We start from the raw sequence: 61,539 nt of genomic DNA on the forward strand, positions 1-61,539 counted from the left end.
TTCGAGAGAACTTGTCAAAATTCAAGTTAATTAATTTATCACGATAATTATATAATTAATTAATGAATCTCAGGAATATGTTATACAACATGATCGATATAGGCCATGTATATTTTAATTGGTGTTAATCTACAGTTTGCTAGCTAGCTGCAATATATAGAGCATGTTTTTATTAGATCGGGTTATAGCTAGCCAGTATAGTTTAGGGTTATGTGTTTTAATTAAGTAGGGTTGATTAGCTAGGGTTAGTTACATATATATGGTTTAGGGTTAATGCATGGCACATTTAATTTAATTAGAGGACCGCGAGAGGCACCCCTGGCCTGCTCGATGCACAATTAAGTGTCGTTGGCCTATACATAGGGTTTAATTAGGGTTTAGGGTTAGCTAGGGTTTAGGGTTAGGGTTAGGGTTTAGGGTCTAGGCCGGGTTTAGGGTTTAGTGTTTAGGGTGTTTAGGTTTAGGGATTAGGGATTATATATTTACGGTTTTAGGGTTGTTTAAGGTTTAGGGATCATCGATCGAGTGCGCACACACATTATTAGAGGCACCCGCGCCTTTACGCATAAATTGCATGCATATATATGTGTGTTTTTGGCCACCAACGATATATAGATGATCGAGAGAGAGAGAGATTGAAATCCCCAAGAATATGTTCAAATATACATTAAAACATATGCACGAATGCATGGTAGGACATGCATGCACACTAATTATATATATATATTATGAGGCAACTTAATCAAATGTGTTTTCATTCGAGAGAACTTGTCAAAATTAGAGTTAATTAATTTATCACGATAATTATATAATTAATTAATGAATCTCAGGGATATGTTATACAACATGATCGATATAGGCCATGTATATATTAATTGGTGTTAATCTAAGGTTTGCTAGCTAGCCGCTATATATAGAGCATGTTTTTATTAGATCGGGTTATAGCTAGTATACTTTAGGGTTATGTGTTTTCATTAAGTAGGGTTGATTAGCTATGGTTAGTTACATATATATGGTTTAGGGTTAATGCATGGCACATTTAATTTAATTAGAGGACCGCGAGGCACCCCTCGCCTGCTTGATGCACAATTAAGTGTCGTTGGCCTATATATAGGGTTTAATTAGGGTTTAGGGTTAGGGTTAGGGTTTAGGGTATAGGGTTTAGTGTTTAGGGTGTTTAGGGTTTAGGGATTAGGGATTAGGGTTTCAGTGGTTGTATAAGGTTTAGGGATCATCGATCGAGTGCGCACACACATTATTAGAGGCACTCCGCGCCTTGCGCATAAAGTGCATGCGTATAGTTTAGGGTTATTTGTTTTAATTAAGTAGGGTTTGATCAGCTAGGGTTAGTTACATATATATGGTTTAGGGTTAATGCATGGCACATTACATATAGTTTAAATCTCAAGAATGTTTATACATGATAGGCCATATGTGCAAAGGAATTTTTTTCCCCGTGAACTTGTCAAAATTCAAGTTTATCGTGCCAATGGAAACTAGTCCAAAAAATTACATAGAGGACCAAAAGTACTAGACAATAACTAATAGAACCCGCAACTTTACAAAAAGGACCCCAAAACATATAGAAGAAAATCAATCGAGTCCTTCTCGACCGCACATCGATCTCTCGCTCCGCATCCTTTCCAAAGAACTCCGTCGCCGGGACGCACCACTTGGGACGGTGTCGCCGTAGTCGCCAGGACGAAGGAGAAGAAGGGCCTCAAGCAACGGCATATTGGCTCCGAGAAGGGCCGCTGAAAGGCCAAGATGTGCACGGCAAGACGGATGACGCCGTCGTATGCCCCGAGCTTGTGAACTTTAGCAGCCTTGACTTCCCCATTGGCCGGATCCGAAGCACCGACCAAAGCAAGCCTCACCGTTAGCGCCATCACATTGATGGCACCAGATCGGGGTTTGGCCTGCAAGATCCGCCGATTCACCACAGGCCGGATCCGAAGCCGATGACGAGATCCCCGACTCCATTGCGCCATTCTCGCTCATGGGAAACACCGGATCTAAGCTTACAACAACACTAACTCCCTCGGATCCAAATTAGCCGACTCAACTTTGCTTATCTAAATATGGATGTATCCACACATGTTTTTACTCTAGATACATACACGTCTAAGGAAAGTTGAATCAATTAATTTAGTTCGGAGGGTGTACAATATACGAGAGAAGTCGGTCTCGTCTCCGCCGGCGAGGCCGCCGGAGAGAAGGGGGAGAGGAGCCGGGGAGTGGGAAAGACTCGAGGGAGAAAGAGAAGAGGAAGAAATGAGAGCTCCCTGGGGAAGAACATTATTTTTGTCGTTCCGCTCGTAGCTTGAAACTGAAAATTTCGGCCGCGCGCCAAATCATCCCGCCGCATCCATTCGAAAATCCCGTGACCAGTTTTACCCTTTTACCCCTGGTCCGGAAGCTACAACCCACCGACCATGGAGGGCTCATTCGGTACCAATGAAATATCTTGCCTAGATCCCGAACCCTCCCCACATGCCCACACCCACCCACCAACCATTCGCCCCATTAGCTCAAAAATACTCTCACACGCCAAAGCTCTGACTCTCTAAGCCGCCGGCATACTCCTCCACAGCGTAGCCTTGATCGTGTTGGCTGTCCACCCACCTGATCCGCTCCCCGCCGCCCTCGTCACCGACGGATCTGCTTCACCGCCGACCTCGCCACCGACGGATCTGCTTCACCGCCGACTTCGCCACCGACGGATCTGCTTCACCGCCGACCTCGCCACCGACTACCTCGGCGCAGCGGCCGTATCAACTTCACCGAATCCCTTGCCACCCAACCAGATCTGCTTCACTAACGCCCGCTTCTACCGAAACAGGGTCGATTCATCGTCTCCCGCGTTCGCCGCCGCTGGAATGCAAGTTGCCGCCCCGTCCACCCCGCCGCAGCCTTGGTTAGTACGCTGGCCCGTTAGATCGCGGTGTTTCTTTAGCCATGTTTTGTGTAGTTATTTGCGGATCTCATATGCCGTTAACTTTCTTGATGTGTTGCTTCGCATGAAGTTTGTTTAAATATTGTACAAGTACAAAAGCATTATCCGGTCGCTACCATCCCGTTCATTCTATCGACACCCGTGTGCATCCACATATTTATAGCCTTATACCCATTCATTTGTCGCCAACCGTTTTTGTACCGCATGCTATTGTCGCACCGCTTTTATAGTCATGCTATGGGCATTTCCAATCTGCTTGTTCTTATACCACGTCATTAGCTCACCGCTAGCCGCTAGCCGTTTTCTCGTGTCTCGCTATTCTCACACTCGCTTTTATAATCATGCTATGTGCATTTCCAATCCGCTTTCTATTATACCTCGTCTTTAGCTTATATAGTTATTGCTGCGTGCATGTCCGGTCTTTGTATTATCATAGACTGACTTGTCAATGTTATTTTTCCTAGGGATTGATCATGCGAACCACTTATTAGAACATCCAACATTAACAGCGGGGACGCTAGGGAAGGTTGGAATCTGAGTTCTTGGTTGGTAATTTTGGCAGTTTACTTCCGGTATTATCTATAACCTATATGCATTGTTCCTTATGCAAGAGATTAACACTTGGAACCCTGCCATAGCAATGCCATTCATGCTTTACTATGTTTCTGCCTATTTGATATGCTTGTCTTGGAGAAACTGCGAAGGTGATTTGAACCTCGACATTTGGTCATTCTTAATGCCGCTTACTTTATGTGGAAAACCTTGGCATTACCCTACTCTAAATCTGAATGTCCGAAATTCGTATCTCATGCAAAGCAACATCTAGTTGGTTTTAATCCGATATCCGGTAAATATTGGCTTATTCATTTGGCAGCTCAAGTTTTTTGTTATTTGAAACCAAATCGACTTGGTCTTAAATGTGATATCTAAACACAGATTAAGGAGAATGGAGCAGGAGGATTAGCATTTCACTTGATGGCTGAACCTAAAATGACAGGCATGTTGACCACGACTAGTGCACGCAAGAGAAGGACCCGCAATGAGCCAGTATGTGCTTAGTACATGCATCTTATCTTATCTTGTGCTTATTTCTGCTACATGCCGTTATCTCGATCTCTACATTGCGTAATACATGTTTGAATAGTTAATTGTTGTAACTATGTTTGCAATGTTACCGTAATGCGCTTTAATGAAGCAGTCATCATTAGAAGATAGTCGCCAAAAAGGATCTCGTAGCGACCCCGTGCAACATTATGATGTAAGTTTGTGCTTAGTACAAGTTCCATACATTGTCTTATTTATGCAACTTGTTATTATCTTATATCTACATTGCATAATAAATGTTTGCATAGTTCATCGTTTAACTCTTTTTGCATTATTATCGAATGCGCTTTTGATGAAGCAATCTTCATTAGAAGTGAGGCCCACAAAAACTTCTGATATTTCTTCTGATGCATCTTCTCATAGCCGTCAACCTAGACCATTGCTTTGATCAAACAGGAAATATCTCAAGGCTGTACTTTATAAAAGACATGGTATTGTCGCTTTAAGATCTGTAGCTGATATGTTGACAAAGAGTACACAAGATTCAATCAAGGCGATTGCCAAATGTCAACGTGTTATTGATGATGCTAATAGAAGTCCTCAATGATTCTATGTATTTTTTTTATTTTGGCACATGAATTGCCTTGTAATTTTCCTACTTGTTTTATTTGTGTATGTAATTGTGTGTATCATTGATATCAGATTTTAGGCTCATGAAATTTAATGCATGTTGACTAGTCAAACAAGTAGGGCACTACAACAGATTGGGCCGGCCCACTTACGATAGTGTGGGACCAACTTTCATTTTGGGCCGCCCACTTCTTTAGTAGGCCGGCTCGCTACACGATAGTGGGATCCACATGCTTATTGGGCCGGCCCACTATCTTGTTGGGCCAGCCCATTTGGTATATGGTGGTCCCACATGGTAAATGGGCCGGCCCTTTAACAGGAAGGTGGGACCCACATGTGCTTTTGGCCCGACCCACTATCTTGTTGGGCCGGCCCACTTGCTATATGGTGGACCCCACATACTAAATGGGCCGGCCCTTTAACAGGAAGGTGGGACCCACATGTGTTTTGGCCCGGCCCACTATCTTGTTGGGCCGGCCCACTTGCTATATGGTGGACCCCACATACTAAATGGGCCGGCCTTTTAACAGAAGGTGGGACCCACTCGTGCTTTTGGCCCGGCCCACTATCTTGTTGGGCCGGCCCACTTGCTATATGGTGGACCCCACACACCAAATGGGCCGGCCCTTTAACGAGAAAGTGGGACCCACTCGTGTTTTTGGCCCGACCCACTATCTTGTTGGGCCGCCCACTTGCTATATGGTGGACCCCACATACTAAATGGGCCGACCCTTTAACCGGAAAGTGGGACCCACCTGTGTTTTTGGCCCGGCCCACTTGCTACACTGGTGGACCCCACACACTAAATGGGCCGGCCCTTTAACAGAAAGTGGGACCCACCGTGTTTCGGCCGGCCCACTTGCTTTCTTGGGCCGGCCCAGTAGCTGTAAGGTGGACCCCACATGTTAAATGGGCCGGCCCATTTAAGTTTTGACCAGTCAACCTTAGAGGTTAGGCCCGGCCCACGTAACTAATGGACCAGCCCAGCTATATAGTTGACCGGTCAAACTATGTCACTGGCCCGGCCCGCTTAAGACGTGGCGGGCCTCGTGTGGGCCTACCATCTACCACGGGGTTTCAGCCGGTTAACGCCGTTAACCGCCGCTAACGCGCGTCCGCCACGTGTCGCGCTTGCATGACGTCGCCAGCCAACGGGCTCCCGGAAACACTTGCGCAACGGTCCGATTTTCCGTGGCGGAAGGGCGCCCAAGCGCAACGGACCGAAAAAAACGTCGTTGGACTTTGCCTGACGCAGTTTCCACAACAGAACCCATATCGTCGGGTTAGGCCCATGGGCGACGAAAAATACCCCTTAGCGGACGATTTTGAGACGTTGTCTATCAGAACTTTTCTTGTAGTGACAATTGCCAAGTATCAAATTATCCAAGACATTTTAGAATTACTACATGTAGCATTTTCCAATTCCAACCATATAACAATTTAACGAAGAAGAAACTTCGCCATGAATACTATGAGTAGAGCCTAAGGACATACTTGTCCATATGCTACAGTGGAGCGTGTCTCTCTCCCATAAAGTGAATGCTAGGATCCATTTTATTCAAAACAAAAAACAAAAACAAACTGATGCTCCAAGCAAAGTGCATAAGATGTGACGGAATAAAAATATAGTTTCAGGGGAGGAACCTGATAATGTTGTCGATGAAGAAGGGGATGCCTTGGGCATCCCCAAGCTTAGACGCTTGAGTCTTCTTAGAATATGCAGGGGTGAACCACCGGGCATCCCCAAGCTTAGAGCTTTCACTCTCCTTGATCATATTGCATCATACTCCTCTCTTGATCCTTGAAAACTTCCTCCACACCAAACTCGAAACAACTCATTAGAGGGTTAGTGCACAATAAAAATTCACATGTTCAGAGGTGACACAATCATTCTTAACACTTCTGGACATTGCATAAAGCTACTGGACATTAATGGATCAAAGAAATTCATCCAACATAGCAGAAGAGGCAATGCGAAATAAAAGGCAGAATCTGTCAAAACAGAACAGTCCGTAAAGATGGATTTTATTAGGCCACTAGACTTGCTCAAATGAAAATGCTCAAATTGAATGAAAGTGCGTACATACCTGAGGATCATGCAAGTAAATTGGCTTAATTTTCTGAGCTACCTACAGGGAGGTAGACCCAGATTCGTGACAGCAAAGAAATCTGGAACTGCGCAGTAATCCAAATCTAGTACTTACTTTACTATCAAAGACTTTACTTGGCACAACAAAACTCAAAACTAAGATAAGGAGAGGTTGCTACAGTATTAAACAACTTCCAAGACTCAAATATAAAACAAAAATACTGTAGTAAAAACATGGGTTGTCTCCCATAAGCGCTTTTCTTTAACGCCTTTCGGCTAGGCGCGTAAAGTGTATATCAAGTAACATCAAGAGACGAAGCATCAACATCATAATTTGTTCTAATAATAGAATCATAAGGTAACCTCATTCTCTTTCTAGGGAAGTGTTCCATACCTTTCTTGAGAGGAAATTGATATTTAATATTACCTTCCTTCATATCAATAGTAGCACCAACGGTTCGAAGAAAAGGTCTTCCCAATATAATGGGGCAAGATGCATTGCATTCAATATCCAAGACAACAAAATCAACGGGGACAAGGTTATTGTTAACCATAATATGAACATTATCAACTCTCCCCAAAGGTTTCTTTTTAGCATTATCAGCGAGATTAACATCCAGATAACAGTTTTTCAATGGTGGCAAGTCAAGCATATCATAGACTTTTTTAGGCATAACAGAAATACTTGCACCAAGATCACATAAAGCATTACAATCAAAATCTTTGACTCTCATTTTTAATGATGGGCTCCCAACCATCCTCTAGCTTTCTAGGAATAGAAGTTTCAAGTTTTAGTTTCTCTTCTCTAGCTTTTATGAGAGCATTTGTAATATGTTTTGTGAAAGCCAAGTTTATAGCACTAGCATTAGGACTTTTAGCAAGTTTTTGCAAGAACTTTATAACTTCAGAGATGTGGCAATCATCAAAATCTAAATCATTACAATCTAAAGCAATGGGATTATCATCCCCAAGGTTGGAAAAAATTTCAGCAGTTTTCTCACGAGCAGTTTCAGCAGTTTTAGCAGTTTCAGGTAATTTTGCGCGCTTTGCACTAGGAGTAGAAACATTGCTAACACCAATTATTTTACCATTAATAGTAGGAGGTGCAGCAACATGTGAATCATTAGCATTGCTAGTGGTGGTAATAGTCCAAACTTTAGCTACATTTTCCTCTTTAGCTAGTTTTTCATTTTCTTCTCTATCCCACCTAGCACGCAGTTCAGCCATTAATCTTATATTCTCATTAATTCTAACTTGGATGGCATTTGCTGTAGTAACAATTTTATTTTCAATATCCCTATTAGGCATAACTTTCGATTTCAAAAGATCAACATCGGAGGCAAGACTATCAACTCTAGAAACAAGAATATCAATTTTATTGAGCTTTTCCTCAACAGATTTGTTAAAAGCAGTTTGTGTACTAATAAATTCTTTAAGCATGGCTTCAATTCCAGGGGGTGTATTCCTATTATTTTTGTAAGAATTCCCATAAGAATTAGCATAACCATTACCATTATTATAAGAATATGACCTATAGTTATTACTAGAATTGTTCCGATAAGCATTGTTGTTGAAATTATTATTTTTAATGAAGTTTACATCAACATGTTCTTCTTGAGCAACCAATGAAGCTAATGGAACATTATTAGGATCAACATTAGTCCTACCATTCACAAGCATAGACATAATAGCATCAATCTTATCATTCAAGGAAGAGGATTCTTCAACAGAATTTACCTTCTTACCTTGTGGAGCTCTTTCCGTGTGCCATTCAGAGTAATTAACCATCATGTTATCAAGAAGCTTTGTTGCTTCACCAAGAGTGATGGACATAAAGGTACCTCCAGCAGCTGAATCCAATAAATTCCGCGAAGAAAAATTTAGTCCTGCATAGAAGGTTTGGATGATCATCCAAGTAGTCGATCCATGGGTTGGGCATTTTTTAACCAGAGATTTCATTCTTTCCCAAGCTTGAGCAACATGTTCATTATCCAATTGTTTAAAATTCATTATGCTACTCCTCAAAGATATAATTTTAGCAGGGGGATAATATCTACAAATAAAAGCATCCTTGCATTTAGTCCAGGAATCAATACTATTCTTAGGCAGAGATAGCAACCAATCTTTAGCTCTTCCTCTTAATGAGAAAGGAAACAATTTTAATTTTATAATGTCACCATCTACATCTTTATACTTTTGCATTTCACATAGTTCAACAAAATTATTGAGATGGGCAGCGAGCATCGTCGGAACTAACACTGTAAAATTGCTCTCGCATAACAAGATTTAGTAAAGCAGTGTTTAATTTCAAAGAATTCTGCTGTAGTAGCAGGTGGAGCAATAGGTGTGCATAGGAAATCATTATTATTCGTACTAGTGAAGTCACACAACTTAGTATTTTCAGGGTTGGCCATTTTAGCAGTAGTAAATAAAGCAAACTAGATAAAGTAAATGCAAGTTAACTAATTTTTTTGTGTTTTTGATATAGAGTGCAAGACAGTAAATAAAGTAAAACTAGCAACTAATTTTTTTGTGTTTTGATATAATGCAGCAAACAAAGTAGTAAATAAAATGAAGCAAGACAAAAACAAAGTAAAGAGATTGAGAAGTGGAGACTCCCCTTGCAGCGTGTCTTGATCTCCCCGAGCAACGGCGCCGTAAAAGAGCTTGATGGCGTGTATTTCACACGTTCGTTGGGCAACCCCAAGAGGAAGGTATGATGCGCACGGCAGCAAGTTTTCCCTCGGAAAGAAACCAAGGTTTATCGAACCAGGAGGAGCCAAGAAGCACGTTGAAGGTTGATGGCGGCGGGATGTAGTGCGGCGCAACACCAGAGATTCCGGCGCCAACGTGGAACCTGCACAACACAACCAAAGTACTTTGCCCCAACGAAACAGTGAGGTTGTCAATCTCATCGGCTTGCTGTAACAAAGGATTAACCGAATTGTGTGGAAGATGATTGTTTGCAGAGAAAACAGTAAAAACAAGTATTGCAGCAGATTTGTATTTCAGTATTAAAGAATGGACCGGGGTCCACAGTTCACTAGAGGTGTCTCTCCCATAAGATAAAAGCATGTTGGGTGAACAAATTACGGTCGGGCAATTGACAAATAGAGAGGGCATAACAATGCACATACATGTCATGATAAGTATAGTGAGATTTAATTGGGCATTACGACAAAGTACATAGACCGCCATCCAATCGCATCTATGCCTAAAAAGTCCACCTTCGAGGTTATCATCCGAACCCCTTCCAGTATTAAGTTGCAAAGCAACAGACAATTGCATTAAGTATGGTGCGTAATGTAATCAACAACTACATCCTCGGACATAGCGCCAATGTTTTATCCCTAGTGGCAATAGCACAGCACAACCTTAGAACTTTCTGTCACTGTCCCAGGTGTCAATGCAGGCATGAACCCACTATCGAGCATAAATACTCCCTCTTGGAGTTAAAAGCAAAAACTTGGCCACAGCCTCTACTAGTAACGGAGAGCATGCAAGATCATAAACAACACATATGTAATAACTTGATAATTAACATAACATGGTATTCTCTATCCATCGGATCCCGACAAACACAACATAGAGTATTACGGATAGATGATCTTGATCATGTTAGGCAGCTCACAAGATCCAACAATGAAGCACAATGAGGAGAAGACAACCATCTAGCTACTGCTATGGACCCATAGTCCAGGGGTGAACTACTCACTCATCACTCCGGAGGCGACCATGGCGGTGTAGAGTCCTCCGGGAGATGAATCCCCTCTCCGGCAGGGTGCCGGAGGAGAGCTCCAGAATCCCCCGAGAGGGGATCGGCGGCGGCGGCGTCTCGGTAAGGTTTTCCGTATCGTGGTTTTTCGCCTCAGGGGTTTCGCGACGGAGGCTTTAAGTAGGCGGAAGGGCGAGTCGGGGGCCGAAGAGGGGCCCACACCACAGGGCGGCGCGGGCCCCCCTCTGGCCGCGCCGCCATGTGGTCTGGCCACCTCGTGGCCCCACTTCGTATGCTCTTCGGTCTTATGGAAGGTTCGTGGCGAAATAGGCCCCTGGGTCTTCGTTTCGTCCAATTCCGAGAATATTTTGTTACTAGGATTTCGAAACCAAAAACAGCAGAAAACAAGAATCCGCACTTCGGCATCTTGTTAATAGGTTAGTTCCAGAAAATGCACGAATATGACATAAAGTGTGCATAAAACATGTAGGTATCATCAATAATATGGCATAGAACATAAGAAATTATCGATACGTCGGAGACGTATCACCGACATATGGGGAGGGAGCCTCCTGGCTCCCCCGACTCTGCCCGTTCGCCTATTTATTCCTTCGTCCCCGAAAACCCTAGCACCGAGAGCCAGAATACCAGAACAGTTCCAGAGACGCCGCCGCCGTCAACCCTAACTCGGGGGGTTCAGGAGATCTCCTCCGGCACCCTGCCGGAGAGGGGAATCATCACCGGAGGGCTCTACATCACCATGCACGCCTCCGGACTGATGCGTGAGTAGTTCATCCTTGGACTATGGGTCCATAGCAGTAGCTAGATGGTTGTCTTCTCCTCTTGTGCCATCATGTTTAGATCTTGTGAGCTGCCTATCATGATCAAGATCATCTATTTTTAATGCTACATGTTGTGTTTGTTGGGATCCGATGAATATGGAATACTATGTCAAGTTGATTATTGATATATCATATATGTTATTTATGATCTTGCATGCTCTCCGTTGCTAGTAGAGGCTCTGGCCAAGTTGATACTTGTAACTCCAAGAGAGAGTATTTATGCTAGATAGTGGGTTCATGTCTCCATTGAATTTGGGGGAGTGACAGCAACCCCTAAGGTTGTGGATGTGCTGTTGCAATTGTCTGTTGTTCATGTCTCCATTACGCACAGTACTTAGTGCAATTGTCTGTTGTTTGCAACTTAATACTGGAAGGGGTGCGGATGCTAACCCGAAGGTGGACTTTTTAGGCATAGATGCATGCTGGATGGCGGTCTATGTTCTTTGTCGTAATGCCCTAAGTAAATCTCATAGTAGTCATCATGATATGTATGTGCATTGTTATGCCCTCTCTATTTGTCAATTGCCCATGTAATTTGTTCACCCAACATGTTATTTATCTTATTGGAGAGACACCACTAGTGAACCGTGGACCCCGGTCCATTCTTTTACATCTGAAATACAACCTACTGCAATCATTGTTCTCTTTTGTTTTCTGCAAGCAAACATCATTTTCCACACCATACGTTTAATCCTTTGTTTTCAACAAGCCGGTGAGATTGACAACCTCACTGTTAAGTTGGGGCAAAGTATTTTGATTGTGTTGTGCAGGTTCCACATTGGCACCGGAATCCCTGGTGTTGCGCCGCACTACACTCCTTCACCAACAACCTTCACGTGATATTCATCTCCTACTGGTTCGATAACCTTGGTTTCTTTCGTGCTCGAAGGCGGCCACCTGGTTCTCCGCCTGTATGCGGGCCATCTCCGTGGCCATGATCTCGACCTCCTCGTCGGACGGACGAGCCAACCGGAAGCGCGGGAATCATCTAGGGCGAGCGACAGCCATTAACATCCTATCGTCATTAGAGGCAGAACATTATTCTTAACATCGGGATGGGGAGTGGTCGGGTGTGGGCACTTTGGGTCGAGCCGCTAGTCGCACCAGTCGAGCCGCTAGTCGCACCACCCAACCAAAACGGACAGACACCCTCAAACTGTTTGTCGGACGACCTAAACGGACAGAAACGAACCATTTAGATCGTCAATTTGATCGGCCATGCACCATTTTCGAAGAGATCGTACCAACGCATGAATCCAGCAAGTAGTCCAATAATATGGCCTTTTTGTAAAAAAAAGGCTTTCTATTTCCGTGCCCTTGGGTCCTTAGTTGTACTCAGTTTTCCCCGCTCCTTAGTTTTTCCTCAGTTTTCCCCAAACCCTTGTCTGAAACCCGCAGAAGGAGCTCGGACGGTAGGATTATTCCCGTTTAGTTGACCATTACGTGCTGACGTGTGGGGCCGCGTCGCGTGGGGCTGGTAGAAAGGGACCGCGTGGGACAGGACGAGATCGCGTTTGGTTATACGTGAGTAGGAGCTGGGTTCTGTCTCTCTCGGCCCAAAATGGCACCTTTTTCCCCTCTTTCTCTCTGTCTTTTTTCACCAAATTATTATCAAATCTAGATAAGCTTCCATTTCTGTCTTTTTTCAATTATTTGTGCCTTTTGGCCCTCGTTTTTTGCCCATATGGCAGCAAATCTAGTACTCCCTCTGGTCCATATTAATGACCTCACCTATCTTGGTTCATATGTACTCCCTCCGTGCATGTATATTTGGTTGCCTTTTTTTAATTCATCTACTTTAGTTTGCATCTAGTCTAGGTTTTAGTGTGTAGGTTCACTCTTTTTAGTTTGAATGCAGTCCACTTTAAAAATATCTAGTTAAATCTAGAAGCAAATCTCGATGTCAATGTACGATAAATTCACACCGTAGTAATAAATCGAGAAACAAAGTATAGCAGAATAGGGATAGATAATAGGTAGATAATAAGTTGCATACAGCAGCCAAAATAATATGTAACATGTTCTTAGGTTCTTCACAGCACCAACATACTAACAACAACAAAATAAAAAGCAGCAGCACACGTCCTGGACTCCACATACTCCATCTGGCTCCTCCTCCAGTTCGAGGACCCCTATCCCTTGATCTTGGGCACCTTGGGCTTGATCGTAGGCATGCGCCCGGTGACGAACTTCACCCGCTGGAAGTTGCGGAGGTGAATGCCGAGCGCCTTGTGCTTGACGCGGAGTAGACGTTCACTGTCGCACCGATTTTGAGGAAGGTCCTTCCGATGTCCTCGGCATGCGTGAGGAGGCAGTTGAAGTCGGTGCCGCCGAGTCTCCTAGTGCAGAAGGGGCACTCGTAGACACCTTTGGCGAGGTAGGAGGCGAACTGGACGACCTGCAGCCTCCGCAGCACCTGCCGAGTCTTGGTGTGATGATCCTCCTCGTCGCTGCCGACGTCGCTGCCAGACACCTGATCCATATCATATGGAAACTATGAGGAATGAGTTTCAACATAACAAAGTTAGGAAAAACGGCGGCAGCCTCAGTTAGATTGAACACGATTATATATCTACAAGGACGGGGTCAGCGAACCAAAGCTCATGCACAACAGATTTGTACACAGCAATGGTTCGCTGAACCCGCTCTGTACAAATTTGTGCCCAACGATTCATCACAAGCAAAGAAACAAATTCCAGATCTGAATAAATTAACCGAACAGCCGAACCCCAAATCTTAACCCCAAATGTTAACTGATTGAGATCTCATGATTACTTGCATAAATCAAGAAGGGATCAAATCAAAATGGAACAAAATCGGCGCAAATATTAACTCAATACTCATCCTACCTACAGATCGGCACTAATAGTTACTAGGGAACCAGTAAAAATAGGGTTGAAAAAGGAAAGGGGAACAATAAAGGGAGCAAACCGTAGTTACCTCGTTCCAAGGGTCGTCCATGCAGGTGTCGTAGGGGTTCGCCGGACAGATGTACGACACCTTCTCATAGGGGTCCTGTTCCGGCGGGATCTGACCACCACCGGCGGGAGCCGCCAATGCACCGGCGGCGGTGACAGTCGTAGAGGGGACAACGTCGAAGATGGAGGCGCCGCACTTAGAGGGGACGGCGTCGAGGACGGAGGACGGATTAACATTCTCCTTATCCATCGCCGACAGAGGAGAGGGAGAGGGTTTTTTTTCTTTGGAGAAGATGATGGGACGTGAAAGGCGGCGTTGCGTGAGGAAGTGAGAGTGACAGTGAGATAGTGCGAGTAGGCGAACATGGAGAGGGATCTATAAAGGCGAGGGGTCCTAAATGCGACCCGCGTCCTACGCGTGCACGGTTGCACATCTGCACGTCTTCAACTTCTGCACTGCGACACGCGTCCACGATTGCACGTCTTGAACTTCTCCACCGCGACGCGCGTCTACGCGTCAACAGTTGCACATCTTCCACTTCTGCACCGCAACACGCGTCCTCGAGTCTAACCCTCGAAATTTAGATATACTCAGGTATACCCTCGAGTCTTATACTAGCATTTTTTTGTGTGCTCATTTTTTCCTTGAGTGCCAATATTGGCTAGTGCAATTACTCAGTTATACCCTCAAGTGGTTGGTCCACAGAGAGTCAACAAATGATATTAAGCTAGTTAAATGAGTCACTTAATGTGCAAAAAATTCAAAAAAGATAAAACCATAGTGGCACTTACTCATGGAGTCGTTTTACGCACCCTGCCACGTTGGGAACCATAACAATCATAGATAAATCAAGTTTACCACAAATTACCACTTCTCAAATCACCTAGTAGCTATGAAGGTGCATGGCTTTCCACATTAACCCCTTCCCAAAATAGTTTCCCCAAAATATACTTTGTCTGAATGAGGCCACAATTTTCACACTCATGTATATTTGTATTGCAAATAGTTTGAGGTAGGCCAAGATGGGTTTCATTGTACGAAACATCATTTTCCATTTTTTAAATCTCATATTTGAATCCCTTAGTCTGTTTACTACTCACGTGCCCTTGGTTTCTTGATACTACTCAGTTTTTCCCTCTCCCTTCACAAATTCTCACAAACGTCCAACCTTGCCCTGATTGGTCTAGCCCTTGTCACACGGATCGTGTCCGCCGACCGTTGATCGTATGATCTAACGGGCAGGATAACCCCTCTCTCTCTCTGATCGGGGCCACCACCCCTCTCTCTCTCTCTCTGTCGGCGGCTAGCTTCCACCCTCTAGCAAGTTTGGTTTTCTGTATTATTTTTCACGCGCTAAAAATTATAAACTCTTTTAGGTATTATTTTCACGCGCTAAAAATTAGTTTTGGTAATTTGAAACAGCCCAAAAGTGGTATAGTTTTGGTTGAAACACGAGGCATACATATTTGACATATTTGGGAGATTTCGTTGAATGGATTATTTATCACCCCTCTAACAATTATCAACTTTCTTTAGCATTCCTTTTTTTAGAGAATATAGTTTGGGATATAGTTTTGGTAATTTGAAACGTCCCAAAAGTCGTATAATTTTGGTATAAACATGAGGCATACATATTTGTGGGATTTCGGTGAATGCATTATATGTCACCCCTCTAACAATTATCAACTATCTTTAGCATTCATTTTCTTTTAGGGAATATAGTTTTGTAATTTGAAACGGCCCAAAAGTGGTATAATTTTGGTTGAAACATGAGGCATACATATTTGGCATATTTGGGGGATTTCGGTGAATGAATTATTTATCATCCCTCTAACAATTATCAACTTTCTTTAGCATTCCTTTTATTTTAGGGAATATAGTTTGGGATACAGTTTTGGTTATTTGAAACTTCCCAAAAGTGGTATAATTTTGGTATAAACATGATACATACATATTTGTGGGATTTCGGTGAATGCATTATTTATCACCCCTCTAACAATTATCAACTATCTTTAGTATTCCTATATTCCCTAACACGTATTTGCCCTTATTCTTTTGGTAATTTCGGTGAATGCACACACTAACTTTGGAAACAACTACAAGTACATTAAACTGAATAATGGATTTGTAACAAGGGATCCCTTGTAACAACTTCTAGCGCCTGATGAGCAATGATAAGAATCCGATCGCGATTATACACCAAAAAAAAAACAACCAGCCATCAGATTAGCTTGCTTCTTCAACTCGATCAGCTGCCTTAACTGCTTGTTCATTTTCTTCAGTTCTCCCTTCACTTCCACCAGTTCTGCATTGGAAGCATTAGGCATAATCGGAAGGACCCTAATCGGAACGGCTCCTCTCCCCGCCGCATTCTCTACAGTAAGTCCCCCCTCCCAAATTGCGCTCCGCAATAGCGCCAATTGATTCCTGCAATTGAAGCCTCTGAACGTACACATCGATCCACTCGAAATGCCTGCATTTCTTCAGGATTTGAAAACAACAACGTGAACCCTAACTCCCAAATTCGAGGAATAACAAGAAAATCAAGAGAAAATAGAGCAAATGGAGCGAGATCTAACCTTATCCCCCCTCTCTATATGGCAAGCTCTCGCATGCAAGGAACTCACGTCCACGGTTGCCGTTGTCGTCCGTCTTACAGATCGACCGCTTCGAGGCTTCGGCGTGGGCGGTCGGGGCATCTTGTCAAAGGCACGGGTCCATACTGCGGCCATGAAGAACGGGAGGTCGAAGAGAAACTAGACATCACCCGCCTGCCGGAGAAGGACTGCCGCTGGCGGAGAAGAAGAACAATGGGGCACGGGGAAGAAAGTGGAAGCAATGGCACGGGCACGGGCACGGGGCTGGCTCGGGCTCCCATTTTGCAACGGTCATCTGGGTAAGCTGTGGGTCCGACGCGCGAACGTGGACGACTTGTGGGACCCACGATGATCTGGATAAGTGGAGACGTGTCCACTGCGGGGCACCAACAGCGGCCCCATTAACGGTCAACTTAACGGGATTCCTCCCGTCCGAGCTCCTTGTACGAGTTTCAGATAAGGACTTGAAGAAAATTGAGGAAAAACTAAGGAGCTGAAAAAAACTGAGCACAACTAAGAACAACTAAGAACCCGAGGTTACGAAAATAGAAAGTCCAACAACAAAAAAAAACACACTATTTGGCCGTCGTTTCGGCCTCAGGTGCCACAGTTGCAAAGCAAAACGCACTGTGTCGCTCGCTTGCCTACCACTTCTTGCGTTGATGGTCTCCTTGATCCCTCGAGCTCCCTGTTTTGCTTCCTTCCTCAAACCCACCGCTCACGCTTCTCCCTGCTCGCTGCGGCTGCCAGCCATGTCGTCCTCCGCCACCGGCCCCGTGGCCTCGGCGGCAGCGGAAGCATCCCGGCCAAGGAAGATGCCGGTACTGCTGTTCGATATCATGGACACCGTCGTCCTGGACCCCTTCTACCACCACATCCCCGCCTTCTTCCAGTTTCGTGCATACCCCTCTTTCTTATTCCTCCGCTTGCTTAATTGCTATCTATCCACGTATTCTTGTGGTCTAGGCATCTCCTGCCGTTCAGGTGTTCGACGGAATGCGTGGTTAGTTTTTTGTGGTGATGTGGCCATGTGGGACCAAGAAGGTAGCTAACTGGGCGCACGCAGTGGGGAGTTCACTTAAGCTGGGTTGTAGCCGCTACTGAATTACTGGGATTTCACTTGACTAGTGCAAAGCAATTCATTAGTTAGTTGGAAAAAATTAAAACCGATATCGTGGAAAAACCAAGTTATTCAGAATTGCAGAAACACAATAGAGATATATGTGAAATAGCAGGCTGAACCGTAACGAGGTGTTGAGGGCTATTTTCTTAGAGATGTTTTCTGTTTGGTACATCCTCATGTTCCTCTACAAATCTGTTAAATTGCCATCTTATTTGCTGTATGGTATCAATTTTCTGTTTATCACGTTATCAATATTGCATTACTTATTTCCCTAGACTGATTTCTTACATTATTTTTGAGCCTTCTAAGTTATCGCTGATTCTCCATTTTTGTAGAATGTCCATGAAAGAACTCCTAGAAAGCAAGCATCCAACAGCATGGTCCGAATTTGAGATGGGACTGATTGATGAGGTAAGAAGTTAAGAACTATAGAAGCTACTTATTGTATGACCCATGGAACTGTCACGGGCTAAAAATTGGTACCGTTCGTAATACCGATGAACGTGACAAGGTTGCCGGTACAGCTCTTAGGAGTGATGGTTGGCCAGCCTTCGTGCCAGGCCTGGAATGAGACGGGGAGAAGGTTGGGGACGGGGAATAGATCTGTGCTAGGTTTTTTTCACTAATTAGTTCATCCTTATGTGGTACATCCATACATGGTGTCACTTTTATGGGGACGACTCTGACTTGATGCTTTAGAATAGAAACCCAACTTTGGTAACAACATACCTTATTCTTGGTCAAAAACTTTTATCTCCCTATTTGAATCTATAACTCATCTAACCAAATAGGTATCGTTATACTAACTAAAATAACCTGCTATATCTATCTCCTTAATTAATTGACAACGGTGTTGTTCATGTGGATACTGCTCACAAGAGTATTCCTGCACAGACAGCTCTTAGGTTGGTGCTGCCTTCTGCCATTGAGCCTTGACCCAGTTACCATAACATGGACATGCATTTCAAATAAAAAGATGTAGTAGAGAAGGAGAAACCAACTGATAAGGTCTCACATGCTGTTCTGTATGAGGCAAATTCGTTTGTAGAGCAGCAGTGTGGAACTAAAACTTAATTGTTTGTAGAGAAGCACTGTGAAACTAATTCAGTTAGGAACTTGATACATCTTGTACTGTCTGGATGCGCAGCACTATCAATAAGGTGATTTGTAGCCTATAGTATATCATGGATACCATCGTATCATGAACTTGGCCCAAGAGCCCTATTACCCATTTAATTGTTTGTGTGGCTTACGTAATGTATGCATTCTTGAAAACATGTTTATTTGGCAATAGAATAGTGAAACTAGTATTAGTTGCTTGCTTTCTGTAATCTGCTTAACTGCACCTGTAGAGTAACAACAGAAAAAGGGAAATAGCCAGTCATCCCTACTATTATCATGCTTGTTCACTCTATAAATTTGTTATAATTGTGACCAGATATTAGTATTTGAAATATCTTTCCATTACTGATGATTGATCTGCTATTGATATTTTCACTTCACCTTCTTTGAATTTACACCATTGTATTGCTCTTGTAGAGCGAGCTGGCTAGAAAATTCTTCAATGATGGCAGACCATTTGATTTGGAAGGTGAGAAGATCAAAGTTGAAGTGCCATTGAGGGTGCACAGTCCCCTTTAGGATTATACTCATAAATCACTGTCTTCAAGGATAAATAACTCAATTTCTTGATTAGATCAATCTTCTCACAAGCCTAATTAGATTTTCAATAGTAAAAATATAAACCCAGAGTTTGGTGCCCTTGCTGTTAACAACACCTATTATGATAGATTTTGTTAAAACCTAGTTAATTAGTCTCTGTTCTACTCTTTACCTTGTTTGGAAGAAGATTCTCCTTTTCTAATCCATTTCTATTCCCTGTAGGTCTGAAAAAATGCATGGTGAAAGCATATGAGTACATTGACGGCGTTGAAGACATTCTTTGCAGTTTAAAGAAAAATAACTATGAAGTGCATGCCTTTACAAATTATCCAGTGTGGTAAGTTTCAGCTTTCATGATACATTTGTGTACAAGTACTTCTTCCTCAGATATGTTCTGTAGGTACCAGTTGATTGAGGAGAAGTTAAAGCTCTCGAACTATTTGTCGTGGACATTTTGTTCTTGTCACATTGGTAATACTCAATCTGAGATGCGTATTTGTTCACGTTTACTGTTTGAAACCTTTACTGTTATCAATTATATGAACTCCCTTTCTTTATCCAATAGAATGGATAGCTTCGCTGCATTGGTTCTTAGTGGCTGAACCTACTATTCACAAAACATAATCGTCATCTAATTTAATAGTTTTAGTTTTATTTACCCTCAGATGAAATGGTAGTTCTAAAATACGTACAGTATTTGATATGCCATCAATGTTGACCTTGTAATTTCTTCCCTTGTCCTTATTACTTTCATTAACATCACGAGCTAGTAAATATTTCTTGATTGTGATACACAGTGGTTTAACAATTGGAAGCATTGTCACTTTCAAGCTAATAATTTATTCATTCCAAAGAGGAAACAGAAGGCTGTACCATTTTGTGGCATTTCATCAGAGAATGGGCACTCTTTCGATATACCAGAGATGTTTGACCTGACCTGACTGTTGGAATTGCTTAACGATTCTGTCATTTATGAATTGTTTTTTATTAAACCCTGATATATTCTTTAATTATGCGCTAATCAATAAAGCAACACTATACTTGTTATGTTTTCATGTTAGGTCATTCTCATAAAATATGATTGCATCATAGGCTGAATCTATCTAATATGCTGCCTCTAATCCTGGACCTGGACTTATGATCACATATTACAGGAAAACGCAAGCCTTCAACTGATTTTTATCTTGGTGCTGTGGATCATCTCAATATTGATCCAGGAAACTGCATTTTCATTGATGACAGGTTTGTGTTTTCCTATTTAATTGGCTATTGTTGTCATGCAATAATGTGTATATCTTGACATGTTCTGGAATTTTGGTGCTGCAGGATGGTAAACGTTGAAGCAGCCCTTAGTGTAGGAATGGCCGGTTTGCATTTTAAAAATGCTGAGGTCCTAAAGAATGAATTGTGCGCATTGGGAGTTGAATTAGCACCTCTTGTGCTTCAAGGTGAAACTGAAGTACAATAAAATTGCTTCCTGTTTCATCTTGTACCCATGATAACACAGTTCATGCGTATAAATGACCTTTTTTCTCCTTTTGAACTGTGTTAAAGACTTGCTGTGCTGTTATTGTCATATTTGTGTTTTATCCAAATACTTAATATGTTAATTGTATGTGTACATATTCTGTAAACAAAACTTCCATGCCTCAAGTGGTTAAAGGTGAAGGTAATCGCAATAGATTGTGACAGACAAAACCTCAGTTGATAAAACCTTTCACTAAGCTCAATTTCAGGATGAAAACAAATCAAGTTTCAGTGTAATCAATAGTCTGTCTTATATGAAACTAAGCTAGACAAACTTGAGCAGGCCTGCCAATGGTCATAATAGCTTCATGTGCACACGGTATCGATTCCAATATCTTTCATTTAAACATTAGAGACACTCATCACGTTTTATGATGCTCATATTTGCATGATATCATCAAGAGTTCAGAATATTTATAAAATTTTGTATGTCATATTTTTTTATTTTACATGATTTCCTTGTAGATGGTTAAAAACTAATTCGGGTCATCTCCAATTGTGCTTTTTTCTAACATGCTTATTGTCCTGCTTGGACTCATTTTAAATATGAACCATACAGATAATGATGTCTTTGCGTAAATTGTCTATTTTGTTTACCATTTCAAATGTAAGTTTTGACATTTTATTACAAATTTAATTTGATAATTATTTGATAGCCCCCTACTCATATGGTTTCAATGTCACTTGACCACTAGCCTGTGACTTCAATCGCAATCTATTACTGTTGAATTAATCCTATCCGATACTTTATGCTGAGGCCGAATGATCACGTGGCAAAAAGTTGATACACCATACCTCACCTTGTATGTCGTCCTTTTTAAGCTCTCCTTAAGTTACAAACTGCCAGCAATACAGTCCTGCACTTATTATCTTGCATATTTAAAAGTTGGAAACCATCACCATGTTGTATGATGCTAGTTCAAAACCTTTGTGTAGTACTTGTGAAATTTTGGATGCTATTTTTTTGTTATTTTACATGATTTGCTTAGTAGCAATTTGAGTTGTGGTTAAGTCCTGGTTTGGCTGTCTTCACCAATAGCAGGTCCGTCTATATGCTTATCCTAGTTGGACTCTTTTTGCAATTGAACTATACATTTTGTAATGTCTGTGTAAATTATCTAATTCATTTACCATCTCGTATGTTAATTCGGAGGTTTTATTATAAATTGTATTTGACAATAATGTGGTAGCTCCTCCTGGTCATATGTAACGAACCACTTTCTAATATTTGTTGTGGTGTGTATGGTTGCAATGTGAGTCGAGATGCCATGAGTCTGTCTTAAATCGCAACCTAGTGCCGTTGCATTACTCCCAACCAATAATATTGTTGCGATTTTCTCAGTATCAATTCAGCTTTTCCGTGGTTAAAAACTAATTTGGCTGTCATCACTAATAGCAGGTTCTTCTGTATGCTTATTCCCCTACTTGGAGTCATTTTGCATTTGAACTATACATTTTATAATGTCTTTCCGTAAAATGTCTACTTCGTTTACCATTAGATGTTAGTTCTGCCATGGTCTTATTGCATATTTTATTTGACAATAATCTGGTAGTTCCTCCTGCTCATATTTTTTCTCTAATATTGACTCTGGTGCTTATGGTTTCAATGTCACTTGAGATGCCATGAGTCTTGCTTGAATGGCAACCTAGTGTTGCAGAATTACTCCAAACCGATACTCTATGCTGAAGCAGTATGTACTTCTCCTTTTCAAGATCTCTCCTCGAGTTACAAACTGGCAGCAATACAGTTGTGCACTTTTTTTAAAAAATCTCCTTTATCTGCACCACTGCTCATTGCTCTCCATTTCCTTATGGTGCAAATGATGTCGAAAACAACGGATGTCATAATCAGGATATAATCATTTTCCCACTCACGTAGCTTGTGTTTGCTGCAACTTGATTTATAAGTTGGGATTGCTGCCAGCTTACTACTACTACTTAAGTTGCTGTCAGATTACTCTTTTGTGATGGTGAAAATGATGCTCGCGCAACCAACCACTCCTGGGCTTATGCATGTGTAGCAGTTCAGTTATGTTCGGATGCATGGGTACCAGGATCGTCAGGTGAAGTTGATGCAGTGTTGGACGTCCCATGTTTCTAACGGATTCAATCAATGGCATGCATGGTAGGAAGAAGATTTGACCTGTGACCCTGGTTGCTTAGCTTTCACAGCAATCAACATGCATGGTGCCGTTGTGGTAATATTTGCCATTTGCCACAGTTAGCTTTTCGCATCGCTGCAGGCCTGCAGTGCAAAGATTTTAACTTTTTTTGTGTGTGTGTATTTCCTTTTTTTTTTGTTTCCTTTGGCAAATTTCCTGTAAAATGTGCAAAATCGGCACAGAACAGAACAGAGTCAAGGTTTTATCCGGCGCGGCGAAAGCACGATTCAGTCTGGAAATCGATCTTCCCACAGCACTGCTACAGGCATCAGCACGGCGACTCCTCTCATCATCATTCCCTCCCGACATGTTGTTCCACCTCAGCTTTGCTTCCCTTCTACTCCCCTCCATCGTCGTCAACCAAGCGTTGGCCGGCCCACCACCGTAACCACCTCCTCACTACCAGTACCAGCCGGAGCTCCACTTCTACCGGTTCACTGCCATCACGCCGTCACCAACCTTTGCCCACTCGCGCGTGTGGATGGCAAAGAGAAAAGTTGCCCTTTCTTCCAGCCTCAACAGAAACAAAGGCTCCTACTGCTATCATTGAGCCTGCTAATTAGCTTAGCACGCCTGGATGCATAATGGGAGATGCAAATTTCCCCACATTTGCCTGGTGGCCTGTCCATCCATATATATCATGTAGTACGTCTTAAACACAATTCGCCAACCAGGCAACCATAACGTCGCTCACTTCATATACATAGTGACACGATTATTGTTGCACATTTACATCCACTTGTTCCTTCTGTGTCTGTCTTTCAGTCTCCAGCACACACTCACTCTCGAGCTCTCTGCCTGAAACACAGAGCAACAACGAACCAGTTTGCAGAGAACAAACAGTTTCAGTGCTACAGGACTAGATGAGGAGCCTACTGCACTCATCACTTGGCATACCGCTGCTGACACTGCTTCTCGTGCTCGCATCCTCGCCGCCGGCGACGCCGCTGTCGGCGGACGGGCTGGCGCTGCTGGCGTTCAAGTCCGCGGTCACCGACGACCCGTCGTGGGCGCTCTCGGCGTGGTCGGCCAACGACACGGACCCGTGCCACTGGCCGGGGGTGGCCTGCGTCAACACCTCCTCCTCCCCCGAGCCGCGCGTCGCCGGCCTGGCCGTCGCGGGCAAGAACCTCACCGGCTACCTCCCGTCCGAGCTCGGCTCGCTCGCCTTCCTCCGCCGCCTCAACCTCCACGGCAACCGCCTCTCCGGCACCGTCCCACCCTCGCTCGCCAACGCCACGGCCCTGCGCTCCATCTTCCTCTACGACAACAACCTCACCGGCGCCTTCCCGGCCGCGCTCTGCGACCTCCCGCGCCTGCAGAACCTCGACCTCTCCAAGAACTCCCTCACCGGCGCGCTCCCGCCAGGGCTCGCGCGGTGCACGCAGCTGGAGCGGCTCATCATCTCCAACAATGACTTCACCGGCGCGATCCCCGCCGCCGCCCTGCCGAAGATGGCGAGCCTGCAGCTGCTCGACCTGTCGTCCAACTCCCTCACGGGCGCCATCCCGCCCGAGCTCGGGAGGCTGCCGGCGCTGGCCGGCACGCTGAACATCTCCCGCAACCGCCTCTCCGGCGGGGTGCCGCCGGAGCTCGGGCACCTCCCGGCCACCGTCAGCCTCGACCTCCGCTTCAACAACCTCTCGGGCGAGATCCCGCAGTCGGGGTCCCTCGCCAGCCAGGGCCCCACGGCCTTCCTCAACAACCCCGGCCTCTGCGGCTTCCCGCTCCAGGTGCCCTGCCGCGCGGCCCCGCCGTCCTCGTCCTCCCCAACGGCCCCGATCGCCATCGGTCCAGCCGGCGGCGCGGGCGGACCTCGGCAGGGGATCAAGACCAGCCTCATTGTCCTCATCTCGCTCGCCGACGCGGCCGGCGTCGCCCTCATCGGCGTCATCGTGGTGTACGTATACTGGAAGCTGCGCGACCGGCGGGGGGTTGACGTTGGCGACGACGACGACGAGGAGGGGCGGGGGCTGTTCGGCTGCCCGTGCATGCGCGCCAGGTCGTGCGGGGACTCGTCGGACGGGTCGGACGCCGGCGGCGGCGGCGGCGAGAAGAAGAAGTGCGGCGGCGAGGACGGGGAGCTGGTGGCGATCGACAGGGGGTTCCGGATGGAGCTGGACGAGCTGCTGCGTTCGTCGGCGTACGTGCTCGGCAAGGGCGGGAAGGGGATCGTGTACAAGGTGGTGGTGGGCAACGGGACGACGCCGGTCGCCGTGCGCCGGATCGGCGGCGGCACCAAGGCCCCCGAGCGGTACAAGGAGTTCGCGGCGGAGGCGGGCGCCGTCGGGCGGGTGCGGCACGCCAACGTCGTCAGGCTGCGCGCCTACTACTGGTCGCCCGACGAGAAGCTCGTCGTCACGGACTTCATCAACAACGGCAACCTCGCCACCGCGCTGCGCGGTAAGTTCCCGGGCAAATCCATTTCTCCAGTTCGCGCGTTTTTTCCCCAACGGTTGGTTACTCTGCTTTTGTCTTGTAAATGCAATCTCTGTTTTGGTTGAAAGTACAGTAGAGTAACGACACCGGGTCCACCTCTCAGTGAGTTGGTTTGGCTTTTTCGTCAGTGAGTGTTAATGGGCTTAAGACTTTTTTTTCTAAGACGGGTTACCCTTTCCATTACGCATAAGGAAAATACATCTTGTTAAACAAACACATACTAAGGACAGCCCTTGCACTAGTAGGAAACCCGTTGATAAGTGCTTGGTATCAAGCACGCACTACAGGGCAAAAACCTACTAGAACTTAGCTTAAGCTAGAAAACTTTTCGAAAATACAGTTTAACAACATTGATAGAACCAACAGCCCAACAAAAACAACTAAGGACAACCAACAAACAAATCACGGTCCTTCGATCATCAGCATCGTCATATGTGCAGCTTTTGTTGATCAGCTTCTTCTGAGAGACTCCGTGCATCAGGGCACGAGCAATGTAAGCGATATGTTTATGTCTTCCCAGCCACCAAGGTATAGATAGATGAAGCTATAGCTAATTATTTTTACATTTAAGGCCGACAATTATTGATGAACTCAACAAAGTACACATGACCATCTCTCTTGTCTGCCTTTCCCTCTATCTTTACACTCTCTTTCTTGCCTTTTTCTTGTGGAGAAGTGGCCTCCTCTCCAAGCTACAACTTTACTTTTGAAGCTACTAGTTTTCTAACTTCGAGACATCCGAACCTACGTGGACCTGCAAGATCGGTATGTTGAGGCATACCATTGGCTATGCCCTCATCAGCTCCATACAACAACCTTGCCTAGTAATAATTAAGAAAAAAAAAGACCTAGTGAAGATAACCACTACAGGTAATTTAAGTACATACTTGTCTAAAGTAAGCTTGTTTCGAATGGTCCAAATCGATCAATACACCAAAACATTTCAGAGAGTATAAAACTTGTTATCACAAAAAAAAAAAAGCATATAACGAGGCCAAACTCTGCCATGCACACCAACCTTTCATGCAAATCCAAAGGTTCTAAAGCCATCTTATAGACTTAAAAACACATGAAACAAATAGCAGAACAAAATGGTCCTTGAAATTGATGATACGATACAAATCATGTGTTGTCGTCTATGGCTAAACCTAGGTGAATATGGTACTTTGTCAGTCCAGCAAATAATGTTTCAGATTTGTCCGAATTTAGTAGATATATCTAGATAAATCTAAGACATCCTTTATGGCGAGCGTGGGAGCACATTCTATTCAACCCGAGTCTTTGGTAACCAAACGTACAAACTGGCGCAAGGCTTGTTTAGGATTGCTTCTTCTCCACGCGAAATGCATCGCTGTAGCCCTGGATTTTAGCCTGTTGCTGGTCCAAGTGACCAACTAGAGAGATCATGGTCGCTGTGAATAGCTTCCAAGCAAGCCAGGTCGGATTGGACATATGCAATCTTGTCCAACGCATGCCATGGACCAGGTAGCAGCATCTGGACGGTGATTGTACGCTGCGGCCTATACTATGATGATGATGATTGTCCGGTTGGCCCTTGCCCTTCCTCATCGGTTAGTGTCACATTCAGTGTCACCTTTTGTCGCCTTACTCTTGTATCGATCTTCACGTAGAAACATATGTGTACTAACTGACCCGAACTACATTTGCCACGCTAGTTTCTTTAGGAGAGGTAATGAATCATGTGACCTGCTTTACTTGGCAATGATGTACTCCGTCTGTTCATAAAAGGATATCTTATATTTATTTAAATTTGAATGTATCTATATATACTAAATGGTGTTTACACACATCTAATTTTAGATAAATTTAAGACATTTTTTAATAGATGCAGGGAGTACAATACCTAGGTTTAGTCTAGATTAAGAATGCATGCACTTGTATAGTTGTATATACTTGTACCATGCACGGCTAGTTCAGCTCTGTTTCTGCCGTAAAAAATCGAAATGATTCCACTTCCACCATCAGCCTTCACAATCTGCAATTGCAACAAGGTCCCTTGTATCGTCCACATAATTCTTAAGTGTTGCTGTGGAAATTGGACCATTGCATATGCCAGAACAGATTGCTTACTGCGCTAAGTAACCTCCATGTCCAGGTAATTGCTGTCCATGGTCAGCTTTGTTATCAAATCATGCCGTCAAGGCTGTCTGTCCTGGCACAAAACAGAAAAGTGTAGAAAAATCCAAGGGTAGGAAAAGGCGCCTTCCGACAGACAGGGGGAGCCAAAAGGCCCTTTTTAGGCCTGAAACCTTGAAGTGGTCATGCCTGGCCTGGGCCTGGAAGCAGCTGCAGTGCAGGTCTAGAGCCCCTAAAAGGGAACACATATGAGCAGAAAGGTGCACATACAATTAAAGAAAGAGATATTTCACGTTGTGGATGTAAAATGATCGATTTGGCACACAATGACACAAATACAATTAGGATAACGTGGGATCAAGCCTACATGATTGAATTTGGAGCAAAAGGTTTGAGTGGATGAATTTTTGTATGAAATATACAGAATTCATTACTGCAACCCACATAGAAAAAAAATTCAAACTATGGTATTTCGCCAAACTATACGTACATGAAGAACAAAATCCGTTTTTTCCTTGCACTTTTCACTTGGCTCTAAGTCCCCTCCAAAACTTTACTTGACTCACTAAACCCTCGTAAACTACGAATAATGGTCCATTTAACGGATGAAAAGGTTGGGTCAAAATATCGGGTTAAGAGGGATTAAAGAACAATTAGTGATAGTTTAGGGATTTAGTGAGGCAAGTAAAGTATGCAGGAGGAATATGATAGTACTAAAAATACTTAGGCGACGCTGAACCTTAGAGAAACTTGAAAAGGCAGAAATTTACAGGATTTGATAGCCCTCTCACCGTCACCGCCCTGCTGCAAGACAATCATACATTTTAATCAATGCATGCACGTGGTCTTACCAATTTTAAATAGCCAGCTATATCCTAGCCATAGCATATTGGAAGACCTCGCACTACGGCTAAATGAGAAACATCGCTAATAGCCAGCTATAGCTCAATTTAACCCTTAATTAGTCTCTAATTTACCCGCTAAACTTTATGTTTTCTGAATTTCTCTTCTCTTCTGGTTTTTATTTTTCTTGATTTCTGATTTTTTTTGTTCAATCAGATTCTGTAAAACTTGTGATTCGAATGGTTAGATACTTGATTGCGTTGAATAGCTGAATGAGATTGTTGCTCGAATCACTTTTGAGTCATAGTTTTCCTTTATTTTGGCAAGATATGCATGTAATTTACCCGTCTTTGAAAAAATACGCTAAATGGTAGATTGGTCAGATGATCGACGAAAAAATAGAGTTTCCATAATAAACATGATATTTGCATGTGCAGGGCGTTCGGGGCAGCCGAGCCTGTCGTGGTCGCTGCGGCTGCGGATCGCCAAGGGCGCGGCGCGCGGCCTGGCGCACCTCCACGAGTGCAGCCCGCGGCGGTACGTCCACGGCGAGGTCAAGCCCTCCAACGTGCTCCTCGACTCGGACTACAACGCACTCATCGCCGACTTCGGCCTCGCCCGCCTCCTCACCATCGCCGGCTGCGCGGACCCCGCTGCCGCCGGCGCCGCCGGCATAATGGGCGGCGCTCTCCCGTACGTGAAGCCCGCGCCGGACCGGCCCAACGCGTACCGCGCGCCCGAGGCCCGCGTGCCCGGGGCGCGGCCGAGCCAGAAGTCCGACGTGTACTCCTTCGGCGTCCTGCTGCTGGAGCTGCTCACCGGGCGGTCGCCGGAGCATGCGTCGCCCTCCGGTTCCTCGGCGTCGTTCTCGGTGCCTGGTGCTGTTGACGGGCAGCAGCCACTGGCGCCGGAGATCGTGAGGTGGGTGCGGCAGGGGTTCGAGGACGCGCGGCCGCTGTCGGAGCTGGCCGACGAGGCCGTGCTGCGGGACGCCGGCGCGCGCAAGGAGGTGGTGGCGGCGTTCCACGTCGCGCTCGGGTGCGTCGAGGCCGACCTGGAGCGGCGGCCGCGGATGAAGGCCGTCTCCGACAAGCTCGAAAAGATCGGGTCGTGAGAGCAGTACGCTGCCACTGCCATGCAGGGCCCCTCCGTTTGCCCGTTGTCAGAATTTGCCTACTACGAGGAACGTCTCTTTTTTCTTTTACTTCTTAATTTTTATTTATGTGTTTATATATATCATTTCTAGGAACCTTCTTGTCATTTTTTTCCTTTACTGGGTATCCTCATATTTGGCCGGCTCTACTGCAACAGTTGTACTCCAGTACATGATATAGAACGACAACAAGTCTTTCCTCTCTTTGCCAAGTATCCCTGCGAAACGGTATGAATGCTCACCAAAATAGACAGAAACATGCTACTTCAAAGCGTATAAAGCTAATTTAGCACATTTAGATTTATAAAACATTTCAGAAAGATAAATTAGCTTTTTAAAACTTTTTTTTAGATAAGGAAGCAAAAAACTCCAGCCTCTGCATCAATTGATGCACACAACTATTTATTGAAAATCAAGGTATATCAAGTAAATCGAGGAAATACAATTTTCACACTGCAGCTTTACATTATATATAAAGCTCAAACAGACTAACCAACGTTCTATGTGAATACAGGCACCTTGTTAAGATTATCGGTTTATCATTACAGCTTACAGATAAAAAAAAAAGGAACACCCATGAACCCAGGTCTAGTGAACCCATGAATCTAGGTTTATTGTTTTCTATAGAGTAAACCTTCAGCTTGTCCTCATTGTGCATGCTCGTATTTTTATGAGTGTGACGAGAAGTTAGGAGCAATTTTCTTAGTTGCATTCTAACTTGCAACCGATAACTCAGTTATAACCCTACTTGCAACTGAAAAACTCAGATACAATCTAACTTTTGCAACTCATATGCATGAATCACAATGTAATCAAACGATATAGGATTTGACTGAGCACAAATTTTTTTCTCAACTAACTGACAACTAGCAAAACCTGTTTAACGTGCTAGCTGATAGCCAAGATCCGATATTTTTTTTAGGTTCGTTCATGTGCTTCGGCTTGATCAATTTCACGGCAATGCAGTAGATTTGGTCGATCAGATGCTCAAGGAAGAAATGAAGTTCTCATAAACATGATTTTGGTTTGTGCAGGGCGTTCGGGGCAGCCGAGCCTGTCGTGGTCGCTGCGGCTGCGGATCGCCAAGGGCGCGGCGCGCGGCCTGGCGCACCTCCACGAGTGCAGCCCGCGGCGGTACGTCCACGGCGAGGTCAAGCCCTCCAACGTGCTCCTCGACTCGGACTACAACGCCCTCATCGCCGACTTCGGCCTCGCCCGCCTCCTCACCATCGCCGGCTGCGCGGACCCCGCGGCCGCCGGCGCCGGCGGCATAATGGGCGGCGCTCTCCCGTACGTCAAGCCCGCGCCGGACCGGCCCAACGCGTACCGCGCGCCCGAGGCCCGCGTGCCCGGGGCGCGCCCGAGCCAGAAGTCCGACGTGTACTCCTTCGGCGTCCTGCTGCTGGAGCTGCTCACGGGCCGGTCGCCGGAGCATGCGTCGTCCTCCGGTTCCTCGGCGTCGTTCTCGGGGCCTGGCGCCGCTGACGGGCAGCCGCAGGCGCCGGAGATCGTGAGGTGGGTGCGGCAGGGGTTCGAGGACGCGCGGCCGCTGTCGGAGCTGGCCGACGAGGCCGTGCTGCGGGACGCCGGCGCGCGCAAGGAGGTGGTGGCGGCGTTCCACGTCGCGCTCGGGTGCGTCGAGGCCGACCTGGAGCGGCGGCCGCGGATGAAGGCCGTCTCAGACAGGCTCGAAAAGATCGCGTCGTGAGAGCAGTACGCTGCCACTGCCATGCAGGGCCCCTCCGTTTGTCCGTTGTCAAAATTTGCCTACTACGAGGAACCGTCTATTTTTCTTTTACTTTTTACGTAGTATTTATTTATGTGTTTATATATATCATTTCTAGGAACCTTCTTATCATTTTTTCTTTACTGGGTCTCCTCAGATTCGGCCGGCTTTACTGCAACGATTGTACTCCAGTACATGATATAGAACGACATGTTTTCCCTCTCTTTGCCAAGTATCCCTGCGAAGAAGAATGGTATGAATGCTCACCAAAATAGACAGAAACATGCTACTTCAAAGCGTATAAAGCTAATTTAGCACATTTAGATTTATAAAACATTTCAGAAAGATATATTAGCTTTTCAAAACTTCTTATTATATTATAGTAAACGGAGGAAATACAATTTTCACACTGCAGCTTTACATTATATATAAAGCTCAAACAGACTAACCAACGTTCTATGTGAATACAGACACCTTGTTAAGATTATCGGTTTATCATTACAACTTACAGATAAAAAAAGAAAGAAAGGAACACCCATGAACCCAGGTCAAGTGAACCCATGAACATAGGTTTATTGTTTTCTAAAGAGTAAACCTTCAGCTTGTGCTCTTTCTACGGGATTGTGCCATTTTCAAACTTCTTCAAATTTATTGTTTCCTGCATATTACTTTCAAGCAATCAATCAACCATTACTATCTATTTTATTCAGTGAATAGGCTAGTAGAATTGTGAAACTCAGTTGAAGAGACTAAATTTGTTTGCTTTCTTGCTCCTTGTGGTCCGATGCACTATACTTTCACATTGAGGTGCTATAACTATATCACACTTGGGGTTATCAACACTTCTCGGTAAGCATTAAGTGTCAAACCATGATGATCCCAAGGATAACAAGATTGGGAATCATTTAGCAGTAAAAGGGTGCATGCATTTTTTATTTTTGTGTTTGTTTGTTGATGGAATGCAAATTACAGATAACTATAACTAGATATTTTCAAAGAAGGCATGTTCCCTTAAGTGTATAGGCCTATAGGTTCACAACCACTCACCTAGAGTTACTCCTCGAGTTCCCTTTATGACTAAGTTGCCAATAACTTACATGAACACTCGACCTCAAGTCGATAACTGGTAGCGTTTTTTTAGCAGAACGTGCTAGCTCCCGGTAGAGAATTCGTAGCAGAAAATAAAAAATTTCTAGCTAGCGTTTCTCTGATTTCCCATGATCTATCTAGGTGTAATGTTGTAAAGGAAATGGTTTCAGTAACGTACCCTCGTAGATCAAAAGCGGTTCATGTTCCGCTAAAACGTGGTTGATGTAGTCGTACTTGTCACTGACCTCGAGGTCATGTTCGTTCTTCTCGTTCGACGTCGAATGCCACAAGTGTTGCACCTCGTATGTATCGCACACATACAGTGCTCAACGACGTTCCCTGCTCTTATCCAGCGAAATTACGGAAATAGATCTTCTGGATCTAGATCCCAGTAGCGCTCCCACGTACAGGGTGGGGTCGTCTCCCTCCCTGCACAGTTCTTCGGGAACCGCACGGAGGAGAAAACTAGATAGAGAGACAATTCTCTAATTAATTGTGTATTTTCTTCCCTCCACATGGCTACTATATAAAGGGGGTAAGGGGAACTAGGGAACTTGGCTTGGCAATGTGGGACAAACGGAGGGGAGGAGGTGGTGGTGCAGCCAGCCGACCCCACCTGCCCCAACCCCTTGGCCCGGCCTGCCCCCCTTTCGGGTGAGGCCCATTTAGGGTGTGCCCTATTGGTCCATCATGTGATGCAAACTGGAAGATGTGGCATAGGCACTAGCTTGGCTCATTCAAGAAACACGATGCACATGATGAGGCGATGCGGTGGCGATGAAACATGCGTGTAGATGTGATGACCCACAAGTATAGGGGGTGTATCGTAGTATCTTCGATAAGTAAGAATGTCGATCCCAACGAGGAGCAGAAGGTGTTGACAAGCAGTTTCGATGAAGGATTCACTGTAAATGCTCACGGACAAGTATTCGGGGGTTTTGATGTAACGGATGAATAAAGTACGAGTAAGTAAAGTGCGAGAGTAACAATTGCAGCGAGTGGCCCAATCCTTTTTAGCACAAAGGACAAGCCGGTTTGTTTACTTATAATGACCAAACGTTCTCGAGGACACACGGGATTTTAGTCTAGTGCTTTCGCTACATACGGCTAATTAATCTTCATTGTTTTGATAAGTGTTGTGTGGGTGAACCTATGCTAATGTACCGCCCTTCCTAGGACTAATACATACTTGTGATTATACCCCTTGCAAGCATCCGCAACTACAAGAAAGTAATTAAGATAAATCTAACCACAACCTTAAACTCTGAGATCCTGCGATCCCTCCTGCATCGATATACCAACGGGGCTCAGGTTTCTGTCACTCTGGCAACCCCGTAATTGGCAAACGAGTACAAGATGCATTCCTCTAGGCCCATAAAGGTGAAGTGTCGTGTAGTCGACGTTCACACGACACCACTAGAAGAATAACACCACAACTTAAATATCATAACATTGAATATTACTCAACCATACTTCACTACTAACATTTAGACTTCACTCATGTCCTCAAGAACTAAACGAACTACTCACGAGACATCATATGGAACATGATCAGAGGTGATATGATAATGAATAACAATCTGAACATAAACCTTGGTTCAACGGTTTCACTCAATAGCATCAATAACAAGTAGAAATCAACACCGGAGAGTTTCCCCTATCAAACAATCAAGATCAAACCCAAATTGCTACAACGGTGACGAGGTGCAGCGGTGGAGACGGCGGTGATGATGATGAAGATGATGGTGATGGTGATGGAGATGATGTCCAGCTCGATGGCGGTGACGATGGCGTCGATTTCCCCCTCCGGGAGGGAATTTCCCCGGCGGATTCCTGCCCGCCGGAGAGCTCTTTTCTCTCTGGTGTTCTCCGCCCCGCAGAGGCGGGCTGTGACTCTTCGCGACGTACCTCTCGGCTTAGGTTTTCGGGACGAAGGAGTACGCGAAGAAAGGAGGCGAGAGGGGGCTGTGGGCCCCCTCCTCACGGGGCGGCGCGGCCGGGGCAGGGCCCGCGCTGGCCTGTGAGGGGGGCCCATGGCGGCCCTCCTCAGCTCCCCCTTCTGGTCCCTTCGTCATCTGGAAAAATAGGAGTTTTCGTGTAATTCCCGTCAATTGTTGATCTTTCGAAATATTGCATTCTGACGATGCATTTTCCAGCAGAATCCTGGCTCCGGTGCGCGATCCTCCAATAATCATGAATCATGCAAAATAGATGAAATAACATAAGTATTATCTCCAAATATGAAATATATCAATGAATAACAGCAAATTATGATATAAAATAGTGATGCAAATTGGACGTATTAACTCCCCCCAAGCTTAGACCTCGCTAGTCCCCAAGCGAAACTGAACTCGGTAAACAGGACCACATGTTTATGGAGTGAAGAGTCGATAAATAAAATACGGACAAGAAGCATCATATTCATTCACACAAGACATTCTAGTAAACAACTTCCTCATATAGTTCAACTTGAAACAAGTATAAGGTAATCACAAATAAAGGTGCATAAGAAATCATAGTTGGTGATGGCAAACTTCGTTCTTGGTCAGAGAACAATTAACAAGTTATTCTTATCTATCGAGCAACGCTTTCATATTAAAGCTTATGGTAAACTTGCATACTCAATCATAGTAATCATTGATAACTTTCAAAGCTATATTCATTCGGATAAAACTTGTACTAAACAAGGAAGAATAAAAGACATGATGAAGTAAATCACAATATAATAGTTTGATCACAACAACTAAAATGCTTGCTTGAGATGGAGGGAAATAGGTGTACTGACTCAACATAAAGTAAAAGACAGGCCCTTCGCAAAGGGAAGCAGGGATTAAATCATGTGCTAGAGCTTTTCAGTTTTGAAATCTTATAAAGAGAATAAAAGTAAAGTTTTGAGAGGTGTTTGTTGTTGTCAACGACTGGTAGCGGGTACTCTAACCCCCTTGCCAAACAGACCTCCAAAGAGCGGCTCCCATGAAGGACGTTATCTCTACCGAGCAAGGTAGATCATCCCCCTTCTCTTTTGTTTACACATGTACTTTAGTTTATTTAAGGATGACACTCCCCCCAACCTTTGCTTACACAAGCCATGGCTAACCGAATCCTCGGGTGCCTTCCAACAATCTCATACCATGGAGGAGTGTCTATTGCAAAATTAAATTGCTTACTGATGAATCAGAGCAAAACATGTGAAGAGAATTATTAATGAAAGTTGATTAATTGGGGCTGGGAACCCCGTTGCCAGCTCTTATTGCAAAATTATAGGATAAGTGGATGAAGCCACTAGTCCATTAGTGGAAGCTGCCTAACAAGACCGAAAGATAAAACACCACATACTTCCTCATGAGCTATAAAACATTGACACAAATAAGAAGTAATAAATTTTGAATTGTTTAAAGGTAGCACATGAAGTATTTACTTGGAATGGCAGGAAATACCATGCGGTAGGTAGATATGGTGGACACAAATGGCATAGGTTTGGGTTCAGGTTTGGATGCACGAGAAGCATTCCCTCTCAGTACAGGTCTTTGGCTAGCAAGGTTAATTAGCAAGCATAAGAGTTGAGGGAAACAAGCACATATACATGTGATAGACATAATCATGCATCTTTCTTGTAAGCACACACAATTTTAACTTCAGAATAATAAGCTATGAGCTAACAAGAAAGGAAGACAATGAACAATTATATGTATTTCTCTTTTTTACTTAAACCTCAAGGTGTTGTTGCTATTGACCAATGCTAAGTTTGCCAAAACCAAATAGATTTACTCAATGCTCCCAAAGTGGTACCAATACTAAAATCAAGATCAATCATATAATAGAAATTGCAAACTAAAATAAGGTGTGCAATATGTAAATGATAAGACTTCTCATTAATATTTCATAACGATAACTCACACCAAGGGATACATAGACAACCAACTAAAGGAGAGATACTTCCAAACTGCAACCCATCTTATATGATAACTTCCCTACTCATGATATGATACTACTTGATAGTAAAAAGTAAAAGGTAGTGATGATGTGATACCGCGGCACTCCCCCAAGCTTGGAACAAACCAAGGGGATGCCAATACCGATGATGAATTACTCCTTTGGAGATGGTGGTGATGAATTCCCGTCTTCAGACTTCCAAGGAAGAGGCTCTCCATCAACAAACGACATCTTGGTCTCGGGAATCCTGAAACTAGCAGCATGGCTTATGTGTTTAAACCTGTTTTCATACTCACAATTCTGATTCTGAACGTCATAGAGTTGAGCTTGGAGTTTGTTGGTGGTGTCGTGAAGTGAGAGGATGTCGCCCCATAGCTTTGCAGTTTCCTTCTCGTGTTCAGCAATTAGTTCAGACAAAATCTTGTGGAAGATATCCACTTCACGCTCAGCCATCTTCTTGTAGTTGAAGACCTCTTGCTCCAGCTTCTCCATCCTGTCTTCCAAGCTTTCTTCTCCCTTAGGACCCTGGACATCTTTGATCTGCAGCTCCCCATCAACGAGCAGCAACTCCTTGGGATGCATCCTCAGCTCGTCCATGTACATGTTGTCAAAGTCCTTGCAGGAGTTGTCCTTCGGAGTTTCTGACGAAGACATGACACCTCTAGATCCGAAGCAAATCCTGGCAGAAACAACTCGAAACAAAACATGTCGATAAAACGATATACGTATGGCCGGGCATAAAAAACCGAAACCGAAGACCGAACCTGAAAAAACCGGGACCGAACCCGAATTAGCCTGAAAATTCGGTCTCGGTTACTGATCGGTCTTGGGAATCAGCTGACCGAAATTGTTTGGGCTGTTCGGTCATCTCGAGGAGGAGACCGATGCGACCGAAGCGACCGACTTTTCTTCGCAGAGAAAGGAATTAGTCCCGCGTGCAGCCCATGGAGGCCCAGTTTTGGAGTCTTCCCTATTCGTGTCTTCTCACTTCTTTCCTCCCTGGCCTAGTCCACAGGAAGAGGAGAGACGACATGCCCTAGCGCCGCCGCCACAGCTCAAGCCCCGGTCGCCGGCAGCTGCAAGCTCTGCGCCACACCACCTGGCCGCCAGCCCACCATCCTCACGGACTCACAGTCATGGTCCAGTCTGTAGATCCCTGCCACCACACTCAGATCCCTGCCACCACACTCACGGTAAGAACCTTCCCTTGCCTTTTCCAATCTTCTTCTAGACTACTCTGTAGACTGCTGTATTGATTTGGCTTTGATTTGGCTGATGGATTGAGTAAGGTTGAGCTGCCGCGATTCTCGATTTTTTCAGCTCCTGTGTGATTTAGACAATTTTAGCTACCATGTCCTATGTTTGGTGAGGACTAGTATTTTCAATTTAATTTTGCCGGTCACTTTTGTTGTATCCCTGTGTGTTCCGCACTGATGATATATTTCTCTGCTGCGTTTTTGTACTCCCTCCGTCCACAAATAAGTGTACACGCGAGGTTTTCAAGATAAATTATGGGGTGGGGTAACAAATACATTGGGAAGATGCAAATCAATTTCTCTCCCCTCTTTAATTCTTTCATCTCCAATGAGCTAAGTGCGGGTTGAAATCAAGGAAAGCATGTGATGAATATTATTGGGTTTGATTTCCGTGCAATGAGAGAGAAGCAATTTTTGCTACTTTAATGTGCATTGGGAACATAGAAGTACACTTTTTTGTGGACAAAGTTTTAAGTTAGATGTCCACTTATTTGTAGACGGAGGGAGTAGATGACAAGAATCCGAGAATGAGCTGACCCAATATTGTACATGAGGACGTGCTGAACCAATTTTTTATATACTTGTACTGTCATTTTGTACTGCAAATGTAAAGGGAATGACAAGTGAAATACTTGTTTAGTTTTTGTACCGCAAATCATAAATTGAAGTGCTTGTGTTGTGCTGCCATTTCTTATATACTTTTTGTGCTGCCAAATTCTCTTTTGGTCTATATGGTCATGACCGAAGACCGAACCGAAAAGACCGAAGACCGAATACAGAAAGACCAGAAAGACCGAACGTAATATGGGTAGTGTTTTTGGATAACCGAAATTCTAGAAGACCGAAAAGACCGGACCGAGCAAACCGAACAGACCGAACGCCCGGGCAGAGATATACGGACCTCCAGGGGTCCGGGGGATTATTGTTATCACCAGAATTTGACCGGATCAGAGGTGGGCCGCGATTGAAGATGGGCTTGAAGAATATACATAGAAGAAATGCATGAATCGGCCTTATATGCAAAGTTTGGGCTAGTTTGCCCGTGTATCTGTAACATAGTAGGATACGTGTCGGATTAGATGAAGTTTGGGCTCGTGCCCGGTTGGGATTATTCCCACATTAGAAAGTCTACGGACTATAAATATGTATCTAGGGTTTATGAAATAAACAACAATCACGTTCACCACAAACCAATCTAGGCGCATCGCCAACTCCCCGTCTCGAGGGTTTCTTCCGGGTAAGCATCATGCTGCCTAGATCGCATCTTGCGATCTAGGCAGCACACGTTTATTCGTCGTTCATGCGTTGCTCGTACTGAAGCCTTTTTGATGGCGAGCAACGTAGTTATCATAGATGTTCTTAGGGTTAGCATTGTTCTTCGTATCATATGCTATCGTCGTGCGACCCTTAGGCATCTAGCCGCCCTTACACCTATCTTGGGTGTAGGGGCGGCACCCCGCTTGATCATTGTTTAGTAGATCCGATCCGTTATGATTGCTCCTTGTTCTTCAAGGATTAGTTTAATATCGGCATAGTTAGGCCTTACAAATGGGTTGAAGGATCCAATGGCGCGTAGGGTGTAGTTTGCTAGCCCTAGACAGGATGTTCCGAGGATCAACCTCGTGTTGGTTTTTAGGCCTTGTCTAGGGTCGGTTTACGATCACCGTGCGTGGCCGCGAGGCTCAATCACGAGTAGGATGTTCCGATTATGCGGTGAAAACCCTAAATCGTAGTAGGTTGTTTTAGCTTTATTCTGATCAAGCAGGACCACCATCTGATCGTACACCTCGTACGCATCATGGGTGGATCGGCTCCTTGAGCCGATTCACAGGACAACCTGAGAGCCGATCGAGGCTCGTATTTAATGTTTACGTGTATGCCATGCGAGAAACTAAGCGAAGCATCATCCAACACCTTCCGACCAGGTATAGGTCAGGTGGCACGCCCTTGCATCAGCATCGGACGTGCGTGCCGAAGGCTTTGCGGGCCGTCGCTCGGAGGGACCAGGGCCAGCCCGCGATCTGGGAGATTCCCGGCTCTACGGTGTTGCCCGTCGCTGCCCGCCAGTGGGTTTCTGACCGCAACACATTCTGGCACGCCCGGTGGGACAATCGTCGACATCAACCGCATCGCCATCTACATCTGAGATGGCGGAGGGCACTCCAGTCAAGTACGAGGATCTGTCTAAGGAGCTCAAGAAGAAGCATGACGAGATCAAAGCAGTCCTCGAAGCCGACCTCATCGGCTCTTTTCACAGAACCCGCTCACATGGCATCAGGTGGAAGGGGTTCTCACTCGAGCGCGCTCGATGGAGTGAACCTGTCCACCCCGTCGAAGAACGCACCAGGTCGCTGCGTCGGGAGATTAACTTCATGGTGGCTCATTCGCTGCACCGAGCATTACGAGAGCACTGGTGAACACTTTGGAGCGTGTCGCTCTGCGTGTGATCCAGGAAATCATGAGCCATCGGTATTCCCCGTCGGGACCAGCTGCGGGGACTCACCAAGGGGAGATGCCACTCCGGTCCCGTCCACCGCTGCCGTTCGCGTTGGCGGCACCGGAAGTGCCGAGTTCATCGGCATACGTCGTCTACAAGATCGGTGGTGACCCTAGTGACTACCGGTTCTTGCATGAGGCGCCTAAGGAGATCCCGCACGGATACACGTGCGCATACGTGCCAGGACTGCAGATGATCGGGCACTCTCGAACCGAGCTGCAACAGCCGGGGACTTCGGAACAGCGAGGAGGAACGTCGGGAACGGATCTTGAGAAGCGGACGTGGCTAGCTAAGTATGCCACTCCGACAAACCTCCGGAGCTCAGCTCCTGCAGTTGGCTCGGAGCTGGAAAAGCAAGCATGGCTGGCTAAGTATGCCACCCCGGCGAATCTTCGGAGTTCGACGCTCCGCAGCCATCATCGCGGATCAGATTTGTACAATCTCGAAAGACCAGTTCGGCATGATGCCGAAAAGGAGGACAATCGGCTATTCCAAGCCGTACCCCAACGAGTACGAGTTGATCCCACTACCACCCAAATATCGGCTCCCTGATTTCGCCAAGTTTAATGGATCAGATGGTTCCAGCTCCATCGAGCATGTGAGCCGATATTTGGCACAACTGGGCACGATCTCAGCATCAGACGAGCTGCGCGTGAGGTTCTTCGCACGAGTCCCTCACGGGATCGGCTTTCGGGTGGTACACATCGCTGCCACCAAACTCAATCCGGACTTGGAAGCAGTTGGAAGAGCAGTTCCACATACGGTATCACTCGGAGGCTTCCGAGGCTGGCATTGCCGATCTAGCACAAGTACGACGAGCGCGGGGAAACGAGTGGCGGAATACGTCCGGCGCTTCGGGACCGTTAGGAACCGATGCTATTCGGTTCATGTGAGTGAAAAAGAAGCGATCGAGTTGGCGGTGGTGGGTCTCTCATCATCGATCAAGGACGTGGCCTCCCAAGCGGACTACCCTTCACCGGCGCACATGGTGCGGAAGCCGTCGGCATATGAACAGCGCCACCCGGATGTTTATCGGGATAAATTCAAGCGTGCGGTGGTCCTGGTTGAGGCGGATGAAGATGAAGGTGTCTGCGGGAGATCAAGAGGTAGCAGTGGCTGAATGGACTCGGGGGGCAAGCCCCGTGTCCTGTAAGTGGGTTAAGCCACAAGGTCCTCCAAAAGGGTTTGACTTCGACGTGACCAAAGCTGAGCAAATTTTCGACCTCTTACTCAAGGAGAAGCAGCTAAAGTTACCCGAAGGCCACAAGATCCCCACGGTGCAAGAGCTGAACGGAAAGCCATACTGCAAGTGGCATAACACGTTCACCCACGCCACCAACGACTGCAGGGTGTGGCGTCGGCAGGTCCAAATGGCGATAGAACAAGGGCGGCTAATTTTCAGCCGGTACGCCATGAAGGTCGACACGCACCCCTTCCCCGCCGTTAACATGGTGGAGTGCACTTACCATGGAGGGTGCCAGCCCAGGATTCTCGTGCAATATCAACATGGTAGGACATGGGCACCACTCTGGTAAGGACGGAGATGAGGGCAGCTGCTCTCACAGCAAGGACGCAGAGGAAGCCGCTCCACGCGATCGGCTTCGTCACGATGGCAAGCGCTACATCACGGAGGGAGAAGTGAGGAACGTAAGATATCAACGACCTCTCTCTGATCACCTCCTCAACAAGTATGTGGGTCAGTATGACCAACGCCGGCGATACAACGACGATGATGAAAGAGATCGTCTGGCTAGGGACGCCAGGAGGCACCGTCGGCATGATCGCGACGGGGAGAGATATGAGCGCCACGCCAAGGAAAAGTCGAGAGAGCAAGACGACGTGGATAGGCAATGGGACTGCCCCTTCTTCAGACACTGCTGGGATTCAGGAATGAGCCGATTGCCTACAATCGGCAACTGTCCGAGAATGTAGACAAAAGAAGAAGGATGCGACTAACGTGTCCGTGTTCAAACGTCTAGGGCCTCTCCCGCCTCGGAACAAGCACGCCGAGTCCGCTCGGGTAGAAGATCTCGAGGAACTAGAGGACGATGATGAAGAAGAAGACAAGTATCATCGGCCAAGGTGGTGCCATGATGGGCTCAGCCGTTCCCAAAAGCGAAGGGTTCAGCGACTACGTGGGTTGGAGGAAGCTGAAAGGTTATACCTGCACACGTTGAGGAAGGCGCGGCCTGATCTGGCCGCTAAAATTCAGCGAACCCTGGACGAAGAAGGTCGGCCACAAGGGAAAGAGTGGCGCCCCAGACAAAAGAAAGCCGATGATGAGACATCGGCTGGCACAAACATGGTGTTCATCCTTCCAACGGAGTTTAGTGCTCCAGGATGGCACAACTTGACTGCGGCCCACGGCCGGTCATCTTTGAGAAGCCACGAGTAAGAAGTTACAGGCATCTGAAGGCCCTGTACTTACGAGGTTACATCAATGGGCAGCCTGTCAACAAGATGTTGGTGGACACCGGAGCGGCGATCAACATTATGCCATACTCCATGCTACGTCGGTTGGGACGCTCTAGCTCGGATCCGATCAAGACCAATGTGACACCGAGCGATTTCAACGGCCAAGCATCGACGCACAAGGTGTTCTGAACGTGGATCTGACCGTAGGAAGGAAAACCGTCCCTACGACGTTCTTTATTGTCGACAGCAAGAGCACCTATGCTGTCCTACTAGGGAGATATTGGATCCACGCCAACTGTTGCATTCCATCCAAGATGCACCAATGCCTAATACAGTGGGATGGAGATGAAGTAGGAGTCGTCCATGCAGATGATTCAGCCGAGATTTCAACGGCTGGCATGAACATTTGGGAGACATCAGGCCAAGAGCCACTCTCAGGCATCAATTTGGACGACTGCGAGCGCATCGACGTGACAAAGGACGGGTTTAGGTTGGTTTTATCCACCGGCCTGACCGTGTAACAAGAGCAACGTCTATGGTCAAACGTGGCGATGCCGATCCACGTGATCGGCCCCAAGGATCTTTGGAGGAACATTGCAAAACCTTCATTGAGCGATGCAATCAATATGGAGGCCGATTCCAGCAATCGGCCAAAATTATCCTCACCATGCGTTCTGACTGGGTTTAACGACGTTAATGGGCAATGGGTTTACGTCGGATGATGAGCTGGAAGAAGTCAACACTGTTCCTAACCAAGCCGACGTTCACATATAGTGCCTTGGCTAACCACAGAGCCGATTTCAGCAGATACCTGGCAGAATCGGCTCGGGGGGCACCTAATCAGATGAACATGTGCGATACATGTGCAGTAAAACATTGGGGGCCGATAGAAAAATCGGCCCGTAAAAAAATAATATATTCATGATGTTTCATGATGTACAGCCGATGCACGGACATCGACTTTAGAGCTAAGGAACAAAGCCGATGCACGGCCATCGACTCTAGTACAAATTTCACGAGATCTACTAGTTGCGTGTTCAAAACACGAGGACCTCCAACTCTGTGTCAGAGGAGTTTTGGCGTACGAGACAACCTTGTCAGAGGAGTTTGGTTTCTAAAGCCGCTGGTGACCATCTGCAGTATCGGCTTTCAATGGAAGAAAGGTGATCGGCTCTGGCTGGCTCTGCATGGTAGCTTTCTCAGATATGATCGAGCTCAGGTCCATTTGTCTGAATTACGTGTCCTCATCACTGTTTTCACCTCGACTGAGGCTCGGGGAGCAGCTGGCTTGGTGGATGCTCTGTTTTTTGGAAGCCGATTGGGTTGTCATCGGCTAGTCCTGCATCGCAATTTTCTTCGAGGGTGGTGATCCATCAGAGCTCAAACTCATCGGTCGAAAAGATGAAGGATAGATCATGAGGGATTGATGCGCTGGCATCGGCTTACTGAGCATTGACCAAGTCTACGATCACTCCGTAGTCGAAGAGATGAAGGACGGAATATGAGAGACCGATGCGTTGCCATCGGCTCATTGAGCATTGGCTAAGTGACGATCGGTAGAATCAGTATGAGGGGAAATCGGCTAAATTAGCATGAAGGAAATCGGCAAAATCAAATTGGGGAAATTCTTCATTGATAAACGAGATTTCTTACATAAAGAGTTGATTGCTCTCAAAAGGAAGTACTAAGGGGATACATTACCCCGTCTACTACTACTGATCCTATGCTAAGAGTCCTATCTACGGGCCGTCGCTGCCCTCGTCGTCGCCGTCGTTGCTGCTGTAGCGACCGCCGGCAGGACCCTCGTTGTCATCGTCCTCCTCGTCAGCGTCGTCGTCGTCGCTGTCGAAGTCGCTGAGGTTTCTCGGCCAGGGGCAGAAGCGCTTGGCCGGCGGCTCGTCGGAGGAGCTGTCGTCGTTCCTCCTCCTCCTCCTCCTTCGCCTCCTCGGAGGAGGTGAAGTCGTCCCAGGAGAAGCGATCGTCATCGCTCTCCTCCTCCGATTCCCCGTCGGCAAGGAAGCGGAGGTCGCTCTCCCCGTCCGTCGAGGACTTGTCGTCCTCGGACCAGACGGAGAAGTCATGGCTGGACTCCTCCCCGGCTTCTATGGCGCGGCGGATGTTGGCCGCATGGACCTCCTGTGGGTCCCGTTCTGGCGTCGGCTCGCGGGAGGAGGAGGATTCGATGGAGAGACCCGATGAGGCGGAGGAAGAAGAAGGCATGGTGGCGCAGGAGGGCTTTTTGAGTGCTAATGCGAAGGGGATGAAGAAGCGAACTGTTTGGAACGGTTAAATAAAAGGGGGTATAGTGGAGATTCAATGCCACAGCAGTTTCCGAGGAAGTGGTGCCCAACAGAATTTTTTTTTTGCCAGGACACGCGGAGAAGTGGAGGAGGCAAGGCATCATGATGAAGGATACTGCGGCGGTTCTGCTCTGCCACGACATGAACCGACGAAGGAAAAACAGAGTGATTTTGGAATTGTCATTTCCAAAACCAGGGGGGCATGTCTTATCACCAGAATTTGACCGGATCAGAGGTGGGCCGCGATTGAAGATGGGCTTGAAGAATATACATAGAAGAAATGCATGAATCGGCCTTATATGCAAAGTTTGGGCTAGTTTGCCCGTGTATACGTAACATAGTAGGATACGTGTCGGATTAGATGAAGTTTGGGCTCGTGCCCGGTTGGGATTATTCCCACATTAGAAAGTCTACGGACTATAAATATGTATCTAGGGTTTATGAAATAAACAACAATCACGTTCACCACAAACCAATCTAGGCGCATCGCCAACTCCCCCGTCTCGAGGGTTTCTTCGGGTAAGCATCATGCTGCCTAGATCGCATCTTGCGATCTAGGCGACACGTTTATTCGTCGTTCATGCGTTGCTCGTACTGAAGCCTTTTTGATGGCGAGCAACGTAGTTATCATAGATGTTCTTAGGGTTAGCATTGTTCTTCGTATCATATGCTATCATCGTGCGACCCTTAGGCATCCAGCCGCCCTTACACCTATCTTGGGTGTAGGGGCGGCACCCCGCTTGATCATTGTTTAGTAGATCCGATCCGTTATGATTGCTCCTTGTTCTTCAAGGATTAGTTTAATATCGGCATAATTAGGCCTTACAAACGGGTTGAAGGATCCAGTGGCGCGTAGGGTGTAGTTTGCTAGCCCTAGACAGGATGTTCCGAGGATCAACCTCGTGTTGGTTTTTAGGCCTTGTCTAGGGTCGGTTTACGATCACCGTGCGTGGCCGCCAGGCTCAATCACGAGCAGGATGTTCCGATTATGCGGTGAAAACCCTAAATCGTAGTAGGTTGTTTTATCTTTATTTCGATCAAGCAGGACCACCATCTGATCGTACACCTCGTACGCATCATGGGTGGATCGGCTCCTTGAGCCGATTCACGGGATAACTTCGAGAGCCGATCGAGGCTCGTATTTAATGTTTACGTGTATGCCATGCAGGAAACTAAGCGAAGCATCATCCAACACCTTCCTGACCAGGTATAGGTCAGGTGGCACGCCCTTGCATCAGCATCGGACATGCGTGCCGAAGGCTTTGCGGGCCGTCGCTCGGAGGGACCAGGGCCAGCCGCAGTCCTGGGAGATTCCCGGCTCTACGGTGTTGCCCGTCGCTGCCCGCCGGTGGGTTTCTGACCGCAACAATTATATAGCAGGAATTTTTATGACAAACGGAAAGTACCAGGTCGAACCAGAGTCGGAGAGGGGCGACGAGGCGGCCAGCTCACAGGGCGGCGCGACCAGGCTGGGGCCCGCGCCGGCCTGTGGGGGCACGCCCTCATGCGTCTCCTCCACTCCATTTCGATCTCGTAATTTTTCATATTTTCCAAAAGGGATTTCTAGTTTCGTGCCCCTGCTTCGTTAGTTGTACTCAGTTTTCCCCAGCTCGTTAGTTTTTCCTCAGTTTTCCCCTCCCTCTAGTTTGAAACCCCTCGAAGACGCGGGTTGCCGTCAGGTCAGAGGCCTTACCGTTACCGTGAGGTCGGTTCCTCGCCGACCGTCTCGTGCCGACGGGTGGATCCATCTACCGCCGACGCGTGGGCCGTTTTATTTCCCGATTGTATACGCGGTGCTGCCAATGACAAATGGGGCCGCTCTATGGGGCTGCCGCAGCCAATGACCAAGTGGGTCGTCTATTTATTTATAGAAAATTATATATTGCCGCTCCGTGGGGCCTCCGCAGCCAATGACCGCTGTGGTCGTCTATTTTATTTAGAGAATATAATATAGAGCCGCTTCGTAGGGGTCGCCTCAGCCCATGGCACGTGACTATTTTTGCAGCTTAATCTAAAGTGACTCTTATGCTAAACATTGTGCATCCCGACGTTGACCTAGCAGTGGCGGCGAGCATAGCCGTTCTGACCATGCCGATATCGGCATCGGCATCGGCATCGTTTGGAGGATGTGGTGCTCGAATAATAGTGGAAATGCGATATTATTTTTTACATGCATAATATATAGAAAATAGCTAGATCTCTAAATCGATGCATATGAAGCTACATATATATTCTTGGTCATAATCCCCTTAATTATCTAAAGGGGATGGATGCATGGCTTCACGTCGTCGTCGCTTTCATCGTTAGTATCTTCGTCGTCTGAGTAGTAGTACCTCCTGCACATTGTTCCGTCGAACACCTTCACTCGTGAGCACATCATCGCCTTCATATTTGAAGTGTACGAACCAGCCGAAATCCACACCGTGCGCGATGGCGAATTTCTCCCGGACCTTGTCGAGGTACATCCGGCCTTGTCCGTCAAATAGGACCTCCACGGTCCGAGAGACGAGGACCGCGAGTCAGCTGCTCGCAGATACACCTTAGCTGGCTCCTTGCCGTCAAGATAGTCCGCAAATTTTTTTGGGAGTTCCTGCAAAGAGATCGAGCGCCGATCGTTTGAAATTAGGGAACCCTTGAAATTAAAGGTTTTTTAGAACATGCCCATCATTAATCACATGCATCATATATGTGGGAACGCGTACGTACCTTCTTGACCGAAGGGTCTTCATAGACGACGATGAAGAACTCCTCTATGATCAATGGCAGTGTTGACGGTGGTGGTGGCAATGATGATGATCCACTTCCCCTTCCCCTTCCCCTTCCCCTTCCGGTCCGCGTCCGAGACGTGGAAGCCATGGCAATGGATAAAGTGTATGTGAACGAAAAGAAGAGAGAGGCGGAACCTATTGACACAAGGGATGGCCGTGTGGGTGTTTATAAGGAGAGATGACCGTTGTAGGGTTTACACAATAAAATAAGGAGGAGATGACCGTTGTGGGGGTTTATACACAATAAATTAAGGAGGAGACGACCGTTGTGGGGGTATAGTTTATCATTTTACCGTGAAAAGTAATGCCTAAAAGGAAAGTAATGGCTACAACAAATCGGTGATGGTTTATCGTTTTTTGCGTGAAAAGTAATGGGTACAAGAAATGGGTGATGGTGTATCATTTTTTGCGTGAAAAGTAATGGCTACACGAAATGGGTGATGGTGTATCATTTTTGTGCGTGAAAAGTAATGGCTACAACAAATCGGTGATGGTTTATCATTTTTGTGCGTGAAAAGTAATGGCTACAACAAAATCGGTGATGGTTTATCATTTTTTGCGTGAAAAGTAATGGGTACACGAAATGGGTGATGGTGTATCATTTTTGTGCGTGAAAAGTAATGGCTACAACAAATCGGTGATGGTTTATCGTTTTTGCGTGAAAAGTAATGGGTACACGAAATGGGTGATGGTGTATCATTTTTGTGCGTGAAAAGTAATGGCTACAAAAAATCGGTGATGGTTTATCGTTTTTTGCGTGAAAAGTAATGGCTACAAGAAATGGGTGATGGTGTATCATTTTTTGCGTGAAAAGTAATGGCTACAACAAATCGGTGATGATTTATCGTTTTTTGCGTGAAAAGTAATGGGTACAAGAAATGGGTGATGGTGTATCATTTTTTTGCGTGAAAAGTAATGGCTACAACAAATCGGTGATGGTTTATCATTTTTTGCGTGAAAGTAATGCCTAAAAAGAGTTTATAATTTAGCTCGTGAAAAATAATGCAGAAAACCAAACTTTGCGTGAAGCTAACCGACGACGAGAGAGAGAGAGGGTGGTGGCCCCGACCGAGAGAGAGATAGGGGTTATCCTGCCCGTTAGATCATACGATCAACGGTCGTCGGGCACGATCCGCGTGACATGGGCTAGACCAATCAGGGCAATGTTGGGCGTATGTGAGAGTTTGTGAAGGGAGAGGGCAAAACTGAGTAGTATCAAGAAACCAAGGGCAAGTGAGTAGTAAACAGACTAAGGGATTCAAATATGAGATTTAAAAAATGGAAAATGCGTGTTTTGTACAATGAAACCCATCTTGGCCTACCTCAAACTATTTGCAATACAAATCTACATGAGTGTGAAAATTATGGTCTCATTCGGACAAAGTATGTTTTGGGGAAAGTCTGTTTTGGGTAGGGCTTATTATGGAAAACCATGCACCTTCATAGCTACTAGGTGATTTGAGAAGTGGCAATTTGTGGTGAAACTTGATTTATCTACGATTTATCTATGATTTGAGAAGTGGAAATTTGTGGTAAAGACTCCATGAGTAAGTGCCACTCTTTTTCGGAATTTTTGCACATTAAATAACTCATTTAACTAGTTAATCCCATTTGTTGACTCTCTGTTGACCAGCCACTTGAGGGTAAAACTGAGTATATTGCACTAGCCAGTATTAGCACTCAAGGTGAAAACCGAGCATACAAAAAATGCTAGTATATGACTCGAGGGTATACCCGAGTATATCTAAATTTCCGGGGTTAGACTCGAGGACGCGTGTTGCGGTGCAGAAGTGGAAGACGTGCCATTGTTGACGCGTGTCGCGGTGCAGACGTGGAAGACGTGCCATTGTTGATGCGGGTCGCATTTAGGACGCGTAAGCCCCTCTCTCCCTCCCTCTCGCACACGTACGTCTCATTATCGCTCACGCACGAAACCACCCCTCTCACGTCCCATCAACTTCTCCAAAAAACCCCAACCGCCGTACGAGCCCTCCCCTGCCGGCGATGGAGAAGAAGAATGCGCCGGCGGCCATCGCCCCCGAGCCCGTCGCCTCCGAGCCCATCGCCGCCGAGCCCGTCGCCGCCGAGCCCGTCGCCGCCGAGCCCGTCGCCTCCGAGGGCGGCGCATCCGAGGGCGGCGCATCCAAGCGCGGCGCCTCCGTGAACTGGGCCGGTCTCACGGCTGACGGACCACTTCACAAGATCGGCGAATGCTTATTGGCGAAAGAGGAGTACGTGGACAGCTACTCTGCTATGAGGCAAGTCCGTAGAAATTGGCGCTCAGGTTTACCTGATCCCGACGTGCACCTGCACGAATGGATCATGCTACACCACGCCCTTCCACGCGCCGCTGAGTTCACCTTCCTCCATCTCGGCACATCCCGCTACGTCACCATAGATCTATCTGCAGTTCGTGCAAGGTTCAAATTCCTCGGCTTTTCTTGTGGCGTCACCATAGATCTTATTTTCAATCTTAGTGCTGAATGTTATCTTTTCAATATATTTTAGATTCTACTTCATCGGCTTTTCCCGTGGCGTCATCGTGCTTGCCCAGAAGAACCCGCCGCACAAGATACGGCTGCTGAACCCACTCACAAAGAAATCGAACACTATGTTTGAGGCGCAGATGCCATCCGTTTTTCCGAAATCGATCGCTGTTATCAAATCCCCGACTATGGTCTTCGTTGCCGCACATTACCCGCCGGAAATTGGTTGGGTCGATGAGAGCACTCCAACTAAGGATATAAATGAAGATGGGGATTGGGGAGAAGGAAGATTTTCGATCAAGAACCATTGTTTGCGTTGCATTACCCCGTTCAATGGTGAACCGTATGCGATAGGCTGCGGACAATTTTGAGATCGGAAGAATAGTGTGCACCAATGTACAGTTGCAGCAGCGCGCGAGCAACCTGTCAAGATGGAGACACTAATTTCATTTCCAGAACTTGGACGTCGAAGTTCTACCTTGTGAAGTCGGATGGTGATCTCGCTGCTTGTGTTGTTGGTCGGCGCGGCTTTGGCGGGCAAACCATTGGTGTACCGTGTGGACACTCGGAGCCGCTCTCTCCATCCGGTCGGTAACATTGGCGTAATGCCTTCTTCGTGAATTATATCCGGTGTATCTCCGTCGACACCAGAGTGTACCCGACACTTCAACCTGGCAGCATCTACTACACGGATTTGGGTTATATCAGAGAGTACTCTCATGATACAAATGCCTGGGATGAGTGGCCACTACGTGTGGATAGAATAGGACTCTACGGTTTGAGAAATGAACACATGCCATACCGTTTGGAGGATGTATTGGCCTCACACTGGCGGACGGAAGGAGTTCAATGAATATTTCCTTGGGGAAATGCACGAATGGAGCGACGAAGAAAATATGGGGAGGAATGAAGAACAAATTCATTCATCCTAATCTTCTTGTTGTCCATACATTGCGTGCGTGATCTTGTATATTTTTGCAGCTTAGTTTGTCGTGAACATTAACAATGTTATTGGCTGCTTTTGGCTGCTGTATGCAGTTTACCTATGTATTATACTTAGTTTTCCGATTATGTTGTCTGTGAATTTATCATATAATAGCTTCTAGATTTGCTACTAGATTTGCTGCCATATTGGGCAAAAAACGAGGGCCAAAAGGCATAAATAACCCCGAGAGATTTGCTACTAGATTTGCTGCCATATTGAAGAAAGACAGAAATAGAAGCTTCTCTAGATTTGATACTAATTTGGTGAAAAAGACAGAGAGAGAAAGAGGGGAAAAGGTGCTCTTAAAAATGCCAATTTGGGCCGAGAGAGACAAAACCCAGCTCCTGCTCACGTGCAACCAAACGCTTCTCGTCCTGTCCCACGCGGTCCCTTTCTACCAGCCCCACGCGACGCGGCCCCACACGACGCGGCCCCACAGACGACACGGCGCAACACGTCAGCACAGAACGTCCAAATAAATGGATTCCTTCCGTCTGAGCTCCTTCTGCGGGTCTTCAGACAAAGGCTAGGGTAAAACTGAGGAAAAACTAAGGGGCTGGGGAAAACTGAGCACAACCAAGGAACCGAGGGCACGAAAATAGAAATCCCTTTCCAAAAACAGCAAAAACAATGTTCGGAAAGTAAATCGCGAACCTTTTATTACCTGTACTGTTACCTATTCAAAGTCGAGTTCTGGCGGACTGTCAATTTGACCCTTGATGAAAGCCTCCGGTGTTTCCACTCGAATAACATCAACATCAACATTATAAGAATCACCTGAGATATAATGCTTGAGTCTTTGTCCATTCACCACCTGCGTGGCATTGCCTTGGAGAGAACTAATTTTAATTGCTCCTTGATACGTCTCCAACGTATCCATAATTTCTGTCGTTCCATGCTTGTTTTATGACAATACTTACATGTTTTGCTTGCACTTTATAATGTTTTTATGCGTTTTCCGGAACTAACCTATTAATAAGATGCCACGATGCCAGTTCCTGTTTTCTGCTGTTTTTGGTTCCGAAAGGCTGTTCGGGCAATATTCTCGAATTGGACGAAATCAACGCCAAACCTCCTATTTTTCCCGGAAGGCTCCGCACCACCGAAGAAGAGTCGGAGAGGGCCGGAGGGCCACCACACCATAAGGCGGCGCGGCCTAGCCTCGGGCCCGCGCCGGCCTATGGTGGGGAGCCCCTATGTGCCCCCGCGCCGCCTCTTCGCCTATAAAATCCCTTTCGACCTAAAAACACCGTACCACTTGACGAAACCCGTGAAAGACTCCGGGCGCCGCCACCGTCGCGAAACTCCAACTCGGGGACAGAACTCTCGTTCCGGCACCTGCCGGGATGGGGAAGTGCCCCGGAAGCCATCTCCATCAACGCCATCGCCTCCATCATGCTCCGTGAGTAGTTCCCCCATGGACTACGGGTTCTAGCCGTAGCTAGTTGGTATTCTCTCCCCCATGTACTTCAATACAATGATCTCATGAGCTGCCTTACATGATTGAGATTCATCTGATGTAATCGGTGTTGTGTTTGTCGGGATTCGATGGATTGTTACATTATGATTGTCTATCTACAAAGTTTATGAAGTTATTGTTGCTGCAATCTTGTTATGCTTAATGCTTGTCACTAGGGCCCGAGTGCTATGATCTTAGATTTAAGCTCTATACTTATTGCTTAGATTGTATCTACAAGTTGTATGCACATGTCACTGTCCGGAACCAAAGGCCCCGAAGTGACAAGAATCGGGACAACCGGAGGGGATGGCGGTGATGTGAGGGACACATGTTTTCACCAAGTGTTAATGCTTTGCTCCGGTGCTCTATTAAAAGGAGTACCTTAATATCCGAGTAGTTTCCCTTGAGGCCCTGTGCCACACGATTCGGTAGGACAAAAGATGTTGTACAAGTTTCTCATTGCGAGCACGTATGACTATATATGGAAAACATGCCTACATGATTAATGATCTTGATATTCTGTCTTAATGCTATTTCAATCCTATCAATTGCCCGACTGTAATTTGTTCACCCAACACTTGTTATTGGAGAGTTGCCACTCACTACAAGAAAAGTTCTGATAGACAACATCTCAAAATCGTCCGCTAAGGGGTATTTTTCGTCGCCCATGGGCCTAACCCGACGATATGGGTTCTGTTGTGGAAACTGCGTCAGGCAAAGTCCAACGACGTTTTTTCGGTCCGTCGCGCTTGGGCGCCCTTCCGCCACGGAAAATCGGACCGTTGCCCAAGTGTTTCCGGGAGCCCGTTGACTGCTGACGTCATGCAAACTGACACGTGGCAGACGCCGTTAACTGGCAGTTAACGGCGTTAACCGGCTGAAACCCCGTGGTAGATGGTAGGCCCACACGAGGCCCGCCACGTCTTAAGCGGGCCGGCCCAATAAGTTTGCGGGCCGGGCCGCTGACATAGTTTGACCGGTCAACTATATAGCCGGGCTGGTCCATTAGTTACGTGGGCCGGGCCTAACCTCTAAGGTTGATCGGTCAAAACTTTAATGGGCCGGCCCACTAAGCATGTGGGCCGGCCGAATGCTCTCGATTTACCGGTCAACGAGCAAAAGGGCCGGCCCACAAGACATGTGGGACCCACTTTCCTGGTACCGGGCCGGCCCATTTACAAAGTGGGGTCCACATTAAAGCTAACCGGGCCGGCCCAAGAAGTTACGAGCCGGCCCAATTAGCATGTGGGTCCCACTTTCCGTTAAAAGGCCAGCCCATTTAGTATGTGGGGTCCACCATATAGCAAGTGGGCCGGCCCAAAGATAGTGGGCCGGCCAAAAACACAGTGGGTCCCACTTTCTCGTTACGTGGTCGGCCCATTTAGCATGTGGGGTCCACCATAGAGCGAGTGGGCCGGCCCAACAAGATAGTGGGCCGGGCCAAAAAGTCCGGTGGGTCCCACTTCCCGCTAAAGGGCCGGCCCATTTAGTATGTGGGGTCCACCATATAGCAAGTGGGCCGGCCCAACAAGATAGTGGGCCGGGCCAAAACGCTGGTGGGTCCCACTTTCCGGTTAAACGGCCGGCCCATTTAGTATGTGGGGTCCACCGTATAGCAAGTGGGCCGGCCCAACACGCTTGTGGGCCGGGCCAAAAACACAGGTGGGTCCCACTTTCCTGTAAAAGGGCCGGCCCATTTAGTATGTGGGGTCCACCCTAGAGCAAGTGGGCCGGCCCAACAGGCTAGTGGGCCGGGCCAAAAACACAGGTGGGTCCCACATTCGTCTTAAAGGGCCGGCCCGTTTAGTACGTGGGGACCACCACAAAAGCAATTGGGCTGGCCCAACTAGTTGGTGGGCCGGCCCAGTAGTGGGTGGGGTCCACCTTAAAGCAAGTGGGCCGACCCAATAAAAGTGTGGGGTCCACAGTTAATCAAGTGGGCTGGCCCAATAAGTAAGTGGGCCAGCCCGTTTAGTTGCTGTTTATATGCCGGCGTAAAAGGCGCTTTAGTATTTTGCGGGCAGGCACGTATGTGATTTCGCTTAATTGGGCCGTTTAAGGGATGGGAATTCGTGATTTAGATATCGAGAATATTTACGCAGCATTGATTTACGTCGGATAGCCTCACTTACGACAAGCACCAAAGAAAAAATGCGCGAAAGAACTATAAAAACTAACTAAATATTACATCAGCTGCAAGGCTTTGAAAAAATATTACAGAACCGAGAGAAATTGAATGGTAATTAAACCTAGCAATACAATGAAGCGATCCAGCAATCTTTTAAGTTGTCCATGCAACACCTATATCTGAAACAAAGACATTACAAGTTAAGACAGCAACAATGGAAACGCAAAGACACCGCAATATTGTTTGCCAAAGAATTTGGAACTCATCATTTCGTCGTTATAACAAGATCATTGTAATGCGCACAATAAGCAAACAAAGAGTGCATGCCGCATACCAACGACCAATATAACAGAGCATGTTAGAATGAAACAGACAGACTTACTACCTGTCGAGTCCCATGCAAACCAACATGTTCGGGAGTACAAAATTGGCATGAACAACATAGTAGCGAGGCTATAAATTTTGTAACAACGATCGAGCAAGATGAAGTTATGATGGCTACATCTACGAGAGCGAGGAATGTAAACCAAAAATAGAAGTTACGATGGCAAAAGCTAAAGAGGAGGGAATGTGAACCAACATGTGCCAAGTGCAATTACTTCATTTTGGCCGTGAACTAAATAATACTCCCGAACTTATAGTGAAGGGGATGTAAATCAAGATGTTTCGGGATATAAACTTGTAATGAGCAACACATAGAGGATAGTTAATGCTGGAGCTTAGGATGGACCGGATACGGAATATAGTGGGATCACCTGTGAACTTGTATAAGAGGGAATGCAAACCAATATGTTCAGCTTTCCATATGTGAGCGTCATGCCAAGTCGGAGAAACAAGTCAATAATGCAGCTTTTGAAGAACAAGATGGCACGCAAAATTATTATCTAGTAGTATGACAAGTTTATTTGTACTACGAGGCTAGATAGCGAGTGATAGCATGCCAAACTAAGTCCTTACTTTGTTAGCTTACAATGAACTAGATACAAAACAATGGCATCACCTGTAGTACGGGGAATGCAAGCCAACATGTTCATGGAGTAAAAAATTGGCACAAACAACATAGTAGCAGGCCATAATTTTTGTAACAACGACCGAGCAAGATAAAGTTATGATGGCTAGATCTACGGAAGCGGGGAATGTAAACCAAATATAGAAGTTACGATGCCAAAAGCTATAGACCAGGGAATGCGAACCAACATGTGCAATTACTTAAAATTGGCCATGAACTAAATAATAGCAGGTTGTTACTATAATACCTATAATTGTTGTAACAACGACTGCGCAAGATAGAAGTTATGATGGCTACATCTACGAGAGCGAGGAATGCAAACCAAAATGTTCAATCGCTTAAAGTTAGCAATGAAGTAGAAAATAGCAACGTGTTACGGTCATAGCTAGGAATGAACTAAAAGAGCTTCGGACAAACAAGCATCCGAACCCGAACATGGCGCTAAAACAAGGGACTTACATTAGGAGAAGCACTCGTGGGAGTCACGGCAGATCTTCACGTGGTTGATAGATCCGGTGATGAAGTACGCTACATGTGCTACTTGGGATTGGAGAGACGGCCATTACACTTCATGGTTACTCATCTCATCTGCAAAAAAGTAACGGCGCGTCGTTAGCACAAACAAGTTCCCCCAAGATTAAACAAGAACTTGCAGGCAAGCAATAGAAAAGCGACGAGTAGAAGAGTTTAGATCATGCACGGCGCCGGTGAAGCAGATCCGGTTCATGCACGGCGGTGTCGGTGAGCAAGATACGATGCGGTGGACGACTGATCCGGCGAAGCGGCTCCTGTGGGGTGGACGATACCGCAGCTGAAGCGACTGCGGTAGACTGCTGGATGAGCATATAGTTTCGAGGTACGGCGAGGATGATCCGGTCCGGTTGATGACGGCGTCGATGAAGCGGCTCCGGCAGGCAGCCGGATGACGAGGATCGCGAGGGCTCGGGTAGGCCAGGGAAGTCCGGCGGGGATGTTCCGGTGCGGTGGTCGTGGAGGTGGGAGAGAGGGACTTGGGAAGTTCCGGTGGGTGGTCTGAGGGAAATGAATTTTTTTGGGAGGGTTTCCGGGCTAGGGAGGTGGTGATTCAAAAAATGACGGGCAGACCCCCCCACCAACCGACTTTGCTGCCATCTCCACGGGGGTAGAATGGGAATTTGGAAGCGTGTGAAATTTTTGTATTTTGTGGGCGGGAAGTTTTGCCGCTATGAGATTTTGAATTTGGCCACCGTCCAAGTATAATGATAAAAAATTGTGAGACCGTACTAGTACCTCTGTTCAAGGCCGAGTGCAAAATCAAATCATCATCACGTTGAAAATTTGTTACCAACTTACCATGATCATGATATACCTCTGAAAATGGGCGCATCCACTAAAACTTGCAAAGTATAATGATACAAATTTGTGAGACCGTACTAGTACTTATGTTCAAGGTCGAGTGCAACATCAAATCATCATTACATTGAAAATTGTGTTACCATGATCATGATATTTCTCTGAATTTGGCGCATCCGCTAAATCTCGCAAAGGATAATGATAAAAAAAAATGTGAGATTGTACTAGTTCTTATGTTCAAGGCCGAGTACAAGATCAAATCATCATCACGTTGAAATTTGTTACAATGATCATGACATATCTCTAAAATTGGTGCATCCGCTAAATCTTGCACGTGGCGCATCTCGGTGCGGAGCAACAGGTCGGTGCTATCAAGGTTGAGGCGTCGGTAGCGTCATCGGGCTCTCCTCTCTTGATAGATCTTCTACATGGCGCGGCGCACCACCCGCCGATAAGCGGTCACATGTGAGACCGAGGTGGAGACGTCCCCGGCATCCTCGAGGCGCGGCCGCCCTTCTACGAGCCAGCGTCGACTCAAGGTATGAATCCATGTGGTGCCTTAGATTTATTTTTCTTCTCTTATGATTATTTTGAGCCGAACATGCGTGCTCTTTCTCTGAATATATTGCTTGAAAAGCTTACCAAGTTACTTAAATTCACTTCGTTCTTAATCTTGCGAGCTAATATTGTTATTTTTAATGAACGGTGGTGCGCGCAAGCAGAATTATTTGTGGGTGTGTTGAGCTGTTAGGCATAAGTCGAAATCCTCATCTAAACGAGGCCTCAGCTTAACACATAAAAAAGGTGTTCAATCTCGCCCACAATACCCTCTTCTTTCCTCTCCCTTTATTGGAACTTGTTTTGCAGACAAGAAAGTGGCACGTGTAATGTGAGTAAAACCCTCTTAGCCAAAATCATCTACGAGCAAGATTTTCTATATTGTAGATGCCCCAATTGACTCTCATCCCCAAAGTAGTTTTTTTATGTCAGTATAGACTTCTTTACTAGATGTACTAGTTGAATGCCCGTGCGTTGCTACGGTCCCTCATATTTCTTTCACCGCATATTTTCACATAATGCACATGGATAATCATGTGTGTAAAAATGTATTCACATATTATTCTAAAAACATTAATATTCAACTTCACTTGAAGTATGAGTGGTAGAAGCTTTAATTAGTTTGTGCATGCATATGTCTTTGTAACTATTTATTAATTCAAAATCTAGGAGGATATACACGCTTCATTATGCCAGTGATGTTGGTATTAATCGGCGTAGATTTTAAGATGTCTGGCTAGATTGTGACGCTGCAACTTTGAACCGCGCAACCTTGTTTCTCAAGCATGCATAAATTTGGCATCGTAATTTAAAATTGAAAAATTATACATGCCTTAAACTGATGGTACGTGTACATTTTGCGCATGATAAAATAATGAAAAGAAAATTTATAATAGTTTCAACTTAATGTCTCAATCAAGTGTAAGTGTGGTGACTTTGTATGAATGCATGTTCTAACGCATACTAGTCAGGCTGAAAGTGAAGAAACAGAATTATGAAAACAAATGAGCATGCCAATCATGCAACTTACATTTCATTTTTCAGCACCTTTTTCTAATTTTGTAATCCCTTACTTCTTCATACAACGATCACCATCTAGTACGATTATTCATATTCCCGTGAAATTAGAACATACCAATGTGCCAATATTTTAGTGGATTGTATCAGCACTCCACACCAAATTAGATAATTGATTAAAAGGATGCAGGGGCTTCATGTTTACAATTTGAGTTCAACATCATCTATCATAGTGGTTTCATGTTCCTTTACAATTCTGCAGGCACACCTAGTGAAGCAACACCAAGCTTAGAAAAAGCAACAAATGTGAGCCCTTATTTGTCAAGAAAATGAATTTCATTTGCAATAACCGCAAGTAAGATGAACACTATGCATCTAGAACACTAACAATACATAATAATGAAGTACATAAGGAGTATCTGAATAAATCAAAAAAGCACTTTTGTACTTATATAAATTTTGCAAAGTTCTTAGAAACGGATCCACATCCTAAATGTTCAAATGCACATGGTGGCCTATCTGGAAGTAATTTTCCATGGAAATATTTCAATATAGACTTTTATCGGAATTTAAAATATAGCATTGGAGGCAGCATGAAGGATTCAACATGAAAGTAATTAAAACAGTTGCCTTACCGGTGGCTCGTACTCTAATTCTGGACTGCCATGTGCTGGATCATGTAAAGTGAGACGTTCAGGGAAATCAGGATGATGGTGGTCAAGGAGCATGAACAATCCACCAACAGGAAATAGAGAACATGCAACACAAAATAAAGATCTAATAACCTCCTTAAAATACAGATTAATAACATACCTTCTACAACAGTCGCAACAGCAGCGACCCAACCCACCCTTCTGACCAGCAGCAGAAGCAACGCCCCAAGCCACCTAGACCTTCCCCACAAATTACATCAGTTTGAAGAGGGAAAAAAAGGATAAGTGACCTTAGAATTTTTTGGATGCAAAGCTTGCTTCAGAGATATACAACATTGCTTTTTTTAGGGGAAGATACACAACATTGCTGAACTATGCATCTCCTGAAACCTACACCATGGCACTCCTCGGTTTCTCATCCCATTCAGATTCAGTGCGTTGATGTCAGAAATCAATTCATGTGCTATTTGAGGCATAAACTGGGTTACATACTACAACAAAAAAATTCAATCGAATCAGCGATATCCATCTTGAACAAATTAATTAAGAACATATCAATAGATTACATAATAGCATGAGTTAGCTCGAGCCACACCTTACTACTAACTGCAAGAAATCCTTGTGGTGTGTAAACTCAATGTTTTTCAGTGCTGGGTGCCTATCGATAAGCTTCAAGAGGATATGTTTGAGGATTGTTATTGTGGGCACCATCCTATGCTAAACCATGGCATATTTTTTTCTGTGGTATTGAAAGAAATAAACTTCATACCACACTAACCTCTGCTCAGCAAGAAATGTGTTAGAAGTGACAACTAAAACGCATAGTGATTCAAGTTTAGACGTGAATTGTAGTGCACAAATTCAGCTTTGCTCAAACTACTGGCCACGTATACTTCTAATCATACAAGAGATCACTGTGAGAAGAAATTCATTTTCAAATATTGAGAATAACCTGAAACTATGAGTGCTCAACATCAACAGTTCTAATGGTAATCCCCTGCTAGCAGCCGACCGAGCTACTCGATCCAAGCATGTGACAAGCTTTCCCAATTAATTGGGTGAACTAATCAATTTCAAATGGGGATTGCTTATGGAGAAGCTGGGTGACCTTCACGGCACCTTGTTGGGTTTGGACAGGAGGCCGATGTGAGATTGCGTAGGACGCGGGCTGCCAGAGCTCGGGAGGAAGCCGGCAAGATCTGGGCAGCCATAGCAATGGGGATAACGGCGCCGCCAGGATCTCGGGGAGGTGAAGATGAGGGCGCGTCGGCGCTGCTGGGGCGGGTGACACGGGGTCTGGTGGGGAGCATTTGGACTTCCACGAGGTTTGGTTGAAAGTGGGCGTCCAGGAATGAGGTCAAAGAAGACTCCGGCGACGAAGCTCAACAGGGATGGTCCATAGCAACGCCATGCTCTATGTAGGTGCTACCGAGCTCGGCAAAAAATCACAAGAGCGGCGGCGCATAAATATGGGCGGATTGGGGGACAGAGGAGAGAGTCACCGGTGTCGTACGTGCATAAACGTCGTGATTGGCTGACTGCTTTCCATTCATCGTGGCAATCCCGTGATTCGGGCGATCAGCTGATTGAACTTCCGAACTATTGGTACGAACGTAGTGGATGCGGACGTGATCAAAGGGTGTTGATTCTTCCGATGCTCAGTATGAAAGATTTTTGGCAAGTATTTTAATGTTCGTGTGGGATTGATTGATACTGTCTCTAAGATTGTTTCCTTGCTAAATGAGATTTGATATCATCTATAACATTTTTGGAAAGTAAGACGATTTGATGCTTGATTAGATCCGTATAGGATTTTGGTAGGAGGATTTTTGGCAAGTGTTTGAATGCCCGTGCGGCACAGAAGAGAACACGGAGAGTCATTTTATGAATCACCAATCGTATGGTCGATTCTTTGCTTTGATGATGGACATGATTCACGTGGGATGTGATTATTTCCTTGAATGTAGCGATTTGATTATACATAATAATAAACATGTTTCCTGTTTTTTCTCGCTAACGTAGGACTGATATGAAGTTTGATGGGCGGTTTTGAGATGATGAACGGCTAGGATCTTCCGAATGTTTGATGTCAAAGTGACACCATCCCCAACTCCAATATAATAGTAAAGA

At 45.8% G+C, this 61,539-nt stretch overlaps 2 protein-coding genes across 2 annotated transcripts; both read left to right on the forward strand.

Moving 5' to 3' along the window:
• Positions 1-17,380: 17,380 nt before the first annotated feature.
• On the forward strand, positions 17,381-21,192 carry LOC124699540 (flavin mononucleotide hydrolase 1, chloroplatic-like). Its single transcript, XM_047231829.1, has 7 exons — positions 17,381-17,684; positions 18,251-18,326; positions 19,455-19,506; positions 19,800-19,914; positions 19,978-20,048; positions 20,732-20,819; positions 20,904-21,192. Exons 1-7 carry the CDS (start codon positions 17,455-17,457, stop codon positions 21,043-21,045), a joined length of 774 nt encoding a protein of 257 aa, XP_047087785.1. The 5' UTR covers positions 17,381-17,454; the 3' UTR covers positions 21,046-21,192.
• Positions 21,193-24,129: 2,937 nt separating this feature from the next.
• LOC124696563 (receptor protein kinase-like protein ZAR1) lies at positions 24,130-31,506 on the forward strand. Its single transcript, XM_047229274.1, has 4 exons — positions 24,130-25,669; positions 29,083-29,755; positions 30,566-30,606; positions 30,833-31,506. Exons 1-4 carry the CDS (start codon positions 24,130-24,132, stop codon positions 31,504-31,506), a joined length of 2,928 nt encoding a protein of 975 aa, XP_047085230.1.
• Positions 31,507-61,539: the final 30,033 nt, after the last annotated feature.

This window comes from Lolium rigidum, chromosome 3 (genome assembly GCF_022539505.1).
Source record: "Lolium rigidum isolate FL_2022 chromosome 3, APGP_CSIRO_Lrig_0.1, whole genome shotgun sequence".
NCBI lineage: Eukaryota > Viridiplantae > Streptophyta > Magnoliopsida > Poales > Poaceae > Lolium > Lolium rigidum.

Excerpts from the sequence above, each read along its gene's own strand:
- LOC124699540 (XM_047231829.1), top strand. The coding sequence starts at position 17,455 with ATGGTCTCCTTGATCCCTCGAGCTCCCTGTTTTGCTTCCTTCCTCAAA. Across the intron at positions 18,327-19,454 it reads AGATGGGACTGATTGATGAG|AGCGAGCTGGCTAGAAAATT; the intron begins GTAAGAAGTTAA and ends TTGCTCTTGTAG. Across the intron at positions 19,507-19,799 it reads CAGACCATTTGATTTGGAAG|GTCTGAAAAAATGCATGGTG; the intron begins GTGAGAAGATCA and ends TATTCCCTGTAG.
- LOC124696563 (XM_047229274.1), top strand. The coding sequence starts at position 24,130 with ATGAGGAGCCTACTGCACTCATCACTTGGCATACCGCTGCTGACACTG. Across the intron at positions 29,756-30,565 it reads AAGCTCGAAAAGATCGGGTC|ATACAATCTAACTTTTGCAA; the intron begins GTGAGAGCAGTA and ends TGAAAAACTCAG. Across the intron at positions 30,607-30,832 it reads TCATATGCATGAATCACAAT|GGCGTTCGGGGCAGCCGAGC; the intron begins GTAATCAAACGA and ends TGGTTTGTGCAG.